Below are 72,089 nucleotides of genomic sequence, written 5' to 3'. Positions count from 1 at the left end.
TTTATTTCTATAATAGTTTGATTTGGTTAGGAAATTGTGTTTATAGAGACCCTTTTGGCCAGAAACAATGTAATATTCTGAATAAGAAATTTCTTCCTTCTTTGATGAAGATAATTTTTTTCTTTTTATGGGAACTAAACTATTCTCCAATTCCCCTGGTGGGAGATGAATTAATATAGCAGAACGGAGTTTACCCTCAACAGCTGCAACTTGCACCTGTGCAGTATATTCTTAATCCTTTTTCACTGCAGTATGATAGAGGAAAAAAGCAGGGGAAAATGCTTTGTGGAAACTTCCAACTGAGATACTTAATGCATTATTAGGAACAGAAATTCTCAGTGGGATTTAACCATGCCTATTAGGAATTAGGCTTGGGAAACCAAATATGAAAAGTATAAAACATTTCCGCACCTTGCACTGAGATTGGCAGTGGGATCCACACTGCTCATTTTCTGGTTTTTCTTCACTATGTCATTCTAAGGTTCCCCGGATAATTTCACCTCCTGCCTTCTTTGATTCACAGCCTGTAGAGCAGAGACATTTATAATAGCACATTGGCATTATATGAGCATCATTGGCCAAGACAGAACACAAATCAGCTTTGCTGTATGCCTGCTCTGCCTCATTAAGCATTAATAAAGTGATCTCTAATTGTTTCTCATTCCTGGGCTCCAGGCTGTTTATTGCTTGGTACTACTGTGCAGCTTCCTTTGGAAGTCAAGTTAATTCTTCCAACTGTTGAGATGGCAGGCACATGCTTTCCTATGGAGACAATGTCATTTACCTGCTATGAGTTGGAAGGTAAAGGAAGGGGAAGAATGTTCCCTAATCATGGGCATCTAAGAAAACATTCTCTGTGTTGCTTTTAGATGCCAGCCTTTTCACCTCTGAATCCCAAATGCTTCCATCTACTCTCAGCTTCTTGTGAAGATATATGTCAACTATCAAAAATATCTTAGCATTATCCATTGCTATTTGAAGAACTTTTCAGCCCTGGATGTGCATAAATATGTACAATGTCTGAAGAATCTTCTCCAGAGAAAACTTTGTAAATGATGTATATTAAGAGAACATTGGAAAATACAGATTATAAGGAAAGCAACCAAATCACATAGAGATAAGGGCTTTTCATATTCCATATATATATGTGTCTATAACTCTTTTGACTAAAACAAACATTTTAATTATCTATTAATCTATTTCTTAATAATCTGTATTTATGTGTCTAAGAAAAGCAAATCCCTTATATCAGAAAATGGAAATAATAATCGACTTATATGCTTGTTGAGAGTAAGAGAAAAAATATTATTGCTAACTACTACAAAAATAAAAGGAGAAAATGCTAATAATGACTGTCACCACGTGACAATGTAAAGCATGATGGATACTGTGAGAGTATTATTATCTTTGCAAAGTTTTTATATCACCCAGAATCTTCCCATAAAACCCATGAGGCAAATCTAGCTTAGGGTTCAGTGCCAAGTTTTCACTGGACAAATAATACCTGAAATCCTCAAAATACAGCAAAGAGTTCCTGTTGATCAAGTAGTAAAATGAAATTCAGGAAGGGGTAATGGTGAGTTTGTGAAATTCAACAACCTCAGGAGTTATTAGACAGAATACTTTTTATTTTTAATGAGGGCTGTAGGGGATTTAGGGTACACAAATGAATGTGGTTTTGATTAAAAATCTCAGTCACATATTGCATGCAAACATTTAAAGGAAGGTCAAGTTGCAGTAAAGTTTCTATAGAGTCAGGTTACATAAAAATGCATTCTGAAGAATTTATTTGACGAATATGAATCTGCTGAATGACAAAGGAGGTACATCCTGATTATATTCCACTTATTGGGAAACATTAGTGTCCTACAGTGAAACCAAAAGTATTCAAAGACTATATGATCTTTTAGGTGTCCATTTTGCCATCCTTTTAGATCACTGGATTTCTCTTTTTCCTTAATGATCCCCTATAAAGTGTCAGCCAGCAACATTTTTCAGAAGATGCATCTGCCTTTTTTGACTTAGTTTATTGCCCTGTGGCTCCACGGGTTGAATGCTTATGGCAATGCCCTGCAAGAGCACGTGTTGGTGGCTGAGACCTCTGCACGCTTGTCACTTCTCTTTGGTTTGTGTTGCACAGTTGAGTGAGTCTGTCCTTTGAATGACTTGTAGGGACAGGGCCTGGGAGACAGAAATCAGAGTGACAGCTCAAAACAGACCCCTCATCATAGACCAATGTGCTTCAGAGGACAAATGCCTGCAGCTGGCATTTCCACCACATCCATGAGCTTAAAAGTACATATTTACTTAAAGCTGCAGGATTTTCATATGTATGCAGGAGCTTAGAATCCTTCTTACTTTACTCTTAAAGAAAACGGCACCTACAGAAATCATGGGGAACCTTTGCCTGGTAAATGTCATGACTTGAACTTATGTCTGCTGGCTCTCTAGTACCGCTAGAAACCAGGCTCTTTCCATAGTCCCTTAATGTTACATTTTTGACAGCCCTGGACCAGGACAGTTGGAACCTTAGGTACATCCTTGGTGTGAATAGTTTTTCTTTTTAGGTTACAGTCTCTCTCTTACATTGTTCAAGCTTCCTTGAAAATATGAACAGTTGTGACAGTATAATCCCATTATATTTCTGAAAAGCCATTCAAAATCTAGGTCCTCTAAATGGGAAGGAAATCCACAAAAAAGGGGATATATGTACATATATGTGTGTGTGTGTGTGTGTGTGTGTGTGTATGTGTATATATATCTGATTCACTTTGCTGTACATTAGAAACTAAAACATTATAAAGCAACTATATTCTAGTAAAAAAAGTTAAAAATTAAAAAAAAAATTACAAAGAAACAAAATCTAGGTCCTGTGTTTGTTTAACCTCTCAATATATTTGTTGATACAATATTTTCATTTTATCTATAAAATAGGTACAAATCAATGCATTTTATTTGATTCAACACTCCCATTGAATTATTTGGACATACAATGTGACAAAGGAGAGTGTCTTTATCTGTAAATTAAGTAGATAAAACCATCCACAGCAGCAGAAATCAAGTCTATCCAGAGTATAGAATAATTTCTCCTATTAAGAAGGTTATGAATACAGTAGACAACTACTTCCAGCTGCACTGTCTTACCTGTCCACCAATTTACCTCTTCCTGGCGTAGGCAGTATAAAAAGAAAGGTGTTAAGAGGGTGTTAACAATAGGGCTAGAAGGAGAGTTCAATACATTCCAGATGTGGTAGTTGACACCTTGTCTTAACTTTGTTCTCAGGCTAACACCCCATATATCATTGAAAATGGGCCAACCAGGAAACATGGTCAAAGACTGAGGTCTCGTGATTATGTGCTAATAATTAGGGCAGGGACTCCTTTGACTGAAATAAACATTTTGGTAATTTATTTCTCCAAGTTTTACACTAGATCTTTTTTATCTGACGTTGAAATTACATTTTTAACCCAATTTTGCAATTACACTCATTTTCTTCTTCACTCATTCTGTTTAGAAAACATGGAGTGTGTGGGTGTTATTTCCTTTTCTCTCTACCCTATTTAAAGCCACAGGACATGATATTCTGAGCTATATTACCAAATCTAATTCATCTTTGCCAACAAAAATCCATATAGCCAAATCTATGGTTTTTCCAGTAGTCATGTATGGATGTGAGAGTTGGACTGTAAAGAAAGCTGAGTGCCAAAGAATGAATGCTTTTGATCTGTGGTGTTGGAGAAAACTCTTGAGAATCCCTTGGATTGTAAGGAGATCCAAGCAGTCAATCCGATAGGAAATAAGTCCTGAATACTCATTGGAAGGAATGATGCTAAAGCTTAAACTCCAGTACTTTGGCCACGTGATGCGAAGAACTGACTCATTGGAAAAGACCCTGATGCTGGGAGGGATTGAGGGCAGGAGGAGAAGGGGACAACAGAGGATGAGATGACTGGATGGCATCACTGACTTGATGGACATGAGTTTGGGTAAACTCCGGAAGTTGGTGATGGTCAGGGAACCCTGATGTACTGCGATTCATAGGGTCACAAAGAGTCGGAAACTACTGAGCGACTGAACTGAACTAAACTGAACACAATGTAGGGCTCAAATGATAGAGAGATGGGTACAATCAATCACTGGATGACTCTAGTTGGAGCACGCATGGCAAAGGAGTAAACTTTTGGACAGAGAGGTGAGAAAGGAGTGATTTAGGAATGTATTTACGATGGGAAGTAGGATAGGTGAACAGGTGACATTAAAAACAGGAAGATTACAGAAAAGTTACAGTTAGAATCCATTTATAAAATAAATCTGACATTCTAAAGAGTAGCTTCAGAATGGATGGCAAAAAGAAAAATGTATAAATCAAAGAAAATGTCAAAGAAGACAAATGATGAAGTCAAATGTCAAAGAGCCATATTATTTAGAAAATATGGTCATATTTTATGAAATTAGGCATAAAGGCAAGGTCAAGAGTTCTTTATAGTCAGGGACAGATAAATGGAGGTTTCTTCTAGAAATGATGAATTTGTGGAAGCATATGAAAAGTCTTGTGTAATTTTCTTTTTAAAATAATCAATGAATAGAGGAGAAAATAATATACATATTAAAAGAATATATATAAACATATATATATATATATATATATATATATATATATATATATATATATATGTTTCTCTTTATGGGGAAGAGCCAGTATAGATTATGATTTTTGTGTTATAACTATGTGTCAGTATACTCTTTGTATTTATTTTCCCTCTTTATAGAAATGATGAACAATAGTTTGGGCTTTGTTTTCAGGAGGAAAGTAAACTTGAACTTTTAAGGAAAATCCATATTTTAACAGTTTTTCAATGTAATTATAATATATTAGTGATCCAAGTAGATTTATATAAGCTTTAGTTAAATATTAAAAGGTGAATATTCTTTGTTTACAAAACTGCAAGCCCACATTTGGCCTTCTGAATTAGGAAGAAAGCAAATATAAACACGTTTAAAAGATCAATGTCCCATATATGTATATATATAATTTTTTAACATAAAACAACAGAGAAAAATGAGAAGTCTTTTTTGCTTTTACTGTCTTCTCGCTCTGCTATTCTTCTTTAAGTAATTAAGAACTAGGAATAACATAAGAAATGGAAGTAGAATTAATGCCATTTTGTCAAACTGCAGCAAAGTACAGCACATTTGTTTTGCTGCTTGAAATGCAATTGAATTTAGAAACATAACTTCATCAAAAAATCCGATCCACTTCTCACTGTTTATTTTCAGAGCTGTTCTCCAAAAGACATAGGTGGTATTGATTAATTTTCTTATACTCTATATACCCTAAAGGCAGGATATATGGTATCATACATAATTTTTTAGCCTTAGGTCAGTATTCACAATAGAAATTTAGCTTAAATCTATTCAATCCTTATATGTAGACACATTGAAAAAACTGTTTTAAAATTTGTTGGTATAATATTTTCACTATACCCAAGTATAGGTATCTGGAGAAAGCTAATGTTTTATAATAAAAACTTTGTGGCAGGCAGTTTTCAAAGAATTTTGTGTTTATAATTTATTTTAATCTTACATGACACTTATGAGGTAGACATTATTATTCCTAACTTACAGATAGAAAAACTGAGGCCCACAAAATTAAGTAACTACCAATGTTATATAGCAGAGCAAATATCGAAACCTGAGAATTCTGCTGTTCAGTGGGTGATTTTATTAAAAAAAAAAACAACATTATATTCATGCTTTGGAACACCATTCAGCAATAAAAAAGTTCAAATTATTAATATATACAACAACTTGTATGAATTGCAGAAGCATTGCATATAGTAAAAGAAGCCAGTCTCAGTTATATTTTGTTATATATAACTCTGGTAGGATTCTGTACCAGAGTTTAGGAGTAGGACAATGGGGTGACTATAAGGATATACAGACCTTCCCTGGTGGCTCAGACGGTAAAGAATCTGCCTACAGTGCAGGAGACCTGGGGTTTGATCCCTGGGTCAGGAAGCTTCTCTGGAGAGGGGAATGGCTACCCACTCCAGTATTCTGGCCTGAAGAATTCCATGGACAGAGAAGCTACAGTCCATGGGGTCACAAAGAGTCAGACAGGACTGAGTGACTAACACTTATATAAGGATATAGATCAAGTGAATTTTGGAGGATGATGGAATTGTTCTGAATCTTAATTAAAGTGGTGGTCACACAAACACCTCTTTAAAAATGTGTAGTCAATTTTATCAACTGGAAAAAGTCAATTTACTGTATTATCATACTTTAAAAATTAAACTTTAGTACTTTTGGAAAAGAGTCATGATTCAAGACTTGGCCACTCCACTTACAACTGTGGATCCTTGATCAAGTTGACCTCTCTGATATGTTTCAGATTTGCTAGAAAATTGCATTTTACAAAGCATTACAGGATAAGATTTAAACTTAATATTTATGGAGAACTCAATATATGCTGCTCACTTTGGCTAAGAAATTTATATCTATTATCATATTTAAGACTCATTATGATCAGGCTTGATTGACACCTTTTGCATTCAACAGGAAAGTAAACTGAGTCAGAAAGAGGTTAAGAAAATTTGACAACAATAAAACCATAGGAGAGGGAGAATTATGAGAGAAACCACTGACCTACCTATGCTTACAGCTATACTATATTGCTTTTCCTGGGGAAGAGCAACTATGACAACCACCCTTACTGTTATTTGATGAAAGAGTCCATATGAAATGGGATATTTGCTATTCATTTCCTGAAATTTATTCTGAAAGCAGAAAAAAAAATGTTCGTTAGATCATTGGCCATATGCATTCTCAATTATTTTTCAAGCTAGTTTCCTTGGGTAGATATTGATGGGGTTTGTGCTTACAGAGAAATCCAGCTGACACGCAAACAAAGACAAGGAGGAGGCTTAGCTCCAAGCTAGTGTCATTCATAATGGCTGACCTTGTACTGTGAATTTTAACTGTTGAGCAATTGAATTTCAGATATCCAAGCAAGAGTGTTACATGGGTATAGGGACGGTGTTATGAGGTTGCGTATACCTGGGCAAGAAAGAAATTTGTCTTCACATCATCATTACTTTTGTAGGCATGTAGGTCATCTGTGTAAACTCCATTTACACAGAAAGAATGCAATTAGAATTCAGATAATAAACTGTTTCAACAGAGAGCAAGACAAATCCACTGAGGACTCATGTCAATATATCAGTATATAGCAAAGACTTCATACATTTTGGAGCCCCTAGCATAAAAACAGAGTTCATTACAAAGATGATAATATTATGGCATCATCAAGGATATACATGTTTTTGAGTGGGGCAATTAATAAAGTCTGATGCTCACTTTCACTTCAGTTTTTTCCAGAAAAACAAAAAAAAAAGTCATGTTTCATTAGTAGATGTCATGAGAAAGACTCTTGTCTATGACATCTTTATTGTTGTTATTCAATACTACTCAATTAGAAACTGATATTCGAACATCCCCCCAATTCAGTGTTGCACTCTTAACACCCAGGACCTCAGAACATGACTGTAGTTGGAGATAGGACCTGTAAAGGGGTAATTAAGTTAAAATTGGTGGTGCATCTTAATCCACCAGAACCAATGTCATTATAAAAATAGAGTTTGGACTCAGAAAGACATCAGAGATGCACACGTACAGAAAAAAGACTATTTGAGGATATAGTTAAAAGAAGGTCAGAGATCTGCAAACCAAGAAAAGCTCATAAGTAACTACACCTGCCAACACCTTGATCATGGACAATACGTTTCCCAAAATGTGAGAAAATAAAATATTATTTAACCCATCCAGTTTGTAGCATTCTGTTATGGTAGCTCTAATAAACTGAAAAAGCAACTATCCTTTAATTTACCTTGTCACATTGGCCATAAATTTCTCCCAATTCATAAGACATCTGGCAGTTTGATGTTCTTAATATTGAACTGAGAAAGTTAATTTTTTAATTAAGTATAAAAAGATTATGTTTTTAGACTGTTCCTTATAAAAACTTAATATATTCAGAAGAATAAAAAAAATTTTCAGTGTAAGCAATGGAAAAGAATAGCTTTTTCATTTATAAAAGGGGATTATATGTGGTTTCTTTTACTGTATAGTGAACTAGAACTGAGGAGTCCAGAATTCCAATCCCTATTCTGTCCTTGGAGAGATTGTTAACCTCTCTATCTAGGGCCATAAATTATCTCCAACAGTGTCTATGGAGAGAGGGCTAGATCTTTGGCAAGGTGCATCTGGTTCTTCTTTCAATTAGCCAAACAAACAGTACAACTGTGATTCAATTTCTTTTCAAATCTTAATGGACAGAAAGATAATAAATGCTATCTTCCCTTAACAATTAACCAAATCATGACAGCCAGCATTCCAAGTCCAATAATCTCACTATCAATATGCTTCATGGAACAAAAGTCAACCTGAGAAATCTTTAATTCAGAAAGAGAGTTGGCTTAGAGGCAGAAAAACCTGGTTAACAAGCCAACACTACTATGCTGTGTGTCTAACCATATGACTCTAAACCTGCTGACCAATAGGGATCTGTGTCTCTTAAAATCTTCACAGTGATTTCAGAATGTTGAAAGTTACCCTTTATGTTTATAAGGGCAGAACATACAGAGAGGTATATATTTAATATGTTTAATAAATATTTTGCATTGTGAAAAAAAAATCTTCCTCAGTGACAATGAGGATAAAATATTTGGGAAAAAGCATACTACACTAGTTATAGTCTTTAAAAGAGCAGAAAATATGTCTCTATTTTCAGAGTATCATCTCTAGTTCCTTGCCAAATTTATAGTACAGAATCAAGACTCAATATACACTCACTGAATGAATAAAATCTTATGATCTTCTAGAAAACATAGACATTAATACTCATTATACAGATGTAAAGTAGATAAATGACATATATTGCTTTTCAGAGAAGGTGCTCATTAAAGAGTAGTTTTGATATGATTGTTCATTCATCTTCTTCTATTATGTTCCTGTTATTGTGTGACCAGCTTACTAGGCAGCAAAGCTAGAAAAGTGACAAGGCATTTTTCCTAAGTTCACTAGGAAAGGAGATGGCAAACAAACACTGATTGTATCATACTATAATTAGGGTTTTAAAACACAAGTTCTCTGGCACAGAGTCAATATATTAAACTATTCTTGGATATTTCATTATTAAGGTAAATCTTAGCTGCTAAAATTAATGAATTCCAAATTTCAATGCAGATGTTCCACATGGCAGAAAAGTGCTTTTATTCCATGGCTTTTTATTCAGCCATCTTCTTCATCTGCCATCCTCTAGGGTCTTTCAACCTCTGTATTCAGCTTCAGGATGTTGGAAGAGAGCCAGGAGAGGACACAACCACTTCTTAAACATCTTAACTTGAGAGTGATGCATTCCATTTCTATCCATAGGCCACAGCAAAAGTGAGATAAAGGATTTTACCTAGATGAGGGGGAATCTGGGAAATGAGACCCCTGCCCAAGAAGGCGACAGCTCCTTGATAGGTGAAGCTTTTGGATGGTTCTGACAGTTATTTTTTTGCCATAGGTGCCCACAATAGGACAAGTGCTCCTTGACTGAATGAGTTTCTAGAGGTCTTCAGAGGTGTGATGATATATGATCTGAGAGTAGAATAGTGAATAGGCATTATTCAGGAGCATTGGCAAGAAGGATGTCCCTGGTGAAGTTAAAACACATGCAATGGTTACAGGCTAGCGAGAGCAGATGTAAAGAGGAAAAGAAGGGAGCTCCTTCTTGCTTCTGTACTCACTGTTTGGTAGTGAGGAGGGAGGATGAGTTTACAGAGATGAAGAGCCTAAATGTCATCATAGTAACACCCTATCTTCTCATTCCACTTCCTCTTCACTTCAGAATTTTCATTGATTGGGATAGGTCTTCACAAACTATTGTTCTCATTATTGCTCATTCAAGAGGATAATATCCTTGCTAGACAGAGCCACTAAAAGGGAAATCTTTTCTATTGAATGACTGACCTTTTAATCCTCACAATTGACTGTGTAGATAAAGCCTGGTCATGTGTCTCAGCATTGGCCCGCTACCGAGAAGCGCAATGCGCAGTTCTCACATCGACACAGACATAACTTGATGCCCCAAGGACGTGGGCAAGGGTCATTCACACAGCTTCTGCTAATTAACTGCCTTTTGAAATGTAGGCAGTGCTGTGTATTGTGTCCTGGTATCGTGTTTCCTCATCGATACCCTTCAGCCGAGAGAGTAGAATCCCCAGTGACAGCAATATGTTCATTTATTTTTAATATTCCATGACCTACTCAGGGTTATGGCCTCATTAAAAAGCTATTGATGTCTTTGGCGTATGGTTGTGAAGTGTCCTTGTTGTCTGCGTTTAAACGTGATGAAGAAAGAAAAAATGAAAAAAAGGTTGCCCTAGATCTTCCCAAGACTGTAACAAAAACTGACAAGAGTAATTGTTTGCTACTTCGGGGACTTACAAAAATAGATACCCAATCAAACCAGGTCAGTAATTTTTGCTTCTTCTATATTTGGTTGAAAAGGTGTTATTTTTAAAGTTTTAAATTGGTAACATTAATGGAAAAATTATGGCTCCTTATGAATTTGATTTAATTAATTTTCTGTATAATAATAGGATTTTAAAATATGTAGAATCTTTTAAGACTTATGTATGTAAATCCCACAAGCCATTTTTTCACTGATCTCTACAAAAAGTACTGCACTGGGGAGACTGATGAATAATGTGTATATGTCTACATGGCCCAGGCTGAGATTTTAAAAACTGACAGCTGTCCAAAAAATGTGACTATCACTAGATTGCCTGGAAATTTACAGACAGTCATGGAGATGGCATTACATTTTTTAAAGTATATGCTTATTCTTACGGACTGTTGATAAGTGGTATTCATAATGATATATTTCTCCTAATGTCCTTGTTTGGTGTGTAGAATTTTCTGAATGACACAGGAAGTATTGCATTCTGCTAAGCTTCATTTTACTAATAACTTCATTATAAGACAAATTGATTATCCAGAAACTGGAAGTCAATATTCGAACATATGTTTACCCAAGCACTGCCTGTATCTCTAATATCTGCCACAGAGTGCTGCAGGAACTGGGATAGAATGATCTAAGACCCTTGACTTTGATATATTCATCACTTAATTGGACAAATGAGTATGTGAAAAATATTCTACTAAATTTGCATAATTAGAAGTAATATGAGTACAAAGTCCTCTGGAAGCAGAGGAAGATAGGCGAAATAAAGAAATTTTCTTGGACATTTATACTTTTATAATTTTACAAGTTAGAATCCCAGACCATCCACTTCTCTGTCACCTATGAATGATGTGATATTGAATTCATCACTATTTCTCCAATCTCATGTAGATAATAAAAATACAGGGTGTTTTGAGAATTAAAAAGAATAATCCATTACTGTAGCTGAAATAACATCTAATAGAGTATAGTCCCCATGATATTAGTTCTTTCCAATATTAATATAGAGGAGATGGTAATATACTAGATCTATGATATTTTAGGTGGGTCTTTGAAAGTGAAAGTTGTGTCCAACTCTTTTTGACCCCATAGACTCTACAGTTCATGGAATTCTCCAGGCCAGAATACTGGAGTGGGTAGCCTTTCCCTTTTCCAGGGGATCTTCCCAATCCAGGGATCAAACCCAGGTCTCCCTCATTGCAGGTGGATTCTTTACCAGCTGAGCTACCAGGGAAACCCTAGAAAGATACATAAAGGTTTACTAGATTTTAAAAAAAGGGGAAGGATACTATTCTAGGGCAGAAGGAATAGGTGCAAAGACACTAAAAGAGTGCAGCATAAAAAGCTACAATACCACAAGATCATTAACTTAGGGTCCCCTTTTCTTTGGCAACCCACTCCAGTACTCTTGCCTGGGAAGTCCCAAGGACGGAGGAGCCTGGTGGGCTGCAGTCCATGGGGTCGCAGAGAGTTGAACGTGACCGAGCGACTTCACTTTCATTTTTCACTTTCATGTATTGGAGAAGGAAATGGCAACCCACTCCAGTGTTCTTGTCTGGAGAATCCCAGGGACGGGGGAGCCTGGTGGGCTGCTGTCTATGGGGTCGCACAGAGTCGGACACAACTGAAGCAACTTAACAGCAGCAGCCCCTTTTCTTTGCTTCAAGACAAAAAAGAAAGAAAGAAAGAAAAACTCCAAGCAAATGTCTATTTATTTATATTTTAAGAAGAAAATGAAAAAAAAAAAAAAACTAACACACATTAAAACCATCTAAATAATTTGTAAATCCTCAGGTTCAGTTCAGTCGCTCAGTCGTGTCCGACTCTTTGCGACCCCATGAATCGCAGCACACCAGGCCTCCCTGTCCCTCACCAACTCCCGGAATTCACTCAGAGTCGCGTCCATTGAGTCAGTGATGCCATCCAGCCATCTCATCCTTGGTCGTACCCTTCTCCTCCTGCCCCCAATCCCTGCCAGCATCAGAGTCTTTTCCAATGAGTCAACTCTTGGCAAGAGGTGGCCAAAGTACTGGAGTTTCAGCTTTAGCATCATTCCTTCCAAAGAAATCCCAGGGTTGATCTCCTTCAGTACATCCTATTTTACGAATGAAGAAGCTGAGATGCTGTTGATAATAGTTGAATTAAGTTGCCCTGGATTATCATACTGAAAAATAAAGCCTACAAAATGCTGGCAACACCAAATGCCACTGAGAATGTTGAGTTTCTATTGAGACTCTCATTCATTGATGGTGAGAGTGCAAAATGGTGCAATCACTTTGGAATATAGTTTGGAGGTTTCATACTAAACATACTCTTAAAATCCAACACTTATACTCCTTAGTATTTATCCAGATGACTTACAAAATTATGTCCACAGCAAAGTGTCCATGAAGATGTTTTAGCTGCTTTATTCATAGTTGCCAGACTTGGAAGCAACCAAGATGTCCTTCAGTAGGTGAATGAATAAGTAAACTGTTGTACAGAATAGTATTCAATGCTACAAAGAAATGAGCTATAAAGCCATGAAAAAGACACAGACAGAACTTAAATTTCACATTACAAGGTGAAAGAAGCCAATCTGAAAAGGCCACACACTGTATGATTCCAAATATGACATTCTACAAAAGGCAAAACTGTGCAAACAATAAAAAGGCAGATCACAGAGAATTTTTAGGGCAGTGAAAATATTCTGTATGATACCATTATGATAGAAGCATGTCACCACACATTTATTCAAACCTATATAGAACATACAATATGAGAGTGAAATGTCGAGTATGGACTGTGGGTGATTATGACGTGTCGATGTAGGGTCATCAAGTGTAACAAATATAACACTCCATGCACGTGTTCTTATCCCTCGGTCATATCTGCTTCTTTCCAACCCTTTGGACTGTCACCCACCAGGCTCCTCTGTTCATGGAATTTTTCAGGCAAGAATACGGGAATGGGTTGCTATTTCCTTCTCCAGGGGATTTTCCCCATCCAGGGACTGAACCCAAATCTCCTTTGTCACCTGCATTGCAGGCAGATTCTTTACCCACCAAATCATTGGGGAAGCTCATACCACTCAATGCAGGGAGTTTTGCTTGTTTGGGAGCAGAGGGTATATGGGAATTCTCCGAATCAACCCCTCAATTTTGCTGTGAACCTAAAACTGCTCTAAAAATAATAAACAAATTTCAAAGAAGCCTTAAATTCAGGTCCACCTAATCTAATCTCTAAAACATATGTGATTTTGACTTCATTAAAACTAGGGTTGTGAAGTTACTCAGTCGTATCCGACTCTGCGACCCCATGGACAGTAGCCTACCAGGTTCCACCGTCCATGGGATTTTCCAGGCAAGAATACTGGAGTGGGTTGCCAGTTCCTTCTCCTAAAACTAGGGTTAAGATTGGACATTTCTAATTGACACTATACTAGGCAAAGAATCCATATCACTTAAAAGTATGAAAAGCCAAATTTCAGTCAAGTTAGTTGACTGAATTCTCTAGCAGTACTTCATTTAAATTCAACAACAAGGGAATATAATTATTCCTGCATGTAAAATGAGGTCTGTGTAGTCAAAGGTATGGTTTTTCCAGTAGTCATGTACAGATGTGAGAGTTGGACAAAAAGAAGGCTGAGTGCCAAAGAAAAGATTCTTTTGAATTGTGGCGCTGGAGAAGACTCTTCAGAGTTCCTTGGGCTGCAAGGAGATCAAACCAGTCAATCCTAAAGGAAATCAACCCTGAATATTCATTCATTGGAAGGACTGATGCTGAAGATGAAGCTTCAATACTTTGGTTACCTGATTCAAAGAGTCAACCCATTGGAAAAGACCCTGATGCTGGAGAAGATCGAAAGCAAAAGGAGAAAAGAGAGGGAGAGGATGAAATGGTTAGATAGCATCACTGACTCCATGGTCATGAATTTGAGTAAACTCTTGGAGACAATGGAAGAAAATGGAGCCTTACATGCTACAGTCCATAAGGTCTCAAAGAGTGGGACACGACTTCGTGACTGAGCAACGACAACAAAATAGTAAGTGAGGTTCATAGGGATAATATGGAGATCTTTAAGAATAAATGAGGAAATTCATAAATCTATAACTTCAGAGTTATGAGCTGGCACGTCATGGAGTTAAGAATCATAACCATCTCTATCAGATTCCCGACCCCATGTCCTTTCCACCTCATCTAGATTGCCTCTTGGTTTATAATTTGGCCAAAGCTATTGGAACTGAGTGCGTCTGGACATATATAACAGCCCTCTGGACTCCTTTCTTGTATATATCACAGAAGATCGTCTCTAACTCTCACGGTTTTTCACCAGCTTCTTTTTGGGTAGAACTGTATTTAAATAAACCAACCAGATCATGAAATGAAGTTCACACTGAGTGACAGTGTAAGCCAAGACAAATACAAAATAAATCTCCTACAACGTCATTCCATCCACATTTAGACTCACACTGGTCTTTCTCCATTTTACATTAGCAGGTCAAAATATGCTTCCCCAAAGAGACTACTTTGGCCCAGATGGAGTAGTACTCCAAAAAACTGGTAAAACAAATACTCTCTAAACCAAGTAATATCAGAACATCAGTTCTCATGCAACTAAAACAAATACAGTCACAGTCTAGACACTCAGATTTCAAAACAGTCATTCTCTCTACAAACACACTGATTTGAAATTTAGCAGTAGTGTCAAAATGGACTTTAAAAAGATTATATATAGTATTATATGACATAATCTAATATACCTACATGTATTATAAATCAGATTTGCATTTACTATATATAAAAATATAAACAAATAAATATATAATATAGTATGCTGCTGCTGCTGCTGCTGCTGCTGCTGCTACTAAGTCGCTTCAGTCATGTCCGACTCTGTGCGTCCCCCTGGTGGACGGTGGCCCACCAAGCTCCCCCATCCCTGGGATTCTCCAGGCAAGAACACTGGACTGGGTTGCCATTTCCTTTTCCACTGCATGAAAGTGAAAAGTGAAAGTGAATTTGCTCAGTCGTGTCCGACTAGTAACGACCCCATGGACTGCAGCCTACGAGGCTCCTCTGTCCATGGGATTTTCCAGGCAAGAGTACTGGAGTGGGGTGCCATTGCCTTCTCTGATAATATAGTGTATATACTGTATACATGATATACAGTATATATACTATATTGCGTAAATATTTTATATCAGAGTTTTCTCCTCTTTAGGTCACTTTCAGAAATGCAATAGCTGTGGAAAAGTATGGATGTTTTCAGTCATAGCTCAGATATTATTTGAAGAATGAAAGACAGTAGACCTTGAAATTGATTGAGATTCATTCTATTTATTGTTGATTATTTTTCTTATTTCTCAAATAATTAAAATTAATGTAGCATTTACTATGAGCTAGATATGCTTATAAAAATATGTGTGTATTTTTTCACAAAGTCCTTAGACTATCCCTAGGAGACATTACTATTATTGGTGCTGTAGATGAGAAAACTGAGGCATTAAAATGGTAAGTAATTGCTTGTATTCATGCAGCTGATAAGGAATAGAACCAGGATTTATATCCAGGCAATCTGGCATTGGGAAGATCTGCTGGAGAAGGGATAGTCTACCCACTCCAGTATTCTTGGGCTTCGCATGTGGCTCAGCTGGTAAAGAATCTGCCAGCAATGCGGGGGACCTGGGTTCAATGCCTGGGTTGGGATGATCCCCTGGAGAAGGGAAAGGCTACCCACTCCAGTATTCTGGCCTGGAGAATTCCATGGACTGGAATCACACTGAGCAACTTTCTCTTAAGTCTGGCTTCAGAGTCTACCCCTAATTTCTTCTCCAAGTACTCACTTGGTGCATACTATATAGTAAGCTCTATACTAGATGGTTTCACCACCATTTAATACAACCCATTCTCTCTCTCTTTTTTTTTTTTTTCCATCTCAAACACTTACATTGAGATAGATTGGGTAACTGACCAACCAAACACATCACTCTCTTTTTCTCACTCCTACCACCCAGAAACTTAAAGACTGGATAAAGAATGGTCTCAGCTAGATGGGAGATGAGGTTTGGAAAATGCTTTAACAGTGGTTCCCAATCTTTTTGGCACCAATTTCATGGAAGACAGTTTTTCCATGGACAGGTATTAGGGGGATGGTTTGGGTATACTCCTAGTGGATTACATTTATTGTGCATTTTATTTCTATTATTATTACATCTGTTCCACCTCAGATCATTAAGCATTAGATCCCAGAGGATGGGGACCCCTGTTTTAACTAAGAAGTATCTCCTTCTCCCAAAGTAGCTTTTGGTTAGGGGTACAAAACATAACAAGGCATGTAACCTTTTGAAGTCCAACCAGATGAAGGAACAATTGATGGCCCAGCTGCAGTACTCAGACTTACAAAACTCCTCTGCCAATTCCCGGTCATCTTCCCAGGGAGCCGCATTGTTCTCATCAGCATGCTCCATAAATTTTGCAGTGGGATGCAAGCTGCTGGCTTGAAGCTGACACTGAATTGAAAAACCTCACCCAAGGCCAATTGTTGTAAGGAGAGGACTTGGGAGTCCAGAAGGAAACACCAGTACTTGTTGTTCAGCAGATTTGTCAGCATTTAGAGATCACAGGAGAGATAGAGAACACCAAGATAAGGTTAATTTCCCCAAGGGCCAATACTGTCCACTTGTGATGTAATTTCTTTTTTTTTTTTTAAACTTTGGTCAAGGAAAAACGAAAATTCAGTATCAGGCAGGTTGTTCTTAGTAGTTGCAAAAACATGTTAAGAAAATTAGGTCTGCCTGTAGATTTTTTTTTCCCTCTTTACCTTCCAGTGAACTTTCTTCTTTTTCCCTTCAAGCAATAGAGAGTGACCTAGGCTACAGAAATTCAGTTTCTTCTCATTAGAGAGTAGCCAGAGGCTCTTTAAACTAATAAAGCAGGAGAAAGATCACAGATGAAACAAGATAGGACATTCAGGTGGAGTTGACAAGAGAGTGCCTAGAGGGTTATGTTAATAATTACAGTCTGAGGGGCAGGAATGAGACCTCTATAAAGAAAGCTATTTTATGATGTCTTTACAGCACTTTCAAAATGCTCTGCATAATAAAGCCAATTTTGAAGTTTCCCATCCCCCTCCCTCCAATAAACATAACAGTTCTCCCCAGGAAATTATTCAAAAAGCAAAAGTAAACACTTTCCTTCTCCAAGCAGAACTGACTCATTTTTACAACAGGAAGAAGATGAAATAAAACATGCACTATAATACATGGAGATCGCCTTCTTTAGCCTGTGGGAAATTCTGAAAGGCATGTTTGGATCCATAAGGCAATTTCCTTTGGTATTGGCTAGTAAAAAGCTTATAATTCCACTCCCTTCAAGTCCTCTCTGAACTCTAACCAATTCCAGGTCTTTACTGTAGATCTCTCCCTTGCTTTTCTACCGCATTTCTAGGTACCTGCCGATTGGCAGTCAGTTGTTTTAATACACTTTACTTTAGTGTTTATTTGTTCATGTCGTAAAATTGTCCCACAGATACTTGGGGACAAAGGCTGGGGACTGTTGGCTACAAAAAAAAAAAAAAAACCACACACACACACTATGTAACTAGGTACCTTGTTTGATCAAATCACACAGTAGAAAAACAGACATACAATCTGTAATTATACACTGTGTATCATTATAATAGAGCATTTGGAAATATTATACATATAAAAGCAATAAAATCTACATTGTATATTAATATAAAGGCAATAAAAACTAAAGTCAAGCATTGACATTCAAAATGAAAGAAGGAATGGAAGTAAGAAAAGAGATTACAAGAGATACATGCAGTGAGATGCATCTGGCTTTGGACACTATCTTGTTTGCTTACTAAGTACACTGACCTTGGCCAAGTTACTTAAGTCTTCCAAACTCTGACTTCTTCAGTCCCTGAAGGTAAAGACTGAAGGTAAAGAATGGTAAAGAATCCCCTGCAATTCAGGAGACCTGGGTTCGATCCCTGGTTTGGGAAGATCCCTGGGAGAAGGGGATGGCTACTCACTCCAGTATTTTTGCTTGGAGAACTCCATGGACAGAGGAGTCTGAAAGGCCACAGTCCATGGGGTCGCAAAGAGTTGGACATGACTGAGCAACCTGACACTTCACTTCATAAGATGGAGAAAATGCTCACCTCAAATAAATCAAAACAATGATGAGAATAAATCCGGTATTAAAAATGGTTAACAGTGAACATACCAGTAATGTGCAAAAATATTAGGTAAATGAAACATTGTGGTGAGACAGGAAGGAAGCAGGGACTTAGCTACAGCTCCCCAGAGGTTGTGAAATTTGAGGTTTTGTCTAAAAAGGAAACAGCAGACAGAAAGTTAAGGGGCAAGTAACAGGGAGTCTTAAAGTGAAATCTATCAGGTACCCAGGACTATATAGGAATGACAAGTCATTGTTTGTGATGGGAGTATGGGTTCATGCTAAGTGATGGAAGAAAATGGGACTTGAAATATGAGTTAAAAGATAACTGAATGAACTTTTATTCCATGCTAAATAATTTTAATCTCTGAAAATAAGAAATATTTACAAATTTATCAGAAGAGAAGTAAAATCTCAGAATTGTACTTTTAAAAGTGAAATGTGGAATTTTAGGTGCTATGAAGATAATGGATAACAGTAAGGAGAGACTAGGGGCAGGAAAACCAGTTATATATATTCATTTATAATATTTTTATTTAGGTTATATTCATATATTTTTTGGACTTCCCAGGTGGCACTAGTGGTAAAGAATCTGCCTGCCAACCCAGGAGATATAAGGGATGTGGTTTCAATCCCTGGATTGGGAAGATACCCTGGAGGAGGAAATAGAAATCCACTCCAGTATTCTTGCCTGGAGAATCCCATGGACAGAGGAACCTGGCAGGCTTCACAGTCTATAGGTTTGCAAAGAGTCAGACATGACTGAAGTGACTTAGTATGCATTCATGCATATATTATTTTGAATTATGTTTATACTACCATAGTATTATACAAATTTAGATAATAATATAAATATAATAAAACATACAATTATATAATAATATAAATGCAATAATAACTAAGGGCTCCCCAAGCATCTGGGTGGTAAAGAATATGCCTGTCAATGCAGGAGATGAATGCTAATTTGATCCCTGGGTGGAGAAGATCCCCTGGAGAAGGAAATGGCAACGTACTCTACTGTTCTTGCCTGAAAAAATCCAAGGGGCAGAGGAAACTGGCAGGCTACAGTCCATGGGGTTGCAAAGAGTCAGACACAACTGAGCACACACACATAACAATAAAACCTAAAGCAAAACAATAAGATGAAAGAAGAGCTATAAGTGAAAGAAAAGATTAGAGGAAACTTTGTGATTGACTGGATATAGGGATTTATGAATCTAGATGTGCCACAGGCATTTCTGAGGCTTTTAGCTTGGGAGACTGTGTGATTTGTGATTCCCTCAAAGATTAAATGTAATTCACAATGAATAGACAGAGTAAAGGAGTATGGTGGATAGGATCATTATTCTCTAATTCTTTACCATCATTCTGCATGTATCCAAACCCTTTGCCAGGTGACTTTGTAATACCTCCCACTGGAAATGGAGTATCTTCCCTTGCCTCACTGATGTTTGGCTTGACCAGATGATTGCTTTGGCCAATGAAATTTGGATGGAAGTGTAAATTTTCCTGCTGCAGGCTGAGGCTTTAATAAGAATAACAAATTTGCTCAGACTTATGTGTTCCAGGGATGCACTGGGAGAAGTATACACTCCAGATAACTTTGGGTCCAAGCAGAATGGACATGACTGAAGCTACTTAGCAGCAGCAGCAGCAGAATGACAAAGCTCATGGAAAATATATATATATCCAATCCAGACCCTGAGGTAATCCCAACCAGACTTGGCCAAGCTTCAGCCTGAAGCAAGCTTCCCCACCTAAAAACAAGCTTCCCAACCTAACTTGTAATAGACCTACAAGCAAGAAAAATAAATTCTTGCTGTTGCATGTCTTCATGAAAGTTTTTTACTCAGCATTATTATGGTGTGTGCTAAGTCGCTTCAAATGCATCCTAATCTTTGCAACCCCATGGACTGTAGCCCTCCAGGCTCTTCTTTCCATGGAATTCTCTAGGCAAGAATACTGGAGTGGGTTGCCATCCTCTCCTCTAGGGGATAGTTCCCTAATACAAATTGACATAGCCAACGTTTAAATATTAATATCTAGTTCCAATGTATTTCCAATGCCCAACTAGCTCCTTACCCTTGGATACTCTGAACTGCCACATTATTACTCTAATTAGTTCTTTTTTTGGTTTGTTTTCTTAAGCAGAGTAGTTGGTGTTATTTGTCACCCATTGAATTTTATTAGGCTTACAATTCTTCTAAGATACTTTAATAATTATCTTTCCAACTATAATGATAGAATAATGAGGTTACATGTTGGACCATAAATTATTATGTATAGGAAAGAACAATTTCATACAGATTTAGTCAATGAATGAATGAATGACAGAGTGGATTCCATAGCTACAGATTATACATTACCTTATCCAACTAAGCATCTTGAAGTCATGTTTCACTGATGAGTAACAAAAGGATTGAATTAAAGAGCATGGGTGGTACAAATATTCAAGATGTGTTTAAATAAAAGAATACAGTGAGAAGACTGGAGAAGGGAATGGCAACCCACTCCAATATTCTTGCCTGGAGAATTCCATGGACAGAGGAGCCTGGTGTGCTGCAGTCCATGGGGTCGCAAACAGTCAGACACGAATGAGCGATTAACACACACACACACAGTGACAAGAAATATGAGTAAAAAGAGAACAGGAAATAATGGTGTTGTTAAAGCGAAAAAGATAATTCTATGAAAGAGGAAGTGGTAAACAGTATCAAAGATCAGAGATATATCAATTAGGTTAGTTGACCATTAGCAGAATAAGGTCTTGAGTGAATTTTCTCTCTAAGGAATTAGTGCTGGTTGTGCCATAGGAATCTGAGCATTTTGCAAAGAAGAGATTTTAAGAGAAAGAGAAAACCTTCCAGAAACTGAGGAGTATCTGAAAAGGAAAAAAAGTGAAATAGGGGAGAAAAGGATAACAAAATATACACAAGCCTCAAGTTTATGCTCAAAACATTTCCTGTATCCACCTTAGCTGACTATTCTCTCTTTATTTCAATCTCTGGTAGACTGAAATTTGTCATTAAATGAAAGCTATGTGTGATTATTTGAGTGATAATTAGTCATGCTTGTGAACAAACTACCATTTTTTAGAAAATACAGGGTTTTATAATTTTTAAATTTTCCTTGTGTAATATTCCCATGTTAAAAAAAAACTATTCAATTTGTATTTTATTAAATACAAATAGAGGTAAACAAAAGTGATCATATGTTTATAGTTCTTTGCCTAACAAACTACCCTTGGCTTATTTAGCCTTCTCACCTACTATAGGAAAACAAGTTTCAAATCTGATATTAAACAAACTGAGTGCCCTTAATTGGATCTTTCCAAATAAGTTGAATTTACTTTCTTTAAGAACAGATGTGCTATGAATGTACTAACCGAACATCCTTGGGGGGAGATGGTTTTTATGCATCTTTTTAGAATTATATATTTCCTGCATACAGAATAGTGTCTGACATATAGTGGTTCTCAGAGAATTTCTTGAATGAATCAGTGAATGAATATGTGTCTTTGGTTTGCTTAACCTCTTTCAGTAAGTTTTGAACAATACGCTCTCAAGTTTTTTCCTCTCTCCCTGTGCCTCCTTCTCTCTGTTCAACAGAAAATCTGGATAGGAGATTCAATTATGATGAGAATACACTATAGCAGTTCATATGGTTATATATTTATATAACTTTTAAGCCTCCTTCATAATAACATCCACATCACAATGCCTTTGAAAGAACTGGCAATCAGTCCCCTCTCATGCTTCTTTTGGAATCACTATTCAGGCAGATGAGCAGAGCAGTAACAGTGCAGTTACACTCGGTGAAATGGCACGTCTTGGGTAAGGGAGACTCCATCTGGCTTTAAGTACATCAGAAGCTAAAACACAGGTATAGCTTTCACATACTCTATCCCTGCCCTCCGCAGAGACTAAAAGGAGTTTCTCAAGTCCTCAGAGTCACAAGCAAATGGAGTAGAACTGGGGGCAAGTCGCCTCACCTGGATAAAAATGGAAATATCAATCAGAGAATGGCACAACCAATCAGAGCTCTCGGAGGCAGGACTAGGGAGTTGGGCTGCATCTAATCCAGATCATGCTCATGAGGAGTTTGAACAATGCCTGCTGGATTAAGATCCCCTCTCTAAGATTTCATCTGACCACTAAGTTTAGGCATGGAAAGAGATCAAATCTGCATGCCTGGGGATCTGCAGTAGCTGAATTTCCCCCGGGCTGGGATATTCAGAGATAGGCATTCACCACCTTGTAAGAGTACAGATAAGACCACTGTCATGTATTGAACACAATCTAGCAGGAATATCTAGGATACAACAGTTTGTTTTCAAATTTATCTACCAAATTTTTAAACTCCTGAATATTCTCTCATGTTCATTGTAGGCTTTACACTTTGCTAAGACTATTTTAATGCAATGGCTGGTTCCAACAAAATTATATCCTGCCTTGTTTATATTTTTTACAATGTATAGGATCCCTGAATTCTGGAGGCTCATTTTTATGGGGGTCAGGAAAAGACTATTCTTAGAGATCACTGAAACTTCAGATACTGTGATTATTAGATGCTATATATAGAAACTTTAAGAGCACCTAAGCTAATGTTTGCCAAAGAATATTTGCTTGGATTTTTCAAAAAGAAAACATCAAATAATGCTGAGAAATGCCACACACTATATCTCCCTTTGTGAAATTTCTCAAAGACTGTCTAGTTTAGTTCAGTTCAGTTCAGTCGCTCAGTCGTATCCGACTCTGCGACCGCATGAATCGCAGCACGCCAGGCCTCCCTGTCCATCACCATCTCCCGGAGTTCATTCAGACTCACGTCCATTGAGTCCGTGATGCCATCCAGCCATGTCATCCTCTGTCGTCCCCTTCTCCTCATGCCCCCAATCCCTCCCAGCATCAGGGTCTTTTCCAATGAGTCAGCTTTTCACATGAGGTGGCCAAAGAATTGGAGTCTCAGCGTCAGCATCAGTCCTTCCAATGAACACCCAGGACTGATCTCCTTTAGGATGGACTAATTGGATCTCCTTGCAGTCCAAGAGACTCTCAAGAGTCTTCTCCAACACCACAGTTCAAAAGCATCAATTCTTCGGCACTCAGCTTCCTTCACAGTCCAACTCTCACATCCATACATGACCACTGGAAAAACCATAGCCTTAACTAGACGGACCTTTGTTGGCAAAGTAATATCTCTGCTTTTCAATATACTATCTATGTTGGTCATAACTTTCCTTCCAAGGAGTAAGTGTCTTTTAATTTCATGGCTGCAATCACCATCTAAAGTGATTTTGGAACCCAAAATAATAAAGTCTGACACTGTTTTCACTGTTTCCCCATCTATTTCCCATGAAGTGATGGGACCAGATGCCATGATCTTAGTTTTCTGAATGTTGAGGTTTAAGCCAACATTTAAGCTAAGAATATTAGCATCTGTCAAAACTATTCTTCAATGAAAATTATGTTTATGTTTGTCTAAATCAGGGTTCAATTATATTTGAGCATAGATCATCTAATGGGTAAAATATCAATTAATAACTAATGGAACTACTGCACTACAAAATAGCTGAAACCATCCAGGTAGGTCATTCGTTCCTTTTATTTCAGGACGTGGAGAGTTCATTAGCATAAGTATCTGTTCTATGCATCTATCCTGTGGAATCTTCTCTTTGCTTTTGCTTCAACTTCTCCCACACCAAGCTGTAGCTGACTCCAAAAAACATTACTTGCTTTCAAGAATTTTTTTCTGAGCTCCATAATTTTACATTTAACTATTTTCTGGATTTTTGTCCTTGATTGTTGTACTTGAAAACTGAACTGTTCATCTTATGCCCTCCCAAACTTCCCCACCAGAATGGATTATGCCAACATATACCTGGGAATTACCCTTGAAGTCTCTCTCTTTTGTTTTGTCCCCATCATACCATTAAAACAGTCTCAAAATCTTGTCACTTTCCTCACCCAAAGGCCTTAAAAATCTTCATTTATGCTTGTAAAATGAATACAAAAGGCATGTTTGTTTTAATTTCCCGTGACAGCAAAATCTGAGACAAGGAACTTAGGTGTGGATAGTTGACTGGTGAGGTGCCCAGGTAGCAGGATTAAGAGAGCTGGAAAAGTGAGCCAGGGAAAGAAGAGAAGGTGATCACAGGTGAGTCAGTGTGCTGGTTCCCACTGTGAGTAACAGAGCTCAGTGCTGCTGGGGCAGTTCTACAGGCCCATGAATATAGAAGGTGCTTCTGAGTTTTCCCCCTGCAGGACGGGAGGTCGGTCTGTATTCCCTGTATCCTCCCCCCATCAGTTGAAATGGTGGCTCCAGGAGCACTCACTCTCCTGAACTTCAGGGCCAACCTGCAAATATGTCCTGAGACAGAAAAGCAGAGATAAGTGAGGCCCTGAAAGTAACATGCTGCTAGTGTGCACAGAACTCCCCCAAAGAGCTGCAGCTGAAATCAGAGTGTTGGGCAAAGAAGGCCTTTCAACCACTCTCCTCTTCAGGCTTACCCTCCCCAAAGCATTCTATACACTGTCCCCAAAATAATCTTTCTTACTTCTTTGTCCATTAATAGAATACAAATTTCTTAAGTGCATTCCATTTGCCAGGCACATTCCTATGTATTGGTGAATAAGGGCAGTTTTTAATGTCAGAGAAATTTACATTCTAAAAGGAGACAGACACAAACAAGCAAGGAAGGAAAAATACAGTATCTAAGAGTGGCTGATTTTATATAGAGAATTAAAATGCATACGTAAAGTAAAGACTGGTTAGATACTTTACATTATTTAGAAGGCTATTTCAGAGGAAAGGAAAGAAACAAATGACTGAACTGAGGTCACTGGGAATGGCTATGCAGATAACTAGATGGATTCACAATATGTTTAAGAGTTAGAGTCAGTGGAATGGCTGTGAATTGGATGTAAAGGGTAAAAAAAAGAAAAATAGGGAAGATGTTTATGTTTAGCCCTCAGTAGATGTTATTGCCATTTTGAAGACAAGGAAACCTGGGGGAGGAGTGGATTTCTGGAGGAAATCGTGTGTTTCTATTAACTCATGTTAAATTTGACATGATTATTAAGCATACTGTGGAGATGTCAAACTTTTGTGTGACGTTATTATTCTCCCATTTAAAAAAATCCTTCTAGAACACTCTTTGCCCTTAGGGTAAGGTCCAAACTTGGTAGGACACATTTGGTACTCACCAAACCTTCTGTCTCATCCATCTACATAGTCTAAGATTCAGTAATATTGATATCTGTTTGCAGTCCTCAAAATGTCACTGCTTTGCCTCCTCATGCCTCTGTACCATCTTTCTGTTCTTTCTTACTCATTCACAGTCTTCCAAACTTAGTTCTGATTTTATCCTTCACAGACCTCTCTTGATAATGCTATGTCGAGGTGATTTCATGCCATCCTGGGTGAATACCTCATATTCAGTCATGTTCTCTGTACTTCTCTCTAACAAAATGCTTAATACATTGTGCATTATGTTTTGTCCATTATTCATCTTGTTCCTGCTTAGCTGATGTGCAGAAAAACTGTATTTTCAGCTTTTTACACTGTGCCACAGTAGTATCATATTTCTGATGCTGTTTTTTGAATAAATTACTTAATAAATGAATGAACAGATGATAAATGAGTGAAAAATACAGAAATAGGTAAACAGCTATACATCTTAAAGCATAATATCAGTTTTCCTGTATTAGTTTTGTTCTCCCCTTGAAAGTTTATGCCATATTTTTAAGAAAATTGAAAAAAAATTAACTTCTTAATTTGTGGGAGTGCTCAGTCATATCTGACTGTTTTGCAACCTCATGGACTGTAGTCCACCAGGTTCCTCTGTCCATGGGATTTTCCAGGCAAGAATACTGGAGTGGGTTGCCATTTCCTCCCCCAGGGGATCTTCCCAACCCAGGGATCAAATCCCTGTCTCTTTCATTGCAGGCAGATTCTTTACCTTTGGAGCCATCAGGCGAGTCCCAACTTCTTAATAGTTAATTTTTAAAAATTTACTATCTAAGTCCTCTTGCTGTGTGCTTAGCCACTCAGTCGTGTGAAACTCTTTGTGACCCCTTGAACTCTAGCCTTCCAGGCTCCTCTGGTTCATGGGGATTTTCCAGGCAAGAATACTGAAGTATGTTGCCATGACCTCCTCCAGGAGATCTTCCCAAGTCAAGGATCAAGCCCAGGTCTCCCACATTGCAGGCAGATTCTTTACCATCTGAGCCATCAGCAAATCCCAAGAATACTGGAGTGGGTGTCCTATCTCTGCATCCACTTGTCCATCCATCATCTGTCCATTCCTGAGAACTTCCCAACCCAGGAATCAAACTGGGGTTTCCTGCATTGCAGGCGGATTCTTTACCAGGTGAGCAACCTAGGAAGACCCTAAGTTCTCTTATGAAAATACATAGTGAAATGAAAAGAAATATTTAACATTCATTTTTATGTATTATTAGTACTCTGCTTCCCTCCACCCTCCAAAAACGTAGCTTAATATAGTAAGCAGAGATAAATAGAATAAGAGAATAAATAAAGTATACTTTGAAGCAGTTGAGGAAATCATGGAAGATTTAAGTGTTAGTAAACAAAATAAAGCCTCAGTCTATTCAATTTTCACAAGGTTCACAGCTAATCAAAAGGCAAAGAAATATGGGGAAATATACGATATAAAAGCCAATTCAAAGATGGAATCATCAATTTTAAGATTTACACAATCCATGGGATAAAAACCCATTTAAAAAACTACTGAGTTCAATTAAAGTATTTCTGGATCAATAAATAAATCCCCTCTGGTCAAGAGAACAGTTTGTTTAAGCAAGTTTATCCAGGATGGATTCTAGTGTTCTTTCCACTTATAAAAGAATATGACCCAGTGATAGCAGATCTAAGGCTAGGTTTGTGTATAAGTTCAGCTTCAGAGAAGCAGAACTTCCAGGATACACAGTTACATGAGATTTGGTACAGAAATTTGACCATATACAACCATAGGAGCAGGTTAAATAGTTTCTATAAGCATATTGAATTCACGCCCAGTGCTAAAGTTTAAAGCCTACACGACATGCCAATGAAAAAGGAAGACAATATAAAGTGGAGGAACACTAGAATGAACTGGGAATACAAGCCACAGCTGGAGCCCAGGAGGACAGAGTTAAAACTGTATCCATTCAGTTCAGTTCAGTTCAGTCGCTCAGTTGTGTCCAACTCTTTGCGACCCCATGATCTGCAGCACACCAGGCCTCCCTGTCCATCATCCACTCCCAGAGCTCACTCAAACTCACATCCGTCAAGTCGGTGATGCCATCCAGCCATCTCATCCTCTGCCGTCCCCTTCTCCTGCCCCCAATCCTTCCCAGCATCAGAGTCTTTTCCAATGAGTCAACTCTTCACATCAGGTGGCCAAAGTACTGGAGTTTCAGCTTCAGCATCATTCTTTACAAAGAACACCCAGGACTGATCTCCTTTAGAACGGACTGGTTGGATCTCCGTGCAGTCCAAGGAACTCTCAAGAATCTTCTCCAACACCACAGTTCAAAAGCATCAATTCTTCGGTGCTCAGCCTTCTTCACAGTCCAACTCTCACATCCATACATGACCACTGGGAAAACCATAGACTTGACTAGACGGACATTTGTTGGCAAAGTAATGTCTCTGCTTTTTATTATGCCATCTAGGTTGATCATAACTTTCCTTCCAAGGAGTAAGTGTCTTTTAATTTCCTGACTGCAGTCACCATCTGCAGTGGTTTTGGAGCCCCCCAAAATAAAGTCTGCCACTGTTTCCACTGTTTCCCTATCTATTGCCCATGAAGTGATGGGACTGGATGCCATGATCTTCGTTTTCTGAATGTTGAGAGTTAAGCCAACCTTTTCACTCTCCTCTTTCACTTTCATCAAGAGGCTTTTTGTTCCTCTTCACTTTCTGCCATAAGGGTGGTGTTATCTGCATATCTGAGGTGATTGATATTTCTCCCAGCAATCTTGATTCCAGCTTGTGCTTCTTCCAGCCCAGCGTTTCTCGTTATGTACTCTGCATATAAGTTAAATAAGCAGTATCAGTTCTTTCTAACTCTGATCTTTATGTTCTAATTGTCTTGCAGAACCCAGAGCTAAACACATACACTTGGACCAGGAGGCAAAGCAGATGAAGGTGGATCTCGGGGAAGATGGAGTAGTTGCAGGTTTGGTCATTGCCTTATATCAATGGGTGCGCCATCAGATAAAAATATGTGGGTGGCTTCAAAAGGGTGTTTGCCTCACTTGTATACTTCAAATTTCACACATGAGTCTTCCTTGTGGTCTATACTGATAGGAAACATATAGGAACAGGGATTCCAGGAAAGGAAGCTCAGTTTAGGCAAGTTGATACGTTTCTAAAGCCAATGTAATTTGTTTGGCATGATAGAGTTACACATCTAAAGTTGATGTGTATGGTTGGACATACACATGGAGTGAATGGTTGAACATCTGGGGTAGACTGATGGATGGACAGGTGGATGCAGTAATATATGCATAGATCTCTGCATTCTTGCCAAAGGCTATTTCTTTGCCAGTCTTCTGTGTTAATGCTTTATCACTCATTCAGATCATTTGTACTCTATGAAAACAATGCATGATTATTATTAAATTAACATATATTAAAGATTAAATATTAACAGGAGGTCAACTTAAGGTTTACAGTTAAAGGTCTAGCTTTAATATTAATAGCTAACCCTTAACAAGCAACTATTTGGTCACATTAATGATCTGATTTAATTTTCACAAAGACTTATAAGGTAGGGACTGATGTTATCCCCATTTTGAAAAGTAATGCTTAGAGAGGTTAAATATGAAAATATTTCTTCGTCTAGTGTTTTGTGATTCTAATTCTTTTAGGGACATCTCTTGGCAAGGAGGATGTGTGTGTGTGTGTGTGTGTGTGTGTGTGTGTGTGTGTGTCAGAAAGTATGTCTGGTGCTGATGCCCACAATGGAGCAATAGCACTGGATTCAGAAATGCCAGTGCCAGATATATATCTCTTTCTTGTTCTCATAATATTTAATTATATAAATAAAGGGACATAGGAAAAAGACTTTTATTTTTTCTTCCAAACGACAATAGTTCAGTTTTGTTTTTATGATTATTGAGATGAAGTTTATTTGTTCCTAATTTTGGCCTTTATAACCTGATACCCAAAAAGTATGGCTCATCTCCTGTGCAATCTTATCAATAGATGTGATAGATTGCCTAAAATGATGCCATCCTGCACACCAGTACCAAAGCAGAGAGTTGAGTGTATTATTCTGAATTCCAGGACAAAGAACATAAATATAAAACCAATTTGGATAAAATATCTGCTCAAAGTCAACAAAGGAGTCATAACAAGTTTATTGCATCTTTAATTATTTGAGTGATGGACAAATAGACTCCAAAGGAACTGTTTAATTTTATACATTTTATTTAGTCAGACTCAAATAATACCCTCCCAATAGAGAAAAGGGAAAACATGCAAATAGAGAATTAGTTCCACCTACATAAACATATTTTGAGTTTATTCTATGATAATTGCTCTTCCATATTAATTTGTTAGAATAGCTCAAGTTGAAAGCAAAATAACACATTTGAGTCGGTTCTAATGAGGTGGGTAGCCTATTATACAGAGTGAAGCAAGTCAGAAAGAGAAAAACAAATATCATATTAATGCATACAAATGGAATCTAGAAAGATGGTACTGATGAACCTATTTTCAGGGCAGCAGTGGAGATGCAGTCATAGAGAACAGACTGTGGATGTAGTAGGGGAAGGAGAAGGTGGGACGGACTGAGAGAGTAACTCTGAAGCTTATACATTACCATACGTAAAATAGCAAAACAGCCAGTGCGAACTTTCTGTATGGGAATATAGCAAATGGGATAGATAGGGGGAATGTGCTGTATGATGCAGGGAGCTCAAACCCAGTACTGTGTGGCAACCTAGAGGGTAGGATGGGGCGGGAGGTGGGAGGAAAGTTCAGAAGGCAGGGGACATATGTATACTGATGGCTCATTCACGTTGATGTATGGCAGAAACCAACACAAGGTTGTAAAACAATTGTGTCAGTCGCTCAGTCATGTCTGATCCTCCAATTAAAAGTAAATATATTTTTAAATAAATAAATGAAAAGAAAAAATAAAAGTTGATGTTATTATTTAGTCATTAACTGACGGTTACTGAGATTGCATGTATTCTCTAGAAATTTTCTACTCAAAAATCATTTTAAAAAATTTTAAGGGGACATTAAAATCACCAGAGCAAAACTCATTGAAAAAGCTTTTTATATGTGTTAATAAATGACTTATGCAAATCGTTTCTCAACAGTTGTCACAGAGAAAGCACTGCTCTGACCATTTTAGATTTGGACACATTTCCTCCTATAAGAGAAGGATTAAAGTTTGTGAACACCTGTGATATTTCAGGCCCTGTGTTGATAACGCATAGTAATCATCTAATTTAATTAAGCCAAAGCATAAGAAGTACTTAAGTTTTTACTAAGCTTCTCTGGTGGCTAGGACGGTAAAGCATCTGTCTGCAATGCAGGAGACCTGGGTTTGATCCCTGGGTTGGGAAGGTACCCTAGAGAAGGAAATGGCAGCCCACTCCAGTGTTCTTGCCTGGAAAATCCCATGGATGGCAGAGCCTGGTAGGCTACCGTCCATGGGGTCACAAAGAGTCAGACACGACTGAGTTTTTACTCAGTAAACTTTAAAGATTATACACAGTTTTGTTGTCAAAGGCATTCTCCCAGACACACTGTATAACACCCTGGAATAATTTATGGTTAATTGATTAATTCAATTCAATCTAAGAGTTTTTGACTGTCTACTATATGCCTGACACTGAAAATGAAGTGATGAATCAAATATTTCTTCCCAAGGCCTTGAAGCCTAGTGAAAAGTCAAGGACACTGGTAATAAAGCATAATTAAGTACAGAAAGTACTACTACTATAGGTATAAGAGGGAAAATATCTTGGAAACAGAGGAGAGAATGATAAATTCCTGATGTGTTTTCTCTTTAGAATAAAGAAAATTATAAACACTTGGTTAAGTATGAAGGCTAGGGCAGAACCAGTGGCAGAGGATGGTGGTTCTTTCAGTGGGACTAGCATAAAAATTTGAAGAAGGCAATGGCACGCCACTCCAGTACTCTTGCCTGGAAAATCCCATGGACGGAGGAGCCTGGTAGGCTGCAGCCCATGGAGTTGTGAAGAGTCGGACAAGACTGAGTGACTTCACTTTCACTTTTCACTTTCATGCATTGGAGAAGGAAATGGCAACCCACTCCAGTGTTCTTGCCTGGAAAATCCCAGGGACAGGGGAGCCTGGTGGGCTGCCGTCTATGGGGTTGCACAGAGTCGGACACAACTGAAGCGACTTAGCAGCAGCAGCAGCAGCAGCAGAAGAAGAATAAAAATTTGGTAGAAATAGAGGTTGGATTTTCATATGGTTCCTCACAGACAGTAACAGAGACCCAAATGTTCTGTAGGTGGCACATTTCTTACCCAGAAGAGAACTACAGGTCAGAATTGGTTTTTAACATGACAAGTTTATAGTTAGCTAAATCTATGTCCAATGATATAAACTTTAGTGTGAAAACAGAACTGACTCAAACACTTTAAAATACCGATTAGTAACTGGAACTAATAGCTTATGGATTTCATTCCTCAGTAGTGGTTTGTCCTGATCAGTCATTTAAGATTTCATTATCCATTCCATCATCTGCAAAATGAATGTAATGTTATTCATCATGCAAAATCCTCACGTGCTTAATGTGAAGTTTCTGGAATCATGTATATGAAATTGCTTTGTAAACTTTTAGGCCCTCTAGAAACTGCTTTCATCCTCATGATAGCCCTTTGATTAAAATCCACTTTTAACTATAAACAACGGGATTCTATACCACCTCATTCTGATGTTGAGATTAAACTACCTTATTTGAAAAAGATCAGAAATGGTCTCAAAACTGCCTACATAGTACCATGCACTTCTACACGTAGCATCAGGATATGAAGACTGAGTTCTCATCTGAGGCTGTGCCAAGACTCTATCTGACAAAGCCATCCTTAGACTTCATAAGGCATCAACACTCCCTGTGAGGGCATAACAAAAGCCCTTTTGTAGCTCAGGAAAGCAGAATTAAAAATGGAAACAGTCAGAAACCTTCTTTTATGTGGAAGAGGGAAAAAAAGTCTAGTCATATAGGAGGAAAGAAAATTCAAGGACAGTGATCATAATCTAGTTAAGATCTATAATTACAAATTCAGTACATTTAATAAAGAAAAATTTGCATGCTCATTTCAATAAAATCAATCTTCTAATGGAGCTGAAAAGCATAGGTGAAAACCACTATAACTTATTAACTGAGTAAAGCGTCTAAGAAATCTTCTTAGTACATTCCCTGAAAATCATATACCTTATGAGGTAGTAAAAACAGGTAGAGAAAATATATTCCAAAATCATTACTTAAAGGAACAAAACAAAATATTTTTGAAAAGGTAAACACATTGACAGTGAAGTTTTAAAAACAAAAGTATACACCTGAATTGATTGTATAAATATAAAAAGAAGATAAAATGTTTTATATGGTAGGAGGAACAGAGGAAATTGAAGTATATGAACTCTAGCACAGGTATTTTAACTATCAATAACTAAGGTAGGACAATACCTATAGCTTATATAATTTCATGATTCTAAGCAAAATTAGAAAAAAATTCTCCTTGCCCATCAAAATTTTGAATGGATTGCTGTTTACTAATATGCCATCAAATGTATTGCAGAGGTTTTTTTTTTTTTTTTTAACTCAAAAATCACACCAATGTTCCAAATGCCTAAAAGAATATGTATTAATTTTCTAGTGCTGCCATAATAAAATATCATAGATTAAGTTGCTTAAACAACATAGATTTATATTCCCTCAGTTCTGGAGGCTAGAAGTCCAAGATCAGGATGCTGGTATAGTCAAGTACTGTTGAGGGCTCTCTTCCTGATTTGCATGTGGCTGCTATCACTCAGTGGGTTGCCATTTAATGTGCTTAGGCAGCCTTTCCTAGGCGCTGGCAGAGGAAAAAGGGAAGGGAAGACTGAGGAGAGGGAGGGGAGGAGCAGAAGAGGAAGAAATCTCTCTTCTTCTTCTTATAAAGCCACCAATCCTATAGGATTGGGGCTCCACCCTTATGACATCATTTAACCTTCATTACCTCCAAATACAGTTACACTGAGGTTAGGGCTTCAACATATGTATTTGGGGGAGACAAAACTTGGTCCATGGCGCCAACAGATTTTAAACATGTCTACAAAATCATAGAACTTTTTCAATAAATGGTCTTCTTCCAGTTGTAGAGACAGAGAAACATTTTTCTGAGGCAGTCTTGAGTAAAAATTTGGGAGAGCAGGAAGCTGGATCAATAATGTTCTAAAGGCATGATGAACCACAGGTGAAACTAATCCTTACCAAATGAAAGGAGCTAGGAGAATCTGTATTTTCACTCAAGAATTTGGTTAGTTTGAGGGTTGCTTGCAGTTTTAGTTTGTGAATTTACCAATCTGCCTGTGGATGGAAACCAGCTTTAACCAGAAAACCTGAATGGGAGCAAGTAAATCTTTTCCCAGAGAGTATAAATTCACCAAAGGCAATCTGATTTACTTTGTTTATAAAGGAGACAAAAAAAAAAAAAAATAGGCGCTGGAAAGCTTTATATTTTCTGTTTCTGAAACTCTTTCATGGTAGGAGGTTAGTGATATGGAAAACAGTTAAGTAGAATCAAATTCTATTTTTACTTTCTCTATTCTTCAGTTATTTAACCCCTGATTTTCTAAACTAGACAAATCCGCATGTGTCAAACACTCTACAGTAGTGAAAAAGATTGAATAATAGATGTTTGTATTTATTAGAAATGCTTCAGTCTCCAAATTCAGACAGTTTTATAGTGGTTAAAGGACATTAACTTTGGAACTAACTTTCAGCAACTCTTTGCTCTTGACCTTGGTCAAGTAACTTCAGTGTTCTTATCCTCAGTTTCCCTAGCCATAAATCAGATATAGGAATAGTATCTGATTAAGAGGGTTGTGATGAGGATCAAAATAGTTACTAACCTTCAAAGAAACGTCATGCAGTTGGCAAATATTAGTTGCTCTAGTACTAGCCTACTAAATGCCTCTTGCTTCTACTACTACTAGTAGTAGTACTGCTGCTGCTACTACTACTATTATCATTATTATTTGATAATTTAGAGGATACCTGCCACCATCCAGTCTTCTGGTGATCCAGTATATAACAGTAATGAATTTTCTATCTTTATATCTGGCAACAAGTAAGGCACTGTGTGGAAAAGAGAAAAAAATGTAACTGTATCTATTACGATCAGTGGAATAGAATTTAGCAGGTGAAATTACCATAAAGGTTTTCAAAAGCTCTTTAGAAAAGAAAATTGACAAAAGATAAGCACCTAAGACAGAACCTAAACATTTTGCTTAAGGTCTCAGAGCAATGAGCAACTGAGTTGGTACCAGAGTTCAGTCACCTGACTGGAGCATCAGGTTGACTCCTCTAGGCCACATGTCAGTTATGAGAACCCCACAGTGATGATGGGAAGGGACATAGCTGTGCCAAACAGGGCAGAGCACTAACAGCCCCAAGAGATAAACCAGACCAGGGACCTCCAGCCACATTAGGACTGGACTTTTACCAACTCAGCATACAGTTGCTCCACAGCTTTAGCCAACAGGTCAGGGATGGGTAATGTGCAGCATAGTCCAAGGGACAACTGGACAGTTTTTTGTTTTTTGTTTTTTTGGTTTCATGTCTGTAGACAGTACCTCTTCCTTATGAATCCAGCCTGAGTAGGACTGACAATGATCTCTCTGGAACAGAGAGATTTCAAACTTGCCCACAACACAAGCGTCTCTCATTTCCAAATGAACTCAAAATCTTTGTCTTATCTACATATGATGCAGACTCTGGATCAGACCTAGCTTATGAGGTTAAATAAAAGTAAAAGCTTCAGTTTCCATGCATACCAGAGATGCCACTGCAGTGTTTCATGACTTTCTGGAGAGTGCATTGGCAAAGGAAGTAATCACGGTACTGTAATTTTTGTTTAATATTTATACATTCCATACGCTGACTCCTACCTCTAAACACTTGAAGGGAATCATAAGCACAGTTAATGACATAGTAGAAGTAAGGCTTCTGTTTCCTAAGGACATTCCCCAAGGCAGTTGTTCAAAGGGAACTTGGAATTTTCCATCAGAAATTTTTTCCTTCTTAATAATGATCTCATGTGACATGCATTCCAGTTTTTGTTTTTGGTTCCTTTTTTTTTTTTTTTTGATTGATCTTACACTCTGCATTCTATGGGAAATGCTATTTCCACAGATTCTGAACTTCAGTCTCAGAAATGCAGGGTAATTCTAGGAGGTTAGTAAGACATCTTCTGGTGGAATGTATTTGATCTACAATATAGCCTAATCAAAAGACATTCAAAGCCAGATATCAAGAGCAAGACACAGGCCTGCTCAGCATCAGAACAGACCAAAACCCAGAGCACTCTGGTCTGGTCCCTCCTGTTAGCTCTGTGAAGGATAAATCATGTGCCCCAACAACTGTTGGGGCCACCGTTTGCCAGCTAGATCTGTTTTCTCCCAGGTGAAACTCCGAATTTAATGTCATTTAAAAAGCACAAACAAACAGTAAATGTGACGTATTTTAAACATCCAAGGGACTTCACAGCTTCTCAAAGGGAGTAGATTTTCATGTTGAATTCCAGTTGTAAACTTAGGTTGAAATATTTGTCTCTGCTTCTTATGCGCCCAGACTAGTGGCTGACATCCAGGACACTGATACACGACCAGACTGTGAGAAGCTTTGGACAACTGGCTCTTTATTTCAAAAGGGTACTTTTATTTGCTTTAAAAATGACTTTTACACTAAAACTTTAATTACTGAAAAGTCCAAAACTCTCTTTTTAAAACATATTCATTTAATATATTTCAGAATAAGTGGAGAATTCCATTTTCTTTCTGAAATAATCCAACTGTAACTGCTAAAATGGACTTCCTAGAATAAAGAGAGGAAGTCTAGCTATAAAACCCTTTTTGAGTTAATAATAAGGCAAATATATGACATGTTTGGCAGGAGGAAAAGATTATTTTTAAAATATTTTTTAATTCAACATTATTTTGTCATGTCAATCTTGTAAAATCAGTTTATATATGAAGCTAGATTGTATAGGTTCCTAACAAGTGAATTTCTTCTTGTCTTCCTCAGTTTCTTTGATCAAACAAGTGAGGAGAGGATTAAAAATAATACTGTATAGATTGTTATGAGAATTAAGTATGTTGATAAACATAAACCATGTAATAAGCACTCAATAAATGTGATGTATCATTGTGAGTAACATTATTAGATCCTTTCAAAAATCTGAACATATTTTTCTTCCAACTTTGTTTCTCTAGGTATCTAAATTATAGTGTAAAAAACTATACACTTTCTCTGGTAGATCAGTTCACTCAATCAGGACAGATATGGCAAGTGTTTTCCAAATAGACACAAAGGGCTTCCCTCGTTGCTCAGTCTAAAGAATCTGTCTGCAATGCAGGAGGCCCAGGTTCGATTCCTGCTTTGGAAAGATCTGCTGGAGAAGGAAATGGCAACCCACTCCAGTACTCTTGCCTGGAAAATCCCATGGACAGAGGAGCCTGGCAGGTTAGAGTCCATGATTTTACAAAAGTCGGACACAGCTGAGTGACTTTCACTCACTATATGTTTGTATTTTTTCTTTACAGGATAATATAAACCCACTCCAGTACTCTTGCCTGGAAAATCCCATGGACAGAGGAGCCCATAGGCTACAGTCCATGGGGTCACAAAGAGTTGGACATGACTGAGCGACTTCACTACACTTCACTGCTATATTTGCTTGTTATGTGACCTCTTGAAAGGCAGTTTTCTGAGCAGATACCTTCCTCCTTTTTTAGAAATATATTTGCACCAGGTAAGAAAAAACAGGAACATAATATTTTTTGCTAAAAGATTACTTTCACATATATTGTCTTAAAAAAATCTTCTTCAACAAGAACAACATCAAAAATGCTCTTTGAATATAAGAACAAATAATCTTGGAGCATAGCCAGATTTGGCAGATTCAGGTCTGTGGTTATCCATCTATCTATTTATCTTCTGTCATCTAGTGAGAGATGTAGGGATATAAGTTGAATGAAACTGGAAACTCAGCTGGGGTCTTGACAGAAAACTGATATAAGCAAAAAGGAACAATTAAGAAGAGTTTAACGATAGGTCTACTTATTACCCAAGGGCAAGATTCAGGAAACCAACAAGAGATGATACAACATGGCAAGATTGTTCTCAGCTTCCCTCAACTTGAAGAGGCAAAGGAGGGACCAGCAGTAGGAACCAGGCAAGCTCTGCCTGTTGAAGATGTCTGTTGGATGCAGGCTGTGGGCATTCAGCCACTGTCAACTTATCACTTCATTAGGAGGGAGCTGAGGTAATGTGTCCCATGCTTTCTCTTCCACTTTCTATACCTTGCCAGGGCTTCTCATTGGCCAAATGCAAACAGAAGCCAGAAGTCAAAGGACTTCAGATGATGCAGTCAGGCAGTTAGCTTCCCCAGAGCTCATAATAAGGTAGAAACAAAGGAAAGTAGGTTTGAAATAGCAAACACCCCACAAAGTGGAGAGTCACTCTGGAGAATGCACTGATGGGTTTCATTTTTGTAGCCTTTCCCATGTCATGAAAGAATTCTGGAAGCTGGTGTTAAATACAGGCTCCCCGTGACTCAGTGGTCAAGAATCCACCTAGCAATGTGGGAGACATGAGTTCAATCTCTGATCTTGGAAGAATCCACAGGCCATAGAGCAACTAAGCCTGAATGTCACAACTATTGAGACTGTGCTCTGGAGCTGAGAACTGCCGCTAATAATAAAGCCTACAAGCCCTAAAGCCCATGCTCCACAACAAGAGAGCCACTGCAATGAGAAGCCTGCACATCACAACTAGAGTGTAGCCCCCACTCGCCACAACTAGGGAAAGCCCATGCAGCAACGAAGACCCAGCACAGCCAAAAATAAATGAATGGCGTTATATAAAAAATTAAATTAAACACAGGCTTCAAGCTTTCTGAGAACCTCTCCAAATCAGAGTTCAGACTGAAAACACGATAAACAAACAACAACATAGACTAATTATACCTTTATATCCGAAGAATTTTCCAGTTCATATCAAAAAGAATTTGAATCAAACTAGTTTTAGATACTCTATCACTTTTGACTAAAGAAAAATATATTCATGATAGTTTAGTTATTTCTTCTCTAAAACAGGAATCTCCTAACTCTTTTATCATAGACTCTGTCAAAAAAAAAAGAAAAATTGAGCATATGGTCCTAGTATGTGTGTACTTACTAATGAAGTCTGTATATACGTTTACTGTTCTAATATCGTATATACATCATTAAATATGATGTCAAAGGAAAAGCGGAAAGTAATAGCAGCGAAAACGAGACAAGCACAGAGTTTAATATTTTCTCCCCCATCCCAGAGTACATCTTATTTTCCCAGTTTACTCAAGCTTCAGAGATTCCTTCACTCTGGAGACACTCTTAAGAGACAACTATGACTCCACACACCACCCAATGTATTCTACCCTATACACTGATTACCAGTTAGGATCGTAACGCAGAACACAGCTAACAAAATTTGGACAGTCTGAAGGATCAGAAGATGCTAAACAAATAACTTGCCTCCCTAAGCCGTTGCTAAGTGCAGTCAGCACTTGTTTCATGGTAACACTGCAGGGCAGTCTCATCTCCATGCTACAAAATTAGACCCAGAAGCAAAAAGTAGAAGGTTTTAGGAACTGATTTAAGATAACCTTTCGCTGTCAGAAAGCCCAGATTTTCTGAATTCTAGCTGAACATTCACTGTCATAACACCAGGCTTCTTATCTAACAAATTTTCTATGGACTCAACAGGCATTTCACCACAGAAAGGTGTCTCTGTGAAAGGTATGTCATGATCATAAGAGAAATAATTTGCTCAGAGAACTTAAGCTAAATGTCTGATGCATATTTGGCCTCTTGGTTTCTGTTTTTCCTGATAGGGCTGAGAGATTCTAGCATCTCTCACTGGAATGCCAGTCAGTCTGGGCCAGGACTCCAATTATCATCACATTTTTTTCCCCAGCACCTGACACAGCAGCTAGAAGTATAGATTTATAATAAAATGGCCAAATAAATAGATGTTGACTCAACTGAAACATAACCCTGAGTATCTTCAAGTCAGTGAGAAATCTGGAAACCAGATTTTGGAAATTATCTCAAAATTTTAAAAACATACAGAATTTTTAAAATATACCAGGATTTTTAAAGAGCGTGAAACTACCTCAAAATATGCCCTGTAGTTAATCGCAACAAAAGGAATGAATTCTTGGCCAGTAAGTCCACCTCGTTCACAGCTTTCACCAGTTAATAAGGTACAGTTCAATTCCATTTTGCCTCCAACTCTCTCTCATTAAGCTTGGCTCAGATTCAAGCCCCTGAGCCCCTCCCAGTGTCCCTGAATGGTCCTGATGTTTCACTTCACTAAAGAAGAGATTAATTTGTAGAAAGGCTTCAGCACATTCCTGGGTTGCTCAAGTGCACTTCTTTTCATAGAACAGGCTTTTGATTTTGCGCTTTAAATCAAAGGCAGAGAGCAAAAATTCCAAGTATGTATGGGCTTCCGACCTTTAAAAAAACAAGATTGTTCAGATGGAATCTGACACAGAAATACTCTAGCCTACTACCCTTGTTAGTTTGATTCTGCCTCAAGATACCCCCTTTCTTCTTTCTACTAAATATTGGCATTTCAATCAAGTTGGTGTTTGGCAAAGCATTAAACATAAGTGAAGCATTCGTTATTAGTAATTTATTCATATTGACATTTTAGGGTTTCATTTCATTGAAAAGACTCTGGTTAGGAGTGGCTCCAGTTAGGAAACCTGTTCAGCAGAACATATGTTCATACACTATTCCTTGTGTCTGGGTCGTGGGAGATCATGTGTTTGCTTGGACACTGACTCAGGCACTGTGAACAAAAGTGATAGCATTCAGAAAAGCCACTTTTGAATACTTGTACAAACTTCTGAGTCACAGACTTATGAATTAGATAGGAACATGGAAAACACTAAATACTTATAATTTGCCTTTGAAAGATTGATTTCATCCTTGAATCTTCTTTATTCCACTATCTCTTGGTTTTGTTTTTTTTTTTTAACTTGTTGATGTAGTTTTATGTAAAGGCTGTTGCAAGCAAAACAGCCCAGTAACAAGAAAGATTATATTCTTTGTGGAATAGAGATGTTGCTTTGATATTGTTCGGAATGTCTGCTAAATAAAATACCAGGTCACTCTACTTCCTGGGTTTGATTCTATGTACACACACACACACACACACACACACACACACACACACTTTAAGAAAAACAGTTTTAATAGTTTCTACACTCAATGCAATGATTGTTTTAGTTACAAAATTATTCTACCCTTCAATATTCAATGGGCCTTTTCAGGGGTGAATAAGGGATTGAGCGGGACTTCTAACTGATTGAAACATATTTACTAATAAATTGCATTTGAGAACCACTTTGACCTTTTTGAAATGCTTATAAACTTACTTATTTTCAGATCCTTGATAATATGAAAAGAGGTGCTCCAATTGATTCAAAGGGGGTGCCATTGAAGGTTGTGACAAATTTTATCACTGAAATGGGACCACACAACTTGAATTGTATGATTATAATAGGAGTAGCCCTGATGAGTTAGCCACAGGTACTATATCCTTAGGGCTTCCTAGGTAGCTCAGTGGTAAAGAATCCGCCTGCCAGTGCAGGAGCCAAGGGTTCCATCCCTGAGACAGGAAGATCCCCAGGAGGAGGAAATGGCAACCCACTCCAGTATTCTTGCCTGAAAAATTCCATGGACTGAGGAGCCTGGAGGACTAGAGTCTATGAGGTTGCAGAGAATCGGACCTGACTGACTGACTATGCACACACTCTGTCCTTTACTATAATTCTAAAACAGTGGCATCCTGTCCTTAAGTCAATGGTATTTAAATAGCACTCTATACGCTACCCAAACTCAATAAACAGCTTCCCTAATACTTCCCTTGCATTCTATAGTTTCCTCTTTTTATCTTCAACGTATAGGGCAAGCAGGGTTTCATAGCTCCTTCAATGTCTTAGACATCTGATTTAGTCAAGTTTCTCTCAAGATGAAAGAAAGAAAAAGCAGATTCCTGGAACTGAGATATTACTGGCAAAGGATTTGACCTTTACTAATTCAAATGAGGTTAGCCATCCAACAAATAAAAGCCTGGGATTGGATGGTTCCACTGGTGAATCCTACCAATGAAATATTACTCAACTGTGAGAAAGAAGGAGTTCCTGTTGTTTACAATGACATTGATAAAACTTAAGGGCTAAGTGAAATAAGTCAGAGAAAAACAAATACTGTATGATATCACTTATATGTGGAATCTAACTTTTTTAAAAATGTCAAATTCAAAAAAACTCCAGAGTGGGATAGCGGTTACCAGAGATTGGAGGGTGAGAGAAATGAGGTATGGTCAAAGGGTACAAACTTCCACTTGTAAGGTAAGTTCTGGGGAACTAATGTATAGCATGGTGACATTAGTTAACAATATTGTGTTATGTTTTGAAAGTTGCTAAGACAGTAGACCTAAAATATCCTCACCACAAAAAGGAAATGGTAAATATATGATGTAATGGAGGTGCCAACAGTATGATGATAATTATTTTGCAATATATTATATATCAGTGAATCAGATCAATGTGGTGTACAATTGAATCTACATAATGTTATATGTCAATTATATATCAATAAAACTGGGAATAAAGATAATGACAATATAACTGTGATACTAAAGATTTAACATTTGACATAATTTTGAGTTGATTAAGTGCAATACAACAAAAGAAAGAAGTGTCTTAACTATATACTCTGGAATTAGAATAACTGAAAATTTTATCATCAAAACAAAACAAAAATCTGAAGTAAGGTGACAAAGAGCTTAGGGTGAAACTGCCACAGCAACATAGCTGTTTACCGCATGGCGTGCTCTCCGCAGGGCGATACCCTTTAGGGACTGTATTTTAGCATGAAGGTGACTTCATTCGGTGCCTCTTCTGAGTCTCTGCCTTCATCCAAGAGGAAAGGGAGAAGAGGTATTTATTACAGAGGAATTTATTCCTAGGAGGAAAAGAAAAATGGATCGAAACGCTAGGGAGCAAAACTTTCAGAACGAGGCGTAAAGAAGTTTTAGAAAAACTCTTTGCCACTGAATAGGTTCTTTTCTCTTTGCAAGGCTTCTCCTCAGAGTTGCAATAGAAAGACAGGCCTGGGGTTGGTTTCCCTTCAGAGGGACCCCTGTCCAAGAAGAACTAAGGTGGAGACCACAGCCAAAGACACCTAGAACAGAGTGTTAGAAGAGCTGCTATCTTTCCTTCGAATATTTTAATTTATTGTTCTTCTTACTTCCGCATAAGAAGAGCAACAGCAATCAGGGTAAAGCTCTAGGGCAAGAGGCCACAGTGGCTTATGCACCTGCTCTTATTCTTGTCTTTGTGCCCACTAATTATAGTAATTAACAAATATTTAATGTGGCACTTACTAGATACCAGAACTTTCTAAATGTTTTACATTCTTTAACCCATTTAATCTTTCCATTTTATAGAAGAGAAGATAACTTACTTATTTAAGGTCATACACCTTATAAATAGAGATATGGTGTTCAAACCAGGCATTCTGAATTCAGGAGTCTATACACACAACCATCACATTATGTTACTGTATGTAAAAAAGCCCTTTTTGCTCACATAAATTTAACTTATGAGCTAGAGAGTTCCCCAAAGCCAAATATTAATAATAATGAGTAGATTGTTCTTGTTTATGCACCTTTGAGGGCTTGTAGAAAGATATCTGTAATTACGATAAAACACATCAGTTGTTTATGGAACTCTTAATCCATAAGACAAATGTCTTTCTTGCCATGATTTTCGTGAATTTCAAGACTGAATCCTCACAGTGTCAAAAATAGTCAAGACCTACTGTCCTAAGTGGTTATCTCAAAGACCTGCAAGGTCACTAAATGCTTTTTAATCCCAACCTACAACATCTGTTGGTTCAGCACCCTACTAATGACTCACATTTATATTAACGCTGGGTTTTTCTTTCTTTTGACTTTATTTCAATCTAATGTTTAAGCATTCTACACTAACTTTGTACAATTTCTACGGTATACTGTTACCTTCTTGCTGATTAAAAAAAAAACAAACCTGTCTTCAAAAAGTCAGATTTGTTTAGAGATCCTGGGCTTGAGAAATAGTATATTTGAGAAGCAAGAGCACGCAAAAGATGAGCTGCTTTTAGAGGCTAGACTCTACTGAGAGTCACAGGAAGTCCCATATCACATCCTCCTTTAGACTACAAACCCAAACATCAGGGAGAAAGAATAAAGCATCATGCTCTCAAGAAACACATGATTACTATCATTAAACCACACTGCCCCCTGGCATACAGAAAGAGGAATAAAATCACCCAACAAGAAGAACCATTTACATGGAAAACAAGGTGTCCATGTGGAAACAAATCAATTACTGGAAAGTATACACCCAGACAATTTCTAAACAATGTCCAGCCATGATTAATTTTACTTTCAGAATCTCAACAAAGAAATATTGTCCATTCAAAATCTCCAGTCCTGCTGAGATCCTGGGACATTGCCAGTGGCTCAGCTGCTATTCACAAACCCTGGCAACCTGAATGTGGAACTCTACACTTTCAGATTATCATAAAACATTGCCAGGACATCATTCCTCTAGTCTTTACAGCCACTCTTCTCCTTTTGGTAAAACAGAAACCAATGAGAATATTTCCCCCACAGTTCTGTTCACCATAGGAGCTTGTGGTTTATAAGTCAGACTTACCCAAGTGTATCAAGGACTTAATCACTAATCAAATTAAAGAGAAAGTAGAATCCAGGGTCAAGGTATAATATATAGAGAGGCTACAATAGTGGATTTTGTTGTCAAGGTCAAGTCTTGATTTCACTTTTTCCACGTCTTGATCTTTGGAAAAGGACTTACCCCATTTTTCTGAAGCTAGGTTTTCTCCTGGATGAAACTGAGATAATTAGAGTAGTAGCTGATTCAGTGAATCATCTGCAGAGCTAATTGTACATGCTCAGTTGCTCAGTCGTGTCCAACTCTTTGTGACCCCATGGACTGTAGCCCTCCAGGTTCCTCTGTCCATGGAATTTTCCAGGAAAGAATACTGGAGCAGGTTACCATTTCCTATTCCAGGGGATCTTCCCAACCCAGGGATTCAACCCACATCTTTTGCATTGGCAGGCAGATTCTTTACCACTGAGTCACTTGGGAAACCCACCTTATTAGACCTTAGCATCATGTAATCTGTGAGCTTACTAGAAATGCAAATTCGTGGGTCCTGTCCGAGAACTCTGAATCTGAACTAGGGGACAGGATGTATTAGCTATGAATCTGTGTTTTAATAGCTCACCAGGATATTCTTGGCTTTCCTGGTGGCTCAGAGGATAAAGCGTCTGCCTGCAATGCAGGAGACCTGGATTCGATCCCTGGGTTGGGAAGATCCCCTGGAGAAGGAAATGGCAACCCACTCCAGTATTCTTGCCTGGAGAATCCCATGGACGGAGGAGCCTGGCGGGCTACAGTCCACAGGGTCACAAAGTGTCGGACACAACTGAATGACTTCACACACTCACACACAGAATATTCTTATGCACACTAATGTTCAATAACCACTGATATAAAACATTAAATAAAACATGAATCCCTTATTACAGACCATGGAAAACAATACCATCTCAGTCTATGTGAATTATTATTTTGATTAGAATAGAGGAGCAGAGATAAGGTTTGACATTTTGGTCAATGATTCAGGAGCTCAGATGGCTCCAGATGAACTACTAATAAAGATACCAGCAATCTCTAAGCTAATAAGAAAGGGATTACAACTCTGACCTTCTACCAGTTACACTATTCAAGATCGCCATTTCATTTTAAGATTGTTTTATTTCTTTTGGCAATAATTCATTCTACTACAAGCCATAACCATCTGTACCTCCTTTGGACTGCCATTACATTTACCTAATGAAAAACATGACTGATTTGCAATGGATAAGTGCCCACTTACATGGCAATATGAATCACCAGCATACTAGGAGTGATTGAAGAGAAAGGTAAATTTGAATGATGGTCTTTTTAAAAGAGCAGAGCTGCTAATCAATCCACCATGATACCAGGGAACTAAATTAAAACGATCCATGAGAATTTCTGAGGGCACCATGTTAACTTGACAAGAATGATTGGTGGCCACTACCAGTATTGTCTCAATTATAGCCTGAATTAGGTAATCTATGTGTAACTTAATTTCAGTAACTAGATAGGGAGAAAGATCCTTCCTTAGCTTACTTCTGGATACTCCAAAGAACCCACATGGGGGATCTCAGGAATTATATCTGCTCACTACTATATTAAACAAGAGAAGTCAAGTAAAACTATAATCTTTAATAATGAGCCTATAACATCACAAGTTTCTACTCTTAGAAAAAAATTATTGAATTTAGGCTATCACAAGAACAAAATTTTATTGACTACATAATGGAAGTTGTAATACATCAAGTCTGATTCACCAAACAAGGAATAACTTTTCTAGAAACTTGAAAGGAAGAGTACCTAAATGGACTCTATCCTACTATCAGTCAGTTCAGTCCAGTTCAGTTGCTCAGTCATGTCTGACTCTTTGCAACCCCATGGACTTCAGCACACCAGGCTTCCTTGTCCGTCACCAACTCCCGGAGTTTACCCAAACTCATGTGCATTGAGCTGGTGATGCCATCCAACCATCTCATCTTCTGTTGTCCCCTTCTCCTCCTGCCTTCAATCTTTCCCAGCATCAGGATCTTTTCAAAAGAATCAGCTCTTCGCATCAGGTGGCAAAAGTATTGGAGTTTCAGCTTCAACATCAGTCCTTCCAATGAATATTCAGGACTGATCTCCTTTAGAATTGATTGGTTGGATCTCCTTGCAGTCCAAGGGACTCTCAAGAATTTTCTCCAACATCACAGTTCAAAAACATCAATTCTTTGACACTCAGCTTTCTTTATAGTCCAACTTTCACATCCATACATAACTACTGGAAAAACTATAGCTTTGACTACATGGACCTTCGTTGGCAAAGTAATGTCTCTGCTTTTTAACATGCTGTCTAGGTTGGTCATACCTTTTCTTCCAAGGAGCAAGCATCTTTTAATTTCATGACTGCAGTCACCATCTGCAGTGATTTTGGAGCCCCCCAAAATAAAGTCTCTCACTTTTTCCATTGTTTCCCCATTTATTTGCTATGAAGTAATGGGACCAGATGCCATGACCTTAGGTTTCTGAATGTTGAGTTTTAAGCCAACTTTTTCACTCTCCTCTTTCACTTTCATCAAGAGGCTCTTTAGTTCCTCTTTGCTTTCCACCATAAGGGTGGTGTCATCTGCATATCTGAGGTTATTGATATTTCCCCTGACAATCTTGACTCCAGCTTGTGCTTCATCCAGGCTGGCACTTTGCATGATGTAATCAATATATAATTTAAATAAGTAGGGTGACAATATAAGCCTTGATGTGCTCCTTTTCCTATTTGGAACCAGTCTGTTGTTCCATATCCAGTTCTAACTGTTGCTTCTTGATTTGCATACAGAATTCTCAGGAGGCAGGTCAGGTGGTCTGGTATTCCCATCTCTTTCAGAATTTTTCACAGTTTGTTGTGATCTACATAGTCAAAGGCTTTGGTATAGTCAATAAAGCAGAAGTAGATGTTTTTCTGGAACTCTCTTGCTTTTTTGATGATCCAGCAGATTTGGCAATTTGACCTCTGGTTCCTCTGCCTTTTCTAAAACCAGCTTGAACATCTGGAAGTTCATAGTTCACATACTGTTGAAGACTGGCTTGGAGAATTTGGGGCATTACTTTGCTAGCATGTGAGATGAGTACAATTGTGTGGTAATTTGAGCATTCTTTGGCATTGCCTTTCTTTGGGATTGGAATGAAAACTGACCTTTTCCAGTCCTGTGACCACTGCTGAGTTTTCCAATTTGCTGACATATTGAGTGCAGCACTTTCACAGCATCATCTACTAGGATTTGAAATAGCTCAACTGGAATTCCATAACCTCCACTAGCTTTGTTCGTAGTGATGCTTCCTAAGGCCCACTTGACTTTGCATTCCAGGATGTCTTGTTCTAGGTGAGTGACCACACCATCATGGTTATCTGGGTCATGAAGATCTTTTTTGTATAGCTCTTCTGTGTATTCTTGCCACCTCTTCTTAATATCTTCTGCTTCTGTTAGGTCCATAACATTTCGGTCCTTTACTGTGCCCATCTTTGCATGAAATGTTCCCTTTATATCTCTAATTTTTTGAAGAGATCTCTAGTCTTTCCCATTGTCTTGTTTTGCTCTTTTAGCTGCCCATTATTTTAGAATCAGTTGAGAAAATATCCTTGTATGCTTCTTGCACACACAGTACTCCCTAAACCTGGCTTTTTTTTTCTTTTTTAATTTTCTGTGTGTGTAGGTGTATGGGTATGCTCAGTTGTGTCTGACTTTTTTTTACCTCATGGGTTGTAGCCTGCCAGTTCCTTTGTCCATGGAGTTTTCCAGGCATAAAACTGGAGTGGGTTGCCATTTCCTTCTCCAGGGGATATTCCCAACCCAAGGATTGGACCTGTCTCTTGCATATCTTCCTTCGGCAGGCAGATTTTTCACCACCGTGCCACCTGAAAAGATTAGATGCCAAAACTTTATCATTACTGTGTAATCTCTTTTTATCAAAGCTGATCAGAAAGGATAATTGACCAATTTAGTTGGAAATATTGATATAGCAGGAAAACATAACATTTTAAACTTAAAACATATACAGACAAGGTGCCTATGTCTGTCTTTGCACTTTCCTTACCTAGGACTTCCCTGGTGGCTCAGAGGGTAAAGTGTCTGCCTTCAAAGCAGGAAACCCAGGTTCGATTCCTGGGTTGGGAAGATACCCTGGAGAAGGAAATGGCAGCCCACTCTGGTATTCTTGCCTGGAAAATCCCATGAATGGAGAAGCCTGGTAGGCTACAGTCCATGGGATCACAAAGAGTCAGACACGACTAAGCGACTTCACTTTCACTTTACCTTTCTTATATATTTCACACCAAATATGCCTTATGTGGTCACCAATTCCAGTTTCTTAAAATTGAAGGAAGAATTTAGATGTGCTTATGACACATATCAGACTTTCATATTTATCTTACAGTGTTATTATTTTCCCTATCTCGTCAACTGTCTCTATTATACCTAATTCCACAGTATTCTAAGGAATTCTCTTTATTGAGTCTGTTAACATAGTTTTTATCATAAAAACTTCTTTCACATGCTTATTTAACTAATTTATGTAAGTTTTAGTAGAATTACCTCAGTATAGTAACAAGGAATACTGACACAATCACCCTGGGGAAGTAAATTGGCTCTGGGTAACTGTACACACTCAGCAAATTAAAGTATTCGTATGCCAACACACTAGAAGAGAGACTTCAGACCCTGAGACTGAACATGGTATAAATGTCAATGTGGCTTACACCATGAAGCAGGAATTTCATTTGCCTCTTGAATCTATTATGTGAAGCTTGATTCAGAGGGCTTGTTTCAAAGTATTATTATGGAAATGTATGTTGGGTGGCATATTACTCATAATTTTATATGTTGTTGTTTAGTCACCAAATTGCATCCAATGCTTTTTTGACCCCATGGACTGTAGCCCACCGGGCTCCTCTGTCCTTTGGATTTTCCAGGCAAGAATACTGGAGTAGGGTGCCATTTTCTTCTCCACAGGATCATCCTGACCCATGGATTAAGCCCTCATCTCCTGCATTCGCAGGCAGATTCTTTACCACTGAGCCATCAGGGAAACTCAATTTTATATGTATTGATTTCATATCGCCAAGAAGAAGGGTATCTTTCAAAAGAAGAGAAACACGTCTGAAATCTTGTATAAAAGTCCCATAATACGTAACTAGAAACTAGTGATTTATGAATAAAGTTTATCTGAAGAGTAATTTGTGAACCTTGTTGGAAAGGCCACCCACATGCTAAGTTATAGCAGATGCTAAAACTTAAATTTCACTTAGATCTGAGATGGCATTCAAAGCAGGTATCTCCAATGATTTCCTAGTCCTGTCCTGACAATGGCATCTAATCAGTCTCCTGGGTGAATAACTGACACATTGTACATATGTCTGTACAGGGGCCAGTACTTAATTAAATCATGAAATTATAAATGGTACTCTAGAGTATGATCCATAAGGATTGTACCACATGAATATTTTATCTGGAGTTAAGAGCCACATTTACAGAATGTCTGAGAGGATAAAAGACATTGTAAAGCCCTTGGCATATAGATGGTGATAAAAATGTCAATCATCTTCATACTCACTTTTTTCCTCAAGTAGTTCCTCTATCTAAAGACTCAGTAGAAAAATTGCTAAGTGCTAGTATTTGCAAACCTTCAGCTCTACTAGTTAAGTAAGTTGTTAGAGTTGTGCTATTTTCTCAGCGCCACAGATCAAAGTTTCTATCTTGCCACATTGCACTGCTGCTGCTGCTGCTAAGTCGCTTCTGCCGTGTCCGACTCTGTGCGACCCCATAGACTGCAGCCCACCAGGCTCCCCCATCCCTGGGATTCTCTAGGCAAGAATACTGGAGAGGGTTGCCATTTCCTTCTCCAATGCATGAAAGTGAAAAGTGAAAGTGAAGTCACTCAGTCGTGTCCGACTCTTAGTGACCCCATGGACTGCAGCCTACCAGGCTCCTCCATGTGATTTTCCAGGCAAGAGTACTGGAGTGGGGTGCCATTTGCCTTCTCCACCACATTGCACTAGTATTTAATATTTTCAGGCTTTAAAAATAAACTTGTCCATCTAATAGGTAAAAAGGTATCTCATTATGGTTTTATTTACATTTTTCAGATTACTACTGAAACTGAAAATCTTGCCATATATTTAACATCTATGTTTCTTTTGTGAAATGTCTGCTTACATTTAAAAAATTTTTTCTGTTTGAAATTTTTGTCTTTCATTTTCTTAATTCTTCTGGGTTCTTTATCTTCTAAACTTTCATATTATCCCTGACGCATGGATGTGATTTATTTCATTTACTGATGAGAATTAAAGGAGTAAGAAACTGAGAGATGTGTGCAGGGTTGCAGAGACAGCAAATGATGGAGGCCAATCCAAACTCAGCTCTGGTTTACTTCAAATCTCGGGTGGCTTCCAGTAAACAATTCTTTATTTTTGTTCATGCCTTCTTAATTTCTGTACCACAAGCTCCCCCTAGATTCTCTGCAAAGAATAATCTCAGTGTGAGCCACATTGCAGTAAGAAGCAGTGAATGGAAATGATTAAAGAAATGGCTAGGGAGTAAACAGCATGCAAATATGAAATAGTGAAAATATTTGGGAGATCTTAATTCTCACTGCTCTCAGCCCATCATTTCCTCTATCATCAATAACCATAATAACAATACTAAAAATAATGAAAAGATTGAACATTATTCACTGAGCACTTAAGATGCACAAAACTGCACTAAGCAGTTTAGACGCATCTTTTAAGTTAATCATTATGTTAATCCAGTAAGTTGGAAAATTGACTCAGTTCTATTACAAAAAAATAGAAATCCAGTTGTACAGGAGTTAGCGAAACTCTCCCAGGGTCACACAACAGGGAAATGGTAGATCATAGATAAATAATTTTTACTCTGGAGAAGGCACTTCTAATTATCAAGCTGAAAGGTCAAATGTCACTAATTTAAATACCTTATTATCTAGTTCATGTCTCTCTGTCTCACACACATATATGTCTATCTGTCTGTTATCACATTAACTAGCAGATAATCCTATATTGAGAACTCAAAACCACTGTTGGTATTTATATAACAAGCCCAGTTGAGGCTAATTTTCCAAAGAGCATTATTATTGACACATGGACATGTTAATAAGAAGTGCACAACTAGGTATTTTGGAGCAAAGTCATGGCCCCAGAGCTCCAGAAGTCCATGAGAAAAAAATATTTTGACTGACAGAGGAGGTAGGACCTGCATCAACCTTTTATTTAAATGACTCTGTTCTAGATTTAGAGCCTTTTTTCTTTCAAACTCAGTGGAAAATGGCTATCAAGTTTATAGAAAGTCCAGGGACTTCATAAAACCTCTTCAGAGAAGGTTTCAGTCTTTATCTGACTTACCTGAAGCATATTGTATTGTCATCTATGAAGAAGATCTCTAGATACAGAAAGTAGCACCTGACCTTTGGTTAGCACCTCTGCAAATATAGCATTTACAGTCCTGAAATGCCTTTTTTATATGTCATTTTTTATATCAAATGTAGCTCATGATATAATGGTCAGATAACGAAATATTTATAATCAGGTAATTACTTTGCTTGATGAGCTTTTTTTATTGACATCATATTAAACTGTATGGGAAAGAATGCTTTCAAACAGCCTAGAATAAATTAGCATCCAGAGCAGATACCTGCACGTGTAGATACTCAGTTGATATTAGTTGAATAAATGAATATGTAGTTAATCCATACAAGGGATTAATACCATTCTCACCCAGAACATTTCCTGATGGTTGTTCAGAACTGTAATTCAAGGTGAGGTTAACCTAATTATAGTTTCAGAAATATATATTGAAAATATCATTAATATAATGAAGCAAAAAACAAATTGACTTTACCTATATATTAAAAGCGCTGTACTTTTTAGCAGTCTTATCTCAAAAAATAAACAATATTTTTTTAAATGCATTACCTGGTTTAATCCTCTCAAGGATATTTGTACTATTTCAAGAATGAGAAAACTGGAGAAGCCTGAAGGTATATTGCAAGCATTAATGAGTTGGTGAGCCATGATTCATTCCAGAGGCTTCTTTATTCCAAAGCTTATGCTCTCTCTCCAATGGAACAGATTTCCATCTCAATATTGTCTCTTCTTTTGGGCAAATACAACCAAAATCAGGATGAGGATGAGATATAAAGAGAGAAAATAACCAGCATATATGATGACATATTTGAGAAAGATATTTCCTATACATAATTTCACCTGAACATCAACAAATAGTAATAGAATCATTATATTAACTCCACATTGTAGATGAAGAAACTGAATCAGAAAAAAAATTTAAGTAATTTGCCTAAGGATGAGCTCAAAATTTAAGACCATATCTATTAATTTAAAGTTTTCTTTAAGCCATGAGAAGGAGGAAAAGACAAGGAGGAAATTGGCACTTAATTTATGCATATTTAAGTTAGAAATTCTGTGCATTTCAAAAATATGATTATATTCAATCAATTTCGACTGATCAAGAAATTGAGTCTCAGAGATTTTGGTTATTTGCAGAAAATAACAGGATCAAAATTTAAATTCCTATTTCTATCCTACTAAAAATATAAATTTTTAGATGGAAGAGACATTTTAAATAGTTGAGGTTAGGCTTCTATTTTTGTTTGTTTTTATAATATAAAACAAGGTATAACAGGAAAGTTATTACTTGGAGGCTAGTGGAAAGGCAGAGATGCATAGAGAACACTATTGTTTGCTGTTCACTGGGAAAGAAGTTTCAAGCTATGCTACTGGAAAATTATTTAACAACCTTTAAAGGAATTTAATTTTTTATAAGTACTTATTATGATAATCTTTAACCTGAAACAACTATTTTCAGTTAACTCCTAAAAATTTCTTGGGGCTATGGTGGGAGGCATGGTCCCCTTCAGCATGGTAACAGTTCATTGTACATGCTGGGCACTTTATTTATGTTTACTATGCAAATGATAAATGAAACCAAAAAATAAAGTACTGTCTTTTATGAGAGTAGCTATATATTCAAAGGTGTGTTCTATTTTCAACTTTTAAAGAATAAAATCCATTTTTTAATCTATTAGTGTACATATCATCCTTTTCCAGAAATCAAATTTATTTATTTCTAGAAGATACTCTCCTCATTTTGTCCATAGTCCTTCCTATGAGTGTGGAGTGGAAAAGTGGCTGCTACAGAATGAAAGTGAGAAAAGTGGGACGGGAAAAGATTGGAAAGACTAAGGATTCTGAAGCTGAGGAGAGTAAATCAGGAAGAAAAGGAAGGAGGAGGTTGGGAGTGAAAACTTTCTGCTTTATGAAGGTTATATATACATGCTGTGGATATGTGCATATATGTGCATTTATGTGACAGAATTTATCTAAGAAAGGACAGCTAGAGTTAATACCATTATAAGAGGAAGCCATTTTTACTAAATAATTTAAGAGGATGCTGTGCTATGTGCTGTGCTCAGTCACTCAGTTGTGCCTGACTCTTGGCAACCCCATGGACTATAGCCTGCCAGGCTCCTTTGTCCATGGAATTTTCCAGGCAAGAATACTGGAGTGGGCTGCCGTTTCCTCCTCCAGGGGATCTTCCTGACCCAAGGATTGAACCCAGGTCTCCTGTGTCCCCTACATTGGCAGGTAGATTCTTTACCACTGTGCCACCTGGGGAGCCCAAATTTAAAGGGATATTTTGATCATAAATAAAGAATTTATAAATAGTTATGAGACCACAAAAATTTATTGCAGAATAATTCTAAATTTCAACTGTCAGGAAGGCAGAATTTAGATTCTCTCCAACTTCCTTGAAAATCTGCTAACTTAGGGGTTCTTTCCAAAGAATAGCACAGGAAAGAGGGAAAATAATAACTGTACAATAAGGAAACCTTCAAAAACACTACGTTACTCAACTGGTGAAGCTTTACGTCATCAGTGATGGCGTGCACCCCTGATATAAAGAAAAGAGGGAGGCACTTTGCTTCTGTGATATTCTTCCCCAGGCCTATAGCCCCAGTCTAATCATAAGATAAACATCAGAGAATCCAAATTGAGGGAAATTCTAAGAATATTAACAAGACTGTCAAAGCCATGAAAAACCAGAAAGATTCTCATAGACGAGAAGGACAGTGGAGATAGAACAGCAATGAAAGGTGGGTGGGACAAACTAACTACTGAGAAGGAGGACTTGAATTAACAGTAATGAACCAATGACAATTTCTTGATTTTGCCAAATGAACCATGGAAATGTAAGGTGTTGACAATGGGGAAAACAAAGTATATATGGGAACTCTATTATCTTTGCAACCTTACTGTAAGCCTAAAAGTATTATAAAAGTAAATATTATTTTAAAATAAACAATGGCAGAAAATATCTTAAAACAAACAGAATGGCAGAGTGTGGATGTGCTGTGCACAGGGGTGGATAAGATATAAAGTAAATACCTGAAAATATATTACATGCAGGCTTAAGAATTTTCTGTGGACCTGGTTAAATTTCACCCAAGGAACTCTTCTCTAGCCTTGTGCAAACTCTGAAAATCCCCTTCACATACTGGGCTGATTATCTGTGTCAGCGACCATGATTATAATGAATACAGACAAGTTTATAGCAATAAAAGCAAAAGTGAGATGATGGAGAAATATGGATTCTGTTTTTGAAATAGGTGACAAAAGGTTCTACCACGTGAGAACTTATTTTCCAGGCCTAGAGTATCACTTGCTAGATATACATATTTGGTGGGGGGAAAAGAATCCCAAAATAAAAAACATGTGTGAGTGAAGAACTATGACAGGATAATTTATATCTCCAGGGATATAAAGAAGTAACTAAAATAGTCAAGTAAGACTATATTTCATTCATTTAACAAAAGTTGAAGTGAAACTCACTGGATTATACTTAGTGTATGTATTTCTATTGGAGAAGGAAATGGCAACCCACTCCAGTATTCTTGCCTGGAGGATTCCAGGGACAGAGAAGCCTAGTGGGCTGCCATCTATGGGGTCTCACAGAGTCGGACACGATGGTGCCTCAAACATGGGAGGTATGAATGAATGAATGAATATGGTAGAAAAACTGGAAATGTAGGAAATACCACAACATTCATTCTACCATTCATTCATTTCTCATGAATGGTTTTGATATAAAAAAGATAGTAAAAGAACTAAGCGGTTTAAAGAAGCATCAGTTCAGTTCAGTCGCTCAGTCGTGTCCTACTCTTTGCGACCCCATGAATCGCAGCACGCCAGGCCTCCCTGTCCATCACCAACTCCCGGAGTTCACTCAGATTCATGTCCATTGAGTCAGTGATGCCATCCAGCCATCTCATCCTCTGTCGTCCCCTTCTCCTCCTGCCCCCAATCCCTCCTAGCATCAGAGGCTTTTCCAATGAGTCAACGCTTTGCATGAGGTGGCCAAAGTACTGGAGCTTCAGCTTTAGCATCATTCCTTTCAAAGAAATCCCAGGGTTGATCTCCTTCAGAATGGACGGGTTGGATCTCCTTGCAGTCCAAGGGACTTTCAAGAGTCTTCTCCAACATCACAGTTCAAATGCATCAATACTTTGGTGCTCAGCCTTCTTCACAGTCCAGCTCTCACATCCATACACGACCACAGGAAAAACCATAGCCTTGACTAGGCGGACCTTAGTCAGCAAAGTAATGTCTCTGCTTTTGAATATACTATCTAGGTTGGTCATAACTTTTCTTCCAAGGAGTAAGCATCTTTTAATTTCATGGCTGCAGTCACCATCTGCAGTGATTTTGGAGCCCCCAAAAATAAAGTCTGACACTGTTTCCACTGTTTCCCCATCTATTTCCCATGAAGTGATGGGACCAGATGCCATGGTCTTCGTTTTCTGAATGTTGAGCTTTAAGCCAACGTTTTCACTCTCCTCTTTCACTTTCATCAAGAGGCTTTTTAGCTCCTCTTCACTTTCTGCCATAAGGGTGGTGTCATCTGCATATTGGAGGTTATTAATATTTCTCCTGGCAATCTTGATAGGAGTTCAGAAGATTGAGGTTTTAATTCAAGATAAGATATAGTCCTGTTATTTGTATTGAGCTTGTCAGGACTTGACTATGTGATATGCTAAGTTTTATTTATTCTCTGGTTTGTGAGTTACAGACAAAATGCTTACTTAAAGCAATAACATCAAAGTTTGAATCTCAATTCCACACTTGATCCTCACACATTTATGTCCTGTGGTTTCAATAACTTCATCACAACGTACAGAAGAGAAGAATACTTCTCTCTCTCATTGCTTTGTTGGGAAAACTAAATTAGACAAAGTTTGTAAAGATATGTGGCAGAGTAGAGTGGCTAGTAAGAGCATGTGACTATGAATTTCAGTTCAGTTCAGTTGCTCAGTTGTTAGACTCCTTGCAACCTCATGGACTGCAGCACACAAGCTTCCCTGTCCATCACCATCTCCTCCTGGAGCTTGCTCAGACTCATGTCCATCAAGTCAGTGATGCCATCCAACCATCTCATCCTCTGTCATCCCCTTCTTCTCCTGCCTTCAATCTTTCCCACCATCAGGGTCTTTTCCAATGAGTCAGTTCTTTGCATCAGGTGGCCAAAGTATTGGAGTTTCAGCTTCAGCATCAGTTCCTACAATGAATATTTAGGACTGATTTCCTTTAAGATGGACTGGCTTGATCTTCTTGCAGTCCATGGGATTCTCAAGATTCTTCTCCTCTAGATAGAGATAAATGATTAAAAGTTCACTCTTCCTAGTCTAGCATTAATTTGATCCAGCCACAGGGTAATATTGTCATATTACCAATGCTGCAGGGACTACACTGCTTCCAACAGTGTGATTTTAGAAATGGAGAGCAGGTAGGAACTTCCCAGATGCTTGATAAGCACAGTGTTCAGGTGACCAGCCCAGAATACAAGAAACTATTTTTCTCTACTGTTAAGATTCAAATTGGTGGTTACCACAACACTCCTATATTGGTTTCCAAAAGTATAGGTTACAGTCTCTCTTCATAGGCTGGTTGATAACAAATATTGGTTTTATACATGTAATGGATGGTTTTCAGTAGCACTTCCCTGAGTTAATATAGTGATATAACTTCCATTTTGGACTTTAAAAGTTCAATCAGAAGCTGAATAATGACTCCTATTTTTCAGATACAAAGGGGACAGCCAGAAGTCTGGAAGGGTCATGGGTAATTTGTAGGAAGTATAATATCTTGACGGTAGATAAAACTTTTTGTAGTTCTATTATTGGTCAGTTGGCCTTCAATTTTCTCTCAGATATTCCAGAAATCCTGCAAACTCCTTATTTATTTTATTTTTTTTTTAAAATTCAGATCACCGTGGCTAAAACTTTGAGGTCCATGGAATTTATTTTAAAGATCTCCATCTTAGGCATTCAGTGGTTTTATATCCTAGGTTTTTAGTTGGAAGAATGTCACAAAAGCTTAAAAAACAGCAATATTGGTCTTTAAAAATATTTTTTACTTGCATTAAATTATTTAATGTTCAAAATAGGAATCTGTGGGTCAACTTCATCATTCTTATTTTCCAGAAGAAGAGACTCTAGCTGAGAGAGGTTAAGTGACTTGTTCAAAGCAATAAGGTAAGTAAGTCTTTTAACTGTGTCTACAGATTTTCCTCACTGTGCCCTGCTATTGGGGCTTCCTAACACCTCAGTGTGAATTAATTTTAATTAGCACTTCCTTCCCAGGGTTTTTGGCTTTTAAAAGAACATAACATGTAAAAGGACTCATTTATTAATGCTGGAATTTAAGACCTTATAGCTTTTGAGTCAGAAAAGGCAATGGCAACCCACTCCAGTATTCTTGCCTGGAGAATGCCAGGGACGGAGGAGCCTAGTGGGCTGCCGTCTATGGGATCGCACAGAGTCAGACACGACTGAAGAGACTTAGCAGCAGCAGCAGCAGCAGCAGCTTCTGAGTAAGTACATATTTAAAGGAAGCAAAAGGACTTTCTAGGTGTTCCACAGATCCATCACATAAAATAAAGGTGAAAAATACCTACTTGTATGTAAGATTTATTTTGATGATATCATTAGACTGTGACCCTGCCTTATTAGTATATATATATATATAACTAAATAATTTAAGATTCTCTTTTGGCTCCAGAAAACTTACTTTATTAAATAAGTACCATAAAATGTTATAAACCAGTGTTTCTCAAGTGGACCATGTCCAAGCTTGCTCTGCTCACTGCATGAGAGGTCAGTGGGAATCTGAGGGACGAGGTTTTAAGACAAGGAATATGACTTTATTTGGAAGGCTAGCTGACCCAGAAGATGGCAAACTAATGTCTCAAAATAACCATCTTGTTTGGGTCTGGATACCAGTTTCTTTCATGGATCAGAAATGGAGGAAGGTGAGGAAACAAAAGTAAAAAGTATATTCAGTCTTAAAAATGTCTCCTAGAATGGCAAGCCTCAGGGAGGGGATGTGTTAATGTCTTCTTTCCTGCCATCTACAGGTGGACAGAGTTCTGAACAAAGGCACTTTGGCTTAAAAGTCAGGCAGAAGGGCAGGTTTCTCTGAGTCAAGCCATTATGTGTGATTATAATAACAAAAGCAGCAAAAGGAACAGATCTAGCATGGAAGAGTCATGACTGAGCCCTTGTTTTATAACCAGGGAAGACTTAACAATACTTAGAGACATTTTTGGTTGCCACACTGGAGAATGCTACTGGCATCCTGTGGGTAGAGATTGGGGATGCTGAAAAATGTCCTCCAATAAACAGGACAGATACCCATAGCAAAGAATTATCCAGTCCCATATGTCAGTAATGCCCAGGCTAAGAAATCCTGGTATAGCCAGAAGAACTGAGTAGCAAAAAGGACCAAAGATTCAGTATTATTTGGGTTGTTGAGATGCAAAAAGAACTGTAAAGGTGAAGGTATACAGGTGTTTGAGGAAAATACAAAGCCATCCCAGGCCTGTAAGATCCCATGACCAAAAGAGTTGACAATGAAAGCGATTCATGGCCTGAAACCCTGGGAATTTAAAACTTGTTAATTACTTTGTGTGTTATCAAAGAGCTTAGAGTTAATGGTAGAGGTAGCACTTTACAATTAACACTTCGCTTTATTAATTCATTTGATCCTCATCACAACAGTATAAGATAAACCTAATAATCTTCATTTTACAGATGAGAAAACAAAAGCATAGAAAAGTTTTAAAACTTACCAAAGATGACACAGCCTATATTGATTTTAGTATAGCCCCTGGGATTTTTTGGAAGGAATGATGCTAAAGCTGAAACTCCAGTACTTTGGCCACCTCATGCGAAGCGTTGACTCACTGGAAAAGACTCTGATGCTGGGAGGGATTGGGGGCAGGAGGAGAAGAGGACGACCCAGGATGAGATGGCTGGATGGCATCACTGACTCAATGGACGTGAATCTGAGTGAACTCCGGGAGTTGGTGATGGACAGGGAGGCCTGGCGTGCTGCGATTCATGGGGTCGCAAAGAGTAGGACACGACTGAGCGACTGAACTGAACTGAACTGAACTGATGGCTTTCTTGGTGGCTCAGATGGTAAAGAATCTGCCTGAAAAATGGGAGACTTAGGATTGATCCCTGGCTTGGGAAGATCCCCTGGGGAAGGGAATGGCAACCCACTCCAGTATTCTTGCCTGGAGAATTCCAAGGACAGAGGAGCCTGGCAGGCTACAGTCCATGGGTCCGCAAAAATTCGGACACAACTGAGTGACTAACACTTTCACTTTCATAGTTTGCGGTTAAATTTATAATTCAGAACTTGTGACTTGAAGTTCACATAATATAAAAAGAAATGTCCTATGGTTTACAATACACATACTCACACAAATAAGACAAAATAGAAAAGGGAGAATCAAATCATGTTTAAATGTTATACATATAAAGCCTTCAGCAAGCAGAAGGGAATAAATAGTATGAAAACTCCTTGGTCCTTATGAAATCCATAGCAGAGCAAGAGATTTGATGCTGTGCTCCTCCTAAGCTAAAATAAGGAGGAAGACATCATTAAGTCCATAGATATCATGATCTGATAAAAGGAGATCAACTAATGTTATTCAAGAGGTAAGAAATACTCCCTGGAACTCTTTTCTAAAAGGAATGCAACCTAAGGCAGGCTGTCTTTCAAGGGAAGATGAAGGACTGTTACACAGGCTCTCAGGCTGCATGTTTTGAAGCAGACTTAGGTTATTTGTTCTCTCAATAATTAAACATTTAGTCGCTTGAGCATGCTGGGAGAGTTTCCTAACTTCTATTCATTTTGACCTTAAAAATGGGGTGATGATGTATAGGATTTAATCAATATGTGAACAACCAGACATTTCCTTAACAGTCTTCTTCTCACTCTGTTAGTTTAACTCAGCTGGAAAACCTGAAGCAATGATTAAGTCTGTTGCTAAGGATTAAGCCACTGAATTATGGATGGAAAGAATGTCACCTCCTCCTCCATAAAGGGCCATTTCTCACAGCTGGACAACCAAAGGCCCAATTCCTCTCCTGCTCCAAATCAAGGAAAACATTTTAATTATGACTTCAACAACTGTTCTAGACAAATCCAGAAATAGATTGCCCTGGGAACTATTTTCTCTAAAAAGAATTGCAAGTGTCTACCATAAATATATGTTAGATGCATGTTCTGCTTATGTCTGAGGTCAAGCAGCATGCAATTACATTACTGGCAATAGTTTTTAGTAGTGAATTTTACATTTAACCAGCCAACGTGTATTGAACACCTAAGTTGAGTTGGTATCTTCTCTAACTAGTTTTGATATTTTTTTAAAATATCACATGGACTCATTACTGGTCAATTACTTAAATCAAGGGTAGAATACTAAAAAAGTTATGTAACATGTGTTATGCAAACATAGCATAGTATGTAGCTTCATTTTAGTCATTTATCAAGCACCTACGATGCCCTGAAATTTACACTGAAATCAGATAGAAGACAGAAACACACTATTTCTCCAAAATGTTCTTATTGACATTGATTGACTCTTTTCTCTCCACACCTGTGAGTTTACTCTCCAGTTGGCAAATTAATTTTTCAGCTGCTTTTCTATAGGGTAACAGGTCTCAAATATCTTCACTCAGTATGAAGTTATTCTGAGCCACAAGGTGGACTTGCAACACCATAAGGTAAACCTTAACCCTAAAGCCACTGGACACCAGAGCAATTCATATCCCTTCAGATATTTTATTTACTAACTGCAGAAGCATGTATCAGAGTGTAAAGTCTGACAGATGTGCCCTGTTTTCTCCCAGCAGTCAAACCCTCAGCATGGTGTTTTGCTTGAAAAATATAACCATGCTATGGTATGTTTCCAAGTATTTGCTGTTTTTTTTTTTTATCAGCAGGGCTATAAGCATACCCCCACCACACACACACACATGCACATACACATCCACACACATGAACACACTCAAAGACACACAAAACAGGTTTTGTATAGGGAAAGAAATCTGTTCACAAAGAAAATGTTAATAGAAGTAAGCCCAAGACAAGCATTCTTCTGACATCTTCTGCAAACCAAATGTGCCCTTTTAACTGAGGGGTTGGGAGAGAAGCAACTGGTCCCATCTGGGCTGCCGCTTAGGAGATCCAAGCATGAAAAAGAGCTTGGAAGGTGACCTGGAAGAGGTCACCATTTCCACACTTGAAAGGAGTGTCCAGGCAAGTTTGAATCAATTTGACACATTTCAAACTCCTAGAAAGCCAGGTGCTTCAGAGCCAACTTTTGAAATTCAAAGGTCATTGAGAGGAGCCAGGGGAAGGAAGGTGTTGCTTTTCCTCACTCATAATTTAGTGTTGCTACTTGTGGAGACAATGCAATCAAAAGTCGAAAGGGTGGATTTCCATGGCAGTCCAGTGGTTAACACTCCATGCTTCCAATGCAAGGGGACAGGAGTTCAGTCTCTGTTCAGCGAACTAAGATCCCACACATCATGAGGCATGGCCAAAAAATTTTCTTAAATGTCAAAGGATGCTCATTTGTTACAAGAGTGTCTTGTTTATCTTTTTACCTTTTGCAGTGAGGCTGCCCTTTCCTGCCTTCAGAGACATTGTCTCCTAATCTCCCTCATGGAAATTAGACAGACAGTCTAGGGCGCAGCAGGCAAATTAACACTGGCTTATATTTGACAAGTTTTGACAGATAAATAATTCTTGGCTTGTGTCCTAAGTTAAATATCATCAACTCCTCCTTGTGACTGCCAGGACAGCTGCAGTGTATCCGACCCTGGCAACTAAGGTCCAGAGCACAGGACAGTGGCAGGATAACCAATAGATCCCTGGGGTGGTTTGTTTTCAGAGACACCCCTCGGGACAACTTTAACCCTTCAAAGAATGTAGCTGGAATTTGTGACTCCGTATATTTCTAGGGGACAGGCTGGTCTTCACACTATTTTTAAATATTTTTCCATCAACATGGAACCAAGCCTTTGTACATTTTAAGACTCCTTATGAGGAGTTTCATCAAGGAATGGACAGCCTACAATACCTGCTTTCTCTCAGTGAGCATGGTCAGGAGTTGAAATCATTCTTTGTTTTAATACAAAATATATTATGTATGCCATGAGAACTGGACTCTCTGGTTTGAGTACCTTAGAGAGAAAAGTCATGAAGTATAAAGAGAAGAGATATGGTGCTTTGGAAGCTGGACCAGAGAGATCATTGTAAAACAACAACAGAGAGAGAGCAATAGAGTATAAAGTGTGGAGTATATTTACAGCTGTCAGTGACTGTAGAAAAATACTAGTTGATTACAGGGCAATGAGAATAAAATTAATGTGAATATGAATTTTCAAAATTGATAATTTTGTCATTGAATGAATATTACTTTAACCTTGGAATTAAGATAGATGATCACAGTAATAATAATAATAGTTTCCAGTTACAGAGTTATAACCATGTGCTAGGAATTGTACCTGCAAGAAAAATATCTGCATCTCTATTTTAAAGATTAAATTGAGGCTCAGTTGAAATAATTTGCTCAAAACTGTATACAGTCTTTAAGCATAGGACGGTCTGAGTAAAAACCAGACATACTTTTAGGTAGGTCAGTGTTGTTCAACTGCTCTTTTTAACCAATGTCCTTTACTTGCTAGCAAAGATTTTCCTTTCTGTAGTCTTATATAAGGAAAAAAAAAAAACAGTCAGATGAATGTGCTTTTCAATATATCCCTTTTCTAGAAGTGCTAACATGATTCCAAAGAGACTTACTTCACTCCCCAGGCTCCAGTCTCCCTCTCTAACCATATCCCTATGTCACTTTCCCTGCTTTTTCAGATCTGACTAAGAATCACTTGTATATTCAGTGAATTCACCTTTATATAGCACTTAGTTGTGTGTGTTTATTTGGGCACTGCCAGTTTGCATCATCATAAAGTTTTCCAGTGGTCTTGTATGGATGTGAGAGTTGGACTGTGAAGAAAGCTGAGGGCCGAAGAATTGATGCTTTTGAAATGTGGTGTTGGAGAAGTCTCTTGAGAGTCCCTTGGACTGCAAGGAGATCCAACCAGTCCATCCTAAAGGAGTTCAGTCCTGGGTATTCATTGGAAGGACTGATGCTGAAGCTGAAACTCCAGGACTTTGGCCACCTCATGTGAAGAGTTGACTCATTGGAAAAGACCTTGATGCTGGGAGGGATTAGGGGCAGGAGCAAAAGGGGATGACAGAGGATGAGATGGCTGGATGGCATCACCAACTCAAAGGATATGAGTTTGAGTGAACTCTGGGAGTTGGTGATGGACCAGGAGGCCTGGCGTGCTGTGATTCATGGGATCGCAAAGAGTCGGACACGACTGAGTGACTGAACTGAACTGAACTGAACTGAACTGAAAGTTTAAGAACGCCTCACTTTCTAAAACCCAATGGTTGTGTCTTGCAAATCTAATCAAAGGTAGGTACAGTGGAAGGTGGATTCAAGAGCCATCCATGCTTATCCTGGATTTCAATGAAAAGGAAAGAGTGGGAGCATATAAGACAGTATTGGGATTGAGTCTCAATCCATAACGCACCACCTGTGAAAAGAACACGACTCAGCGCTCTGAGTGCCTGGATTCATATCTTGCCTCATTCACTTAATAACTCAGACTTTCCATATATTACTTTACCTCTCTGAGCCTCAGTTTTGTAGTATATTAATCAGGGATAATAATAACACCTGTCTAATGACGATGAAATGAGATAATTGGTGGTAAGTGCTTAGAACAATCTTGGCACTAGTAAATGCCTAGTAAGTGGTAACCATTACTGTTCACATTATTATTGTTATTGTTATTATTGTGACTACTATTACTATTGTGGTAAATATGATTTTTCATATTTATTATCTGCCTCAAGGCCTAGTTTTATGAAAATACAACTTTATGGAAAAGTGGAAAAATTCACTCACATAATGGGACTAACTGGTAAATTTGATAGTCTATGATCAGCTCTAAAGATTGTCCATTTCCCCTGGATGGTCAACTATCTCCATCTTTCCCTTGACATAAGTCACCAGGTGAATCAGAGAGCATTTGGGAAGTTAAGCACATCTGACTTCCGATTTTAGCCCACTTATTTCTAAAATCCAGCTCCAATAAAGTTCAGTTTTCCCATCTATAAAATGGGACTAATAATCACCTTGAATGAGAGTTGTAATGATTAAACACATAATAGCACAAAACAATAATTATTGATCTCTTATTTTTTATCAGTTATTGATCTCTTATTTTTTGATACACATTGCGCTAAGCACTTTCAATGTACTAACAATTTAATCTCCATTATTCTATTTGGCACACACTATTTTAACACCTAACTTTGTAACTGCTAAATAAATGGCAACCTTAGTTACTTAAACAAATGGCTTCATTGTGCTTGACATTTGTTTTAGAGACAAAGCTTCTCAAAGACTCCTTTTCTAGGAGTGATTTTAGATCACCACATTATCTGCCCAGGTTCCCCACTGCCTGTCTTGCCTGAAGGGCTCCAAGCTGAGTGTGGGAGAATTTCCCAGGGAGAAAAACCATTTAGTTTTACCTGGGTGACAGCAATTATGCAGAATGACAAAAGGAGCAGTTAAGTTACACGTTAAGGATGATAATTCACTCTCCCCAGGGACTGTCACTCAGAAGGCCTTGAGAAAAAATAACAGCAAAACAATGGCAGGCTCTATTGTTAATAGTCATGTCCCCATAATGCCTTGGCATTCTGAAACAATAAGACCAAAAATGCAGTCTGCTGTCCCTCGAAAGCTCTCCAAGCACATATGCTATAGCTCAAGCTGTCACTCCTTGGAGACTCACCATGGAACTGCTGTCGGGTCGTCCTTGTTAGCCACGGCGGCTCCATTTGTAATGAACGGCTCCATAGGACCCTCTAAATAACTAACTTGCAATCAGGTCCTCCAGATAAATTAACTTGCATCAGAACTTACTTGTAGTACATGAACCAAGGAGTGGAAGAAAGCTAGATAATAAAGTATAGATTTCCTCAATACAGATAGGAAGGTGGGGATATTGGCCAAGATTAGTGATATTATCACTTTTGCATATTATGCGCAAAGTGCTACTCTGATTAAAAAATAAATAAAACAGATAAGCAGAAACAAAGTGTGAATTTCTGTATCTTCAGGAGCTAAAACATTTTACTGACTTCTACTGCATCAGTACTGATTTGAATATCTTTATTTTACTTGCTATTTACTGTAGTCTTAAAGACAGCATTGTACTAGTTCAGAGTAGGTTGATATCAAGCAGCATATTTATTGCTTGAAATCTATGACAATAAATAAGCAGAGTAAGGGAGATTTAACAGTTTTAAAGGCTTATTATGGCCTAATATGTCAAACTATAAACCATCACAGACTATATAGAATAAAGATAAATTAAATCTTGGAGCCAAATTGACTGGATTCAAATCCCTTTCTCCCAGATCTTGCTCCAAGACATTTGGACAAAGAAATCCCTTAAACTCTGTATGCCTCAGTTTTTGGAAATAAAATAGGTATAATATTCACCCTAAGCCATATAATTACTGTGAAATAAGTTAGTCCATGTCATACTGAAGCTTTCCTGATGGCTCAGTGTTAAAGAATCCTCCTGCCAATGCAGGAGACATGGGTTCAATCCCTGGATCTGAAAGATCCCCTGGAGGAGGAAACGGCAACCCACTCCAATATTCTTGCCTGGGAAATCCCATGGACAAAGGAGCCTGGCGGGTTACAGTCCATGGGATCACAAAAGAGTTGGACACAACTTAGTAACTAAACAATAACATGTCATATTGTCATATACTTCAAACAGTGTCCAGCATATGATAACCACTGGATAAGCATTAGCTCTTACTATGACTTATTTAAAACATTCAACAGCTAATTTAATCATTTAGTCATTTTAATTCCTATATTTTTAACAATGAAATGAGTGCTCAGGGAAATTCCATAATGACACATGGTTACATGGAAGACCTGGGACTGAAATCACAGCCAGTTGCATCTAAATACTGCACTTCTCAACTACTTGATTCCATTTCTCTAAGAATAGGAGCTTCAGGGGAGAGTCAGAACTGAGGTCATATTCCTCATTCTGTGGCTTACCAGCTACATGATCTGGGGAAAATTTTCATCAGAATACTGTTAAACTTAGTTTCCTCTTATGTAAAATGAGAATAATCATAGCAATGAAATTATAAAGGACAAGTAAGCTTTTGAAGAGATTTTTAACTAACTTTTGCCATCCACAATGAAAGATGCTGTATTTGCAAACCACCTGGAAATACTGACATAACTCTTGCCTTGCTTTTGGAGGGAATCATTAGTGAAGTTATTGGAGGAAATTTGCACAAGATTTTATTTTTCCAAATAGTTTCTTCCCAAAGGAATACTAGAATTTAGTAAAAAGACTTATGAAACTTACATAGTAAGATTGAAATTTAAAATCATATGAAAATCTGTATGACCCCAAATCATTTACTATTGTAAAAGAGCAGGACCCTGTGGGGGCTTCATAGGACAAGACTTCCCCCATATCCTCTGCTTTAGCTGCTCTCTTAAGTATCTATTGAAGAGATAACAGTGTTTGATGCACATTTCCTGAATTGTTTTACAGATGTGAAAACTCATTATCAAATGGAATATGTTGAATACTTGATGACCATAAGCACAAAGCCCCAGGCCTCCTGGAGCCTAAAGACTGGTAAAGTTACCCTCTGTGACACCACTCTGTTCCCTCACCATCAGCTCAATCAGAGAAATGTACAGAAACCAATTACGTACCCTGCCACTCCCATCTCTCACCTGTTTTTTAAAAATGTGTTGCTGAAACCGTTAGGGGAACTTGGGCTTTTTAGGGAATGAGCTACCCATCTCCTTGAATGGCCCTGAAATAAAACTTTCTCTGTTCCAAACTCTGACATTTCAATTTGTTTGGCCCCATTGTGTGTCTGGAACAAGAATTTGCATGAACACTATCACTTTCTACATACTGAATTCAAAGTTTCAAAAGTTAAAAAGATGGGGGAATTTTCAAGTGGGTCCCAGCAACAAGGAATCTAGGCATCTCTACACTTGAAAGGCAGTGTTCTGAACTATATTTTTTAAATAAACACTTACTGCGTGAAACTTTGGGAATTAGTGTACTAGCTAAGGAAGCAGGTTTTTTTGTTGTTTAGTTACCCAGTGTCCGACTGTTTGCAAATCTGTGGACTGTAGCCCACTGTGCTCCTCTGTCCATGGGATTTCCCAGGCAAGGATACTAGAGTGGGCTGCCATTTCCTTCTCCATGGGATTTTCCTCACCCAGGGATAGCACTCATATATCCTGCACTGTGGGCAGATTCTTTACAGCTCAGCCAGTGTGGAAGCCCCTCATAGACATGCAGAGACTGAAAATGATGCCCCACCTTCTCATACCATAAACAAGCATTCTCCCAGCATTTTTAGTGCCTCATTTATGCTTTTTCTTGGTGATATTGTGGTCCAAAAAAATGGCCTCTACACTTGGTGCTTACATGCCACCTAGTGTTCCTAAGCACAAAGAATGCGCCTTAAAGAAAATACCTATTAGTTAACCACCGTTCACTCATGAACCATAGTGCTATTGGCTATGACGTCCGAGTTAACAAATCAACAGTATATAGTAAATGAGTTGCCTTTCAAAAAATGTGGAAAACAATTTATGTATTGACTGGTTGGCAAAAATTTTGTGACCAGAGGTTCTCAGGAACCTAATTCTGTATTTCCCTTAGGAAAAACGGCTTTGCATTCACGAATTCAGTGAATCATAAAACATGAGTGTTGTGAATTACAACTGATTGTATTTCAATAAAGCATTTTGCTTTTTAAACAAACTTTATGATCTGTAACGTCTTAATTTATATATATTATATATATATACATATGTTCTTGAGGTTATTCATGTCTACTCTATCATTACAGAGAAAACAGAATATAATATGGTACCTTCTTTGCATCTTTGTGTCTTTTCATGCTGTCACAACAAAATAGGTTGAGGCATGAAGGAAGCCTAGTTGAGATCATTCTAAGATGTAGAACAGACTAAACAGAAAACTTACAAAAGAAATACCTAGCATGGTTCATACTTGAGATTTGGAGTAGGGAGTAAAGTGGAGGAAGGTCTGAGATACCTAAAACTCATGGTTGGATCAGGAAATAGTGCATTTGAATATAACTCACTCTAAGCACTACTGTAAAACTATTGTGAAGGATGAGAGGAAGGGTAGAAGAGGTTTTCCTAGAGACCAACTTGCAAGGCTGGACTAGGTGTTTTCCTTTGTGCTCCTAGAAGATTCCATGCCCTTCTCTAGCGGCCACAGTGTTACCTATACATAGATCTCTGTTGTCTCAACCACCAACAAACAAGAGATCCTTGTATAAAAGACCCAGATCATTCATCTTGTGCCATCAGTTCCAATTGGGGTATTATAATATAGTAAGTGCCAATAAATATATTTTTTTAATATTTATGAAGAAAATAATGATGGGACTTATTACTTTGTTGCAGTGACATTTAAGCAAATGGTGATACAGACATAGTCGTATAGACAAGGTGATGAGCAATTCTTAGCAGGAGTTGTTAGAAACTTATGAAAAAACTGTATAAATAATCCCCTTTTTATATAGCTGAAACTAGTACTATGTTATAAATCAACTATCAGTTCAGTTCAGTCCATCTGTCATGTCCGATTCTTTGAGACCTCATGAATCACAGCACGCCAGGCCTCCCTGTCCACCACCATCTCCCGGAGTTCACTCAGACTCAAGTCCATCGAGTCAGTGATGCCATCCAGTCATCTCATCCTCTGTCATCCCCTTCTCCTCCTGCCCCCAATCCCTCCCAGCATCAGAGTCTTTTCCAATAAGTCAACTTGTCGCATGAGGTGGCCAAAGTACTGGAGTTGTAGCTTCAGCATCATTCCTTCCAAAGAAATCCCAGGGCTGATCTCCTTCAGAATGGACGGGTTGGATCTCCTTGCAGTCCAAGAGAGTCTCAAGAGTCTTCTCCAACACCACAGTTCAAAAGCATCAATTCTTTGGCACTCAGCTTTCTTCACAGTCCAACTCTCACATCCATGCATGACCACAGGAAAAACCATACCTTGACTACACGGACCTTAGTCGGCAAAATAATGTCTCTATTTTGAATATGCTATCTAGGTTGGTCCTAATTTTTCTTCCAAGGAGTAAGCTTCTTTTAATTTAATGGCTGCAATCACCATTTGCAGTGATTTTGATGAGATGGGTGGATGGCATCACTGGCTCGATGAACTCAAGTCTGAGTGAACTCCAGGAGTTGGTGATGGACAGGGAGGCTCGGTGTGATGCGATTCATGGGGTCGCAAAGAGTCGGACACGACTGAGTGACTGAACTGAACTGAACTGAACTGAACTGAAAAAATAAAGTCTGACACTGTTTCCACTGTATCCCCATCTATTTCCCATGAAGTGATGGGACCGGATGCCATGATCTTCATTTTCTGAATTTGAGCTTTAGGCCAACTTTTTCACTCTCCTCTTTCACTTTCATCAAGAGGCTTTTTAGTTTCTCTTCACTTTCTGCCATAAGGGTGGTGTCATCTGCATATCTGAGGTTATTGATATTTCTCCTGGCAATCTTGATTCCAGCTTGTGTTTCTTCCAGTCCAGCATTTCTCATGATGTACCCTACCTAAAAGTTAAATAAGCAGGGTGACAATATACAGCCTTGATGTACTCCTTTTCCTATATGGAACCAGTCTGTTTTTCCATGTCCAGTTCTAACTGCTGCTTACTGACCTGCATCCAGATTTCTCAAGAGGCAGGTCAGGTGGTCTGGTATTCCCATCTCTTTTAGAATTTTCCACAGTTTATTGTGATCCACAGAGTCGAAGGCTTTGGCATAGTCAATAAAGCAGAAATAGATGTTTTTCTGGAACTCTCATGCTTTTTCCATGATCCAGCGGATGTTGGCCATTTGATCTCTGGTTCTTCTGCCTTTTCTGAAACCAGCTTGAATCTCAGGAAGTTCACAGTTCATGTATTGCTGAAGCCTGGCTTGGAGAGTTTTGAGCATTACTTTACTAGCGTGTGAGATGAGTGCAATTGTGCAGTAGTTTGAGCATTCTTTGGCATTGCCTTTCTTTGGAATTGGAATGAAAACTGACCTTTTCCAGTCCTGTGGCCACTGGTGAGTTTTCCAAATTTGCTGGCATATTGAGTGCAGCACTTTCACAGCATCATCTTTCAGGATTTGAAAGAGCTCTACTGGAATTCCATCACCTCCACTAGCTTTGTTTGTAGTGATGCTTTCCAAGGCCCACTTGACTTCACATTTCAGGATGTCTGGTTCTAGATGAGTGATCACACCATCATGATTATCTGGGTCGTGAAGATCTTTTTTGTACAGTTCTTCTGTGTATTCTTGCCACATCTTTTTAATATCTTCTGCTTCTGTTAAGTCCAGACTATTTCTATCCTTTATCGAGCCCATCTTTGCATGAAATGTTCCTTTGGTGTCTCTAATTTTCTTGAAGAGATCTCTAGTCTTCCCCATTCTGTTTTTTTCCTCCATTTCTTTGCAGTGATCACTGAAGAAGGCTTTGTTATGTCTTCTTGCTATTCTCTGGAACTCTGCATTCAGATGCTTATATCTTTCCTTTTCTCCTTTGCTTTTCACCTCTCTTCACATATTTCAATAAAATTAAAAATTTAAAAACTTATGAAAATATACATGATTCCATCCATCTAGACTTAATTTAGAATATAGTGTTGATAAAGCAAAGTACAAGAATATGCATTCATCCATTTGTTTATACATTCATTCAGCAAATATGTACTATATATCTTCTATGTATGAAGGACCTTTTTGAGTAATAGAATCATACGGAAAACAGTACAGACATAAGTTTTTCTTTAAAGTTTTTTTTTTAA

This window comes from Capricornis sumatraensis, chromosome 7 (genome assembly GCF_032405125.1).
Source record: "Capricornis sumatraensis isolate serow.1 chromosome 7, serow.2, whole genome shotgun sequence".
Classification (NCBI taxonomy): domain Eukaryota; kingdom Metazoa; phylum Chordata; class Mammalia; order Artiodactyla; family Bovidae; genus Capricornis; species Capricornis sumatraensis.
This window is presented reverse-complemented; position numbering follows the sequence as displayed.